The 71,177-nt window shown below is 38.9% G+C and overlaps 5 protein-coding genes across 5 annotated transcripts; 4 read left to right on the forward strand and 1 right to left on the reverse strand.

Moving 5' to 3' along the window:
* The first annotated feature begins 5,269 nt into the window (after nucleotides 1-5,269).
* On the forward strand, nucleotides 5,270-5,732 carry LOC120428187 (uncharacterized). The gene has a single exon (XM_039593167.2). The coding sequence runs from the start codon at nucleotides 5,355-5,357 to the stop codon at nucleotides 5,670-5,672; it is 318 nt and encodes a 105-aa protein (XP_039449101.1). The 5' UTR covers nucleotides 5,270-5,354; the 3' UTR covers nucleotides 5,673-5,732.
* A 9,899-nt stretch (nucleotides 5,733-15,631) lies between these two features.
* On the reverse strand, nucleotides 15,632-22,751 carry LOC120428191 (peptidyl-prolyl cis-trans isomerase-like 1). The gene is made up of 2 exons (XM_039593171.2): nucleotides 22,566-22,751; nucleotides 15,632-16,111 (listed from the first exon to the last, which is right to left on the reverse strand). The coding sequence occupies exons 1-2, from the start codon at nucleotides 22,646-22,648 to the stop codon at nucleotides 15,664-15,666; spliced, it is 531 nt and encodes a 176-aa protein (XP_039449105.1). The 5' UTR covers nucleotides 22,649-22,751; the 3' UTR covers nucleotides 15,632-15,663.
* A 345-nt stretch (nucleotides 22,752-23,096) lies between these two features.
* Nucleotides 23,097-37,378, forward strand: LOC120428190 (protein aurora borealis). Its single transcript, XM_039593170.2, has 4 exons — nucleotides 23,097-24,003; nucleotides 31,179-31,378; nucleotides 31,440-32,019; nucleotides 36,610-37,378. The coding sequence occupies exons 1-4, from the start codon at nucleotides 23,523-23,525 to the stop codon at nucleotides 37,203-37,205; spliced, it is 1,857 nt and encodes a 618-aa protein (XP_039449104.1). The 5' UTR covers nucleotides 23,097-23,522; the 3' UTR covers nucleotides 37,206-37,378.
* A 4,446-nt stretch (nucleotides 37,379-41,824) lies between these two features.
* Nucleotides 41,825-52,068, forward strand: LOC120428189 (sorting nexin-14-like). The gene is made up of 8 exons (XM_039593169.2): nucleotides 41,825-41,972; nucleotides 42,113-42,304; nucleotides 42,366-42,498; nucleotides 42,566-43,424; nucleotides 46,572-46,845; nucleotides 46,902-47,147; nucleotides 51,348-51,529; nucleotides 51,606-52,068. Exons 2-8 carry the CDS (start codon nucleotides 42,192-42,194, stop codon nucleotides 52,031-52,033), a joined length of 2,235 nt encoding a protein of 744 aa, XP_039449103.1. The 5' UTR covers nucleotides 41,825-41,972; nucleotides 42,113-42,191; the 3' UTR covers nucleotides 52,034-52,068.
* Nucleotides 52,069-57,666: 5,598 nt separating this feature from the next.
* On the forward strand, nucleotides 57,667-59,938 carry LOC120428188 (uncharacterized). Its single transcript, XM_052707054.1, has 4 exons — nucleotides 57,667-57,955; nucleotides 58,042-58,418; nucleotides 58,493-59,778; nucleotides 59,850-59,938. Exons 2-4 carry the CDS (start codon nucleotides 58,045-58,047, stop codon nucleotides 59,936-59,938), a joined length of 1,749 nt encoding a protein of 582 aa, XP_052563014.1. The 5' UTR covers nucleotides 57,667-57,955; nucleotides 58,042-58,044.
* The last annotated feature ends 11,239 nt before the right edge of the window (nucleotides 59,939-71,177 follow it).

The raw sequence follows: 71,177 nt of genomic DNA on the forward strand, positions 1-71,177 counted from the left end.
GCGGAAAAGGATGAGTAGGGTTCGTGCATGAACTGATATCATACAATCTGGTAGTTTTTATTTGTTCAGGAACGAATCATCAGTAAACTTTACCGTTTGAAAACATAGAAAATCACTCCTTTTTTTAGATTTTTTTTCTCTTTAATAGTTTTTCTCAATCAAAACTTTTAAAATTCAGATTAAAAAAATATTCGAATTTCAAAAATTGTAATTAAAAAAATCCGAAATTTCTAAATTCACAGTTTTAAAAATCTGAAATTCAAAACCCCAAAAAAAATAAAAAAAATCCAAAATTCAAAATTTAAAGAAAAATTCAAAATTAAAAAAAATCTAAATAAAAAAGACTAAATTTGAAAAGTAAAAAAAAAATTGAATTAATTTTGCAAACAAACAAAAAACAATCTCAAATAAAATTTAAATTCTTAAATTCTTTAATTCTTTAATTCTTTAATTCTTGAATTCTTAAATTCTTAAATTCTGAAATTCTGAAATTCTTAAATTCTTAAATTCTTAAATTCTTAAATTCTTAAATTCTTAAATTCTGAAATTCTTAAATTCTTAAATTCTTAAATTCTTAAATTCTTAAAATCTTAAATTCTTAAATTCTCAAATTCTTAAATTCTTAAATTCTTCCTTTTTGTAATTTTTTTTCTCATAATAAGAGAAGTAATTTAAAAAACGTTACTTAATCCACCGGAAGGTGGTTACTGCCTTCCTCCTAAAAGCCTTGCAACCACACACTACGAAAGCTTTGGCTAACGCTTACTTAGTAAAGACACTATACATCTGAGTGCTGCCATCTAGGTATGATAAATTTAATGAACCATTTGAAAACACTGCAGTGTTTGTGTGCGTGCACTGAGCGTAAAGTTCCGACAGCTATCCGCCGGAGCTTTCAAATTATGTAAATAATGACCCTTTTTAGTATCAACCAAAACAGTTTTTCGAACATATCTTTTAAAGTACTGCACCAAGCCGGATGAAATTTAAAAAAGACTTAAAGAACCTGAAGGCAAATCCAAAAACATAGATCCGGACAAAATCGGTCGAGCCAGTTCCGAGAAAAGTGAGTGAGAAAAAAAATTCTACGTCCATCCACACGCACAGACATTTGCTCAGAATTTGATTCTGAGCCGATATGTATACGTAAAGGTATATCTGGGAGGCTTATTTAAAAAGTTCAATTTTTGAGTGATTTTATAGCCTTGCCTCAGTGAGGTGAGGAAGGCAAAACTAAGAACAAGTAAGGAATGATACAACCTGAACTTGGGTCACAACCGATACCATTAACGATAACAGGATAACAGAGAAAACGGTGCGATAAAATGTTCCCACAGCAATTACTTACCTTTCGGAGAGCGGTCATTTCTTCCAGCAATCCGTCAGTAGATAGCAACAAGTTTCACTTTTGTTTCCTTCTTATAATCACAACAGAGCCTGACTCATAAAGAGTATTTTTGAAGGCTCCTCTTTATCAGAAAAGTAATTTTTGGAACAGCGCGATATCGCGATGATTCTGATAAAGGCGCTTTGTGTATATATACTCAATAATTCACACGAATTTGTCAAAGTCGACATAAATATGGGAAAAACGGGGATTTTCTCGGAACGAGCCGAGTATTGCTTTGAACCAGTTTTTGGGGGTGCGGTTCCGTGAGAGATAAGCTATTTTTGGTTTATTTAGGGGGAAATTGCTGATAAAAAGTAAAAGTATTGACTACTTACGTGAAAAGCGCAACCTGAAAAAAATTAAGCTAAATGAAAAATTACCCTGCCGTTTATTCAATTGCAACTATACACTTTCTCCGATAACTGAGGCGGATTAATAATAGCGCTAAGCATTACCGGTTGTATGTCAACTGCGCAAACTGCACTGGCAACCACACGGCGAACTATCGTGATTGTGTCGCATTTTAAAATTTGCATGTTATCTATTTGTGCAGATTTAATCAATTCCAACAGACAAACAAATTAGGATAATAGTATAATTGCATTACCAAAATTTGATTGCAGTCAACTGTACAATATAAATTTTCCCACATTATTTATTACTATTATTCTTATTGCTCACATGAGTAAAAGAAATTAGATCAAAGACAAGAATTTCCATAGACTAATAATTATTCATGAAATCGTTGATATTTTCGAGGATATTTTGCAGTACCATTTGTAAGTTAGACAACATTTAGCAACACTGATTGCAATCGAAAAATTTCTCGACTCACGATCTAAATTTTTCGATATGATAGTAAGATTTCGACTCATGCTAAAAATGGATTTTTTTTAGAAAATGTATTTTTTTGAATTTTGACATTGGTTTATTTGATATAAATAAACAAATATCAAAATAAAAAAAGTCAAGAAACATATAAAAATATTTTTTTTATATTTTATAAAAAAAATAATGTTTTATGGCAAATCGAAATCTTACTTTTATAAAAAAAATAATGTTTTATGGTAAATAGAAATCTTACTATCATATGCTTAAAAATAAAATAAAATGAGTTTTTTTATTTAGAAATTTACCAATACATATCTCCTTAAAATACTTGTCTGATTTTTATGGCTACAATAAAAACTTAAAACAAAATAGATGATTCTAGACTCGATCGTAATATTTCCATTTGAATTTCTCGACTCACAATCTAAATTTTTCGATACGATAGTAGGATTTTGTTTTACCATTGACAAATAAGAAAAAAACTTGACAAATAAAAATTCAACTTTTTAAAAATTTGTAAATTTTGAAACTTTAATTTTTTTTAATTTATAAAAAAAATAATGTTCTTTTTTTATTTATTTTAAGGTGATGTCACGATTTTTTTCGTTCTAAATTTTTGAGCAATAGCCTAAGATGTTTCAAAAAGACTCACGAAAAATGCAGGGAGGTATGTCTCCGTTTAAAAATACAAAAATCATTTGCTAAAACTGTTTTTTAGAAAAGTTGTCGTTGTCGTCGTAAACGCCAACATGTTCAAAATCCGATAATGGGAATCGAGTCTCCAGACAATTTTATATAAAAAAAAACTCAATATTGACCATTGTCCTATTCAATCCTTGTGAAGTTACAGCGGTCCAATTTTTTTTTTTTTTTTTTTTTTGATAAAATGGAGTTTTTGTTTTTTTTGGCAATTTGTATATGATAGACTTGATTGTACAGTCTCGAAAATATTTTTAACTGTAAAGCTCGTCCAACATTTACACGCAAGATCCCCTGTAATTACTCTTGGCATTAAGAACAATGTAATTACAAAAGCCGACTCGGTCTTCACCAGGTCCCAGCATTGAAAAGGACCTAATAAAAATAATTTTATGAAAAAAAAGCTCGTTCAATTTCCCATAAGTTTTTCTTTGACAGCATTTCAATTTGATGTTTACGGTACGTAAATATTAAAACAAGTCAAATTGTCAAATATATAAAAAAAACTTTTTGCCTTCCTCACCTCAATGAGGAAAGGCTATAAAATTACTTGAAAAACATTAGGGAATTTAAGAATTTAAGAATTTAGGAATTTCAGAATTTAAGAATTTAGGAATTTCAGAATTTAAGAATTTAAGAATTTAAGAATTTAAGAATTTAAGAATTTAAGAATTTAAGAATTTAAGAATTTAAGAATTTAAGAATCTAAGAATTTAAGAATTTAAGAATTTAAAAATTTAAAAATTTAAGAATTTAAGAATTTAAAAATTTAAGAATTTAAGAATTTAAGAATTGAGGAATTTAAGAATTTAAGAATTTAAGACCCACCTTCACGTATACATATCGACTCAGAATCAAATTCTGGAGCAAATGTCTGTGCGGGTGGTTGGATGTTGATCAAAATAATTGCACTTGATTATCTCGGGACTGGCTGAACCGATTTTGACCGTTTTGGTCTCATTCGATCCGTCTTGGAGTCCCATAAGTCACTATCTATAAATTGTGAAGTTTAGTAAAGTACTTTAAAAGTTATGCTAAAAAACGATTCCGGCTAAAGTCCGGAAGATTGTAAAAAGGGTGGTTTTTGTAAGAAACCCCGTCAAGCTATACATTTTTAGAAAGGTATTTAAAAGACCTTTCCAACAAGCCCAAAACATTGAAAGTCTTACTAACTTACCAAAAGTAATAAGCATTTAAGTGGCATTCATACACTTTTTTGAGATATTTTAATGAAAACGTTGTCCGGATCAACGATGCGACCCATCGTTTGATGTGTTATCAAAAGACCTTTCCAAAGAGCCAAAAAGATTGAAAATCTGACAACCCTTTTGAAAGTTATAAGCAAGTGTATTTTGTACACTTTTTTGAGGCCGGATCTTAGAAATTTTGATAAAAATGATGTCCGTATCCATCATGCGACCCATCGTTGGATGAAGGGTGGATTAAGTAACGTTTTGTTAAACTGTTGATAGAAACTTGCCTGCTCACTTCCTATTGCGCCTTTTATCACTCGATTGATTTCAGTTGAACACGCTTTTTATGAGCTGTAATTGAACGCCAAAGTGCTGATATGACAACATTAGAGGCACGATGAAGTTAGATGCTTTTCCACAAGGTTTAATCAAAAATGTAAAAATAATCGTTCTAAGTCTCTGTCTCAGAGAAATGCTCACCTATGAAACGTGTCGATAAAGTTACTGATTTCGGGGAGAGTAACTCCAAAGAGTATTGAAAATAGAACGCGGACGTGGAGCAAATATCCGCCAAATTCATGGTACCAATCAAAAGTAAAACCGTAACGCCTATGATGAGGCGGTAACTGGTAACTCTCCGTTGCTTTGAGAGCAACAATAGCAACGATGAAAGAGAGCATTTTTGTTTGCTATCTCTGGAATTAAATCGGAACAAATTGAATCATGTTATCCATAAATCACTCAGTGAAGACGCGCGGTACTCGAAAATTTACAACCGACCGAAAATCACCTTCCACATCAAATTAATTTTGAGTAATCATTGTGATAACTGAAAAAAGGCCAATCAAAACTGAAAACTACCAGCTTTATCACACCTGTTGTCGCCGATCCTAGTCATCATGACGCTCCTCTCGTCCGGAAGTGCACCCCGAACCGGAATGCACCGTTACATCGATCTTGCCGTTCGCGGTGGTTACCAGCGCGACTTGATATAATCCTTGCATCACCAAAATAATAAACATTAGCCAGCTGAGCAACGCCGATTAAGCAGCAGGATTAAGCTCAAGTACCGACGCCGCGCGCCTCAGTCAGGGTAAATCACCGTACCAACGACGGCGGCCTTCAGCAACAAGAAAGACACACAACTCTCTGTTATATATGTCGAGCGTTGGCGCGAGCCCGCTCATCAGTCGCAATCGAAACGCGTAGCAAGTCGGATCGTCGTCGTGCTCAGAAGAAAAATGGTCGTGCCAATACGGGAGTCCCAGGACGTGTTTGGGAACAAGAAGCGCATCCGGATCGAGAACAACCGGGACAACCTGCAGATTATCGGCAACCAGAACCGGATCCTGGTCAAGGCGAACGAGGGAACGCTGAACGTGATCGGGAACGCGAACAACGTCAAGATCATGCGGAACTGCGGCACGTTGAACTACGTGGGGAACCAGGGCTCGATCTACCTGAGCGATCAGAGCAAGTCCGTCAAAGTCAACTACACGGGAAACAACGCCAAGATTCGGGTCTGCGACCACGAGCAGCTGTCCGATCGGTTCCGGTGAAGCTCGCCACACCAGTGTGATGTGATGTGATCTAGTTCTGCGAAGCGAAGAGAAAGAGAGGCAATGGAAACAATAGAATAGCACCAATTACATGACTTGATTTGAACTGCAAAACCGCGTCAAGCTTGTATACTTTTCTAGTGAATTATTTAGCGAAATGTGGCGCGCGTGAATCGCGGATGTTCAACGGGAACTCAGTATTAGCCAGAACCTTCAACTTTGTACGGCGAAGAAGGTCAACCAACCTAAAAAACGAAACAAGTCTGATTAGATCTTTAAGTTAGTGTGTACTTTTTTTTGTTCATTTCTCGAAATACAGAAGCAATCATTGTAACCAAACGGAACAGTGGGCGATTCAGAAAACAAAAAGAAAGAACAATCGAGTCACTTGTTGATGCGTATCATGTGCGCCGCCAGCTGAATGTTCAATTTGGTCGTTATCTCGATTACATCGACGGGTGCGGGTGACGACGACCTGTTGAAGTTGTTGTTGTCGCGCTGGTTGGAAAGTTTCCTGTGGGAGCCACGTTGTTGTTATCACAATTGTCACATCGAGTGTCTGCAAATTGTGCGCAGTTTTTCTTGCGTTATGAATGGTTTCGAGTGTTATTTTGTTGTTTTGTGGAATGCTGTTTAAGACACCATCCTAATGAACAAAATGGCTTGGCATAGTTTATCAATTTAAATTATTTCACTTTTCTTCTCTCGTTTTTCTTTTTTTTTTCATTTTCCAATGATACAATAAAACTAGTGAGCGAGAAAGCAACTTTTGTTCGTGTTTGTCGGCTTTGCTCTCCTTTGCTCTATAGCAATTTTGATTTGGAGCAAAGCTAAATAAGGGGAGAGGAGTCTAAAGGAAAGAGAGTTGCCCTCTTACTCACTGTCTTGCCCGGAAGCCTGAGTTAGGATTAAGCAAGTTTCCCAGAAATCGGCCATTTTTTGGAATTTTAATATTGTGGGCCAAAACATTAATTTTGCTTAATTGATGTGTTCACACTAATCTCCGTAATATGTTGAATGTTTTTTTTAATTCTCAATAAACCTACAAAAACTTTCTTTTTATTTTGAAATTTTGAAATGAAAAAAATAAATAAAAATACATTCATTTACAGTCCAGACTCGATTATCCAAAGGTTTGTACGGTACTTCGGATAATAGAATCACGACCAAAAAAATGTTTTTCTTTTTTTTTATTTTCTAATTTTTAACTTAAAATTCGAGTTCTGCGACCCCATTTAAGTCAAATTTGTATATTTGTATGCCTTTTAAATAAAAAAAATGCAATTATTCAATATGTTATTACCGCCATTTCGGCCGCCATCTTAGATTTGCCTAATAATTTTAGAGTAGTTTATGAGTCATACTTAGGCTCGACCATCAAAAATAAGACAACGAAATTTTGTTTTTCGTGATTCAATTATCCGAAGTGACATTTTTTTTCGAGGCCTTCGGATAATCCAGTTTGGACTGACTGGACGACTCTTAAAAAGTCGTAACTTTGTTTAAATTAAAAATACGTTTGATTTCAGAATCCCTCTGACACTAAATTAATATCCAATTCTTCACAATTTCGAGATGCAAAATAACACAACGATAAGTGGTAGGAGCGTGCTGGTTTCCGGGGTTAAGTGCTGGAACAACCTCCCTCCTGGAGCCTGAAAACTAAACCCACATTGTCGGCATTTAAAAGTGCAATCAGAAGCTCATTTCTAAATTAGTTTTAAACTTTTTAATTAACTTTGTTTGGAAAATTTGTTTATCTTTATTTTGGCCCTATTGTAAAATCCTACAATTCCTTCCTTGACTTGACGAAAAGTACACACTACAAGTTATCGTATCCAATAAAGCAACAAATTTACAAATTACAAATGAAAAAAAGAAAAATTAATGGAAGACGACGAAGATCAGATCACAGTAGACTACGAATAGGGGAGTCGGAGGTGTAATGGGACGACAGTCCAAAATAAAATTCATTCTATTGCAAACACTCAACTGAAGTAGTTCGGTCTCTGGCTAATCTCCCAAAAGGTTATGGGCCCAGGAAGATTCAAAAACTGAACACTTAGAAGAATTTTGAGAAGCAGTTATTTTTTCAAGAAGTTTACGGAAAGTTCTGGAGCAAGATGAGTCAAGCCGGAAGTTTCCCAGCCTTGGAACGGCTTGCTGGTCGCGAAAATTGGGCCGACTGGAAGTTTGCGATGCAGACGTATCTAGAAGTCGAAGAATTTTGGACCGCTGTGAAGCCGGCAAAGAAGGCGGACGGAACTTACGAAGCTGTAGATGCCGTCAAGGATCGCAAGGCAAGAGGCAAGATCATCCTGCACCTGGAACGTCACAATTTTTGTCACGTGAAGGACACGAAGACCGCCAAGGAAGCGTGGGAAGCGCTCGAAGCCGCGTTCGAGGACGCGGGGCTGACCCGACGGACCGGCCTGATCAGGAAGTTCGGTTCAACGCACTTGGAGGACTGTTCGTCCATGGAGGAATTCGTGAACACGGTGATGTCAACCGCGCACCAGCTGCGTGGTATCGGAATGGTTATTCCGGAGGAATTGGTCGGTGGACTGCTGCTGGCGGGATTGCCGGAATCGTACCGCCCGATGATCATGGCTCTGGAGAATTCTGGAACGGTGATTTCTGGAGATTCGATAAAAATGAAGTTGCTGCAGGAACTCCCAGTGACATCGACGGGCGCGGCCTACTCAAGCAGGAAGCAGGAACGCAGACCTGAGCAGAAACGGCCACCACGACCAACCGGCGACAGCAAGGGTCCGAAGTGCAGACGCTGCCAGAAGTTTGGACACATTGCGAAGGATTGCCGCTCGAAGGACTCAAATCGGAGGGATGGAGACGCTTGGTGTACCGTACTGTCAACCGTCAACGAGGACGACCACTGGTACTTCGATTCAGGGGCTTCCAACCACTTTGCGAAGTCGAAGGAAACGTTGGACAACCTGGAGAACTACAGTGGTACAGTCGTTGCTGCGAACAGAGGTGCCATGAAGGTCGTCGCGAAGGGAAGCATGAAGCTGTGGACCACGGTTTCACCCGACGAGAAGCCGATTGAAGTCAACGACGTGCAGGTAATTCCGGACCTATCGACGAACCTACTCTCGGTAAGCCAAATCGTCAAGAGAGGGAGCACGGTTACGTTTGATAAGGGTGGAGTGAAGGTGATCAACGCAGCCGGGGCCATCGTTGCCACCGGAAGTATGGTCAAGGACATCTTCAGGCTGAACCAGGCCACACCGAAGCCTCAAGCGCTCGCGGTGACTGCTGCGGAATCGTTGGAACTGTGGCACAAGCGGATGGGCCATCTCAACTTCGACGGCGTGAGACGTTTGAAGAATGGTCTAGTAGCGTGGTTCACGTTTCTATGAAAAAGACAAAAGTTGTTATTTTGTCTTGCATCAACCGGAATTTCGTTCTTTTATGTTACCAGAAGCACTCCTGAAAATTTGAGCCCATTTGGTAAGGTCTAGGAGCTCCAGTTTTAATTTGAAATTTATATGGGATTTTGATTTATTTTCCATGGGAAACTATCTTTTTTTACATTGTATTAGTATTTTTTTTTATTAATCGATGAAATGACTTGATTCTTATAGTAGGAGATAGGTTTTGAACTGGGGAACAACTTTGTAGAACATACCAACATGCTAGGAAGTGACCCTTTAAAGATACAGATACTTTTAGATGGTGGCTGGCCCCTTCAAAAGCCACCATCTAAAAGTATCTGTATCTTTAAAGGGTCACTTCCTAGCATGTTGGTATGTTCTACAAAGTTGTTCCCCAGTTCAAAACCTATCTCCTACTATAAGAATCAAGTCATTTCATCGATTTATAAAAAAAAAATCCTAATACAATGTAAAAAAAGATAGTTTCCCATGGAAAATAAATCAAAATCTCATATAAATTTCAAATTAAAACTGGAGCTCCTAGACCTTACCAAATGGGCTCAAATTGTCAGGAGTGCTTCTGGGGACATAAAAGAACGAAATTCCGGTTGATGCAAGACAAAATAACAACTTTTGTCTTTTTCATAGAAACGTGAACCACGCTAATGGTCTAGTCTCCGGAGTCTACTACAACGAGTCTGCTGTCGAAAAGTGCAAGGTTTGCGCTTTGGGTAAGCAGACACGTCTTCCGTTCAGCAAGGCCGGTTCGCGCGCAAGCGACCTGTTGGAGTTGGTTCATTCCGACATCTGTGGACCGATGGAGGTTCAATCCCTCGGGGGTAGGCGGTGGTACTACCTGAGCTTCATCGACGACAAGTCGCGGCGGATCGCTGTGTACTTTCTGAAGCAAAAGTCGGCGGACGAAGTCTACGACGCGTTCGAGGATTTCCGCTGCAAGGCGGAGAGGCAAACTGGTCGGAAGTTGAAGATTCTTCGCACGGACAACGGTAAGGAGTTCACCAACAAGAAGTTGCAGGTCTTGCTCAGCCGCTTGGGAATACGCCATCAAACGACGGTGGACTACACGCCGGAGCAGAACGGGCTTGCTGAACGCGGGAACCGGACCATTGTCGAGCGTGCACGGTGCATGCTGTTTGACGCCAACCTACCAAAGACCTTCTGGGCGGAGGCAACGGGCACAGCGGTGTACCTGGCGAATCGATCTCCAACCAAAGGCCACGACAAGACACCGGAAGAGGTGTGGACTGGACGTAAACAAAATCTGGCACACATCCGTGTGTTCGGAACTCCAGTCATGGTGCACATCCCGAAACAGAAGCGGAAGAAGTGGGACGCCAAAGCCCACGAGTGTATTCTGACAGGTTTCGAGGAGGATATCAAGGCCTACCGCCTGTGGGATCCGATAGCGAAGAAGTTGATCAAGCGACGAGACGTAACTTTTCTCCGTGAAGGAGGAGTTCCGGCAAGCGCTCCTGTCTCTGCAAAGCAACCGATGGTGATTCGTCTGGATTTTGAAGAACCCATCCCGTGTGTGCAGGAAGAAGACGAGCCTCCGGTGCAGCTGGAAGAAGCTGAACCAGTCGTTGATGATGTCCCACAAGAGCCTGAAGTCATAGCTGAACTCGAAAACGACAACGCTGAAGTTGAAGTTGAAGTAGAGGACGCCGAGCCCCTGGCAGGTCCCAGCTGTGACGTGACACCTATTGCGCTCCCCTCGCGACCATTACATCCGTCTGGGTCACCGGCGTTGTTGCGCAGCGGTCGGGAGCGCAGTCTTCCAGGCAAGTTCAAAGATTTTATTCTGTCGAGCAAAGGCCTGTCCCTTCCATCATTCACAGCCAACTCTGGATATGACGAGATCGTTTCGGACTCGGAAACAAGTGGAGACGAGAACTCGGACGATACACTAGTTGGACTTGCAGCCAGACGTCAGCCCAGATCACCGGCAGAGGCGATGAAACGTGGCGATGCGAAGCTGTGGAAGGACGCGATGGACGATGAGTACCGATCACTCATGGAGAACGGCACGTGGGAGCTGGTCCAGCTGCCTCCGGATCGCAAGGCGATCGGATGTAAATGGCTGTTCAAGACCAAGGAGGACGAGAAGGGCAACATCGTGCGGCACAAAGCCAGGCTCGTGGCGCAGGGCTTCACCCAGAAGTTTGGCGTGGACTTCGACGAAGTTTTCGCACCTGTGGCCAGACAAGAAACGTTCCGGATCCTGCTGACAATCGCTAGCCGTCGGAAGATGGTGGCAAAGCACGTGGACGTCAAGACAGCGTACCTTCATGGCAAGTTGGAGGAGACCATCTACATGAAGCAGCCTGCAGGATACACAACCGGAGACGTCAATACTGTGTGTCGATTGAAGAAGAGTCTGTACGGGCTCAAACAATCCGCTCGAGTGTGGAACCACAAGATCGACGCAGTTTTCAAGCAACTGGGATTCGGCCAGGCGAAGGCTGATCCGTGCCTCTACGTTCGGACGACCGGAAGGTCGACAGCGTACATCATCATCTACGTGGTGATCGCTGCCGAGACTGAGGAGGAGTTTAAAGCTATATTCAACGGCCTGCAACAGCACTTCACCGTCACGAACCTCGGAGATCTGAAGCATTTCCTGGGAATGGAAGTTGAGCGAGCGGCCGATGGATTCAAGTTGAACCAGCAGAAGTACATCACCAAGATGGCGAGTCGATTCGGTCTGGAGGATGCCAAGAAATCGAAGATTCCCTTGGATCCAGCCTACCTACAGCAAAAGGAGGAGAACGATCAGCTACCCAACAACACCGATTATTTGAGCTTGATCGGAGGTCTGCTGTACGTAGCTGTTCACACCCGACCGGACATTGCTATTAGCACATCGATTCTTGCTCAGAAGTCGAGTCATCCGACGCAGCTGGATTGGCAAGAGGCAAAGCGAGTGCTACGCTACCTGATGGGTACGAGCGATCACAAACTACACTTGGGATCTACCGGTGCAGGACTGGAGATGTACGTGGATGCGGACTGGGCAGGCGACCACCGAGACCGAAAATCCAACTCTGGTTATCTGGTGCGTTTTGGCGGCGGACTCGTCAGCTGGGGCTCCCGGAAGCAGAGCTGTGTAGCGCTGTCATCAACGGAAGCTGAACTGGTGGCGCTGACTGAAGGATGCAAGGAGCTGATCTGGATACAGATGCTGCTGGGTGAGTTCGGGATCAAGATCAACCGTGCTGTGCCGATCTACGAGGACAATCAAAGCTGCATCAAGCTCGTGGACAGCAACAAGATCGAGAAGCGGACGAAGCACATCGAAACCCGATACTACTACGTTCGCGACCTGAAGGAGAAGAAGATGATCGATCTGCAGTACTGTCCGACTGAGAAGATGTTGGCAGACATTCTTACGAAGCCGTTGCAGAACCTGCGGATCAAGATGCTGCGTGAAGAAATCGGTCTACTACCGGATCACGTCGAGGAGGAGTAATGGAAGACGACGAAGATCAGATCACAGTAGACTACGAATAGGGGAGTCGGAGGTGTAATGGGACGACAGTCCAAAATAAAATTCATTCTATTGCAAACACTCAACTGAAGTAGTTCGGTCTCTGGCTAATCTCCCAAAAAAAAATACAAATATTTTTTTGTAAAGTGTAAACATTAAAAAAAATTAAAAAGGAGGTTGACATTTCCAAAAAAGTGTCCAGGTGGTTTATGGATGGTCCCTAAACAGAAAAAAAAACAATTTTCCATAAATTTTTATTAGAAAAAATCGATATTTGCTAACTTAAACCTCGTTCAAAACTCCTAAGCAAATTTTTGAAGAAAAAGAAAAATTAAAAGATTATTTTTCAGAAAAAATCTCCCTTGAGCAGCAATTGCAAATCCAATTTAACGTCCATAAATTACGTTGAAAATATTTCATGTGTTTTTGTCAAAATTTTTAAAACATGTTTTTACTTCACTTATGAACCGTTGCAAATATTTTTTAAAAGGATTTTTTCCTGTGTACTTATGTTTTTTTCTTAAAAACCATTAACCTACAATTTTGTCCTGGAGATCTAAACAAATCGCTGAAAAAAAGGATCGTCTAGATTGGTTGAGTTATGGCCAAGAACCATCGAATTGGAGTTACCGTTCCAACGAATTTGTATTTCACGTACGCTTACAAAATCTCACTTTTTCACAATTTTTATTTTTTCCTGATTATTGAGAATTATTTAAATTTTCAACTTATTTTAAAAATTAACTTTATTTAACCTTAAACCCAACAGTGTTTTATTTAACCTTAATTTCACTAAATTAAACTAAATTTTACTAAATTCACTCAAAATTGATCTGATCTTAACTAAATTTAACTATATTTACCGAAATTAAATTAAATTTAGCTAATTTAACCTCATATTTATATGAAACTAAATTAGATTAGTTTTTTTTTAAATTTCATATGTTTGCTAATTTGGAAAGATTTAATCTTTTTTAAAATATTAATGTCTACTTTTCACTCAACCAAATAAATCTATTTTTTTATTGATTTAACTAAATTTAATTTAACTTAAATTAGCTAACTTTGATCCAATTAAATTTAATTTACACTAATTTAAGTTAATTCAGCTTAATTTAACTAAATTTAACATACTTTATCCTAATTTTACTTAATTTTACCTAAATCATCTTAATTTAACTAAATTTAACTTTATTTAACTTAATTTTACTTGATTCAACTTAATGTAACTTAATTCTACCAAACAAAATTAAATTGAACTAAATTCTACCAAATGTAACAAAATTTAGATAAATCTATCTAAGTTTCATTACATTTAACAAAATATTTCTAAATATAACCACATTTGACTAAATTTAGTTCAATTTAACTTAGTTAATTTCATTCAATTTAACTTGAATAAACTTAACATAACTTCATTAAACTTGATTTAAATTAATATAACATATTTTAACTGTGTAAAAACTTAAAACTTAATTTCAACTCAATTTTACTTTATCCTATTTAATTTTACATAATTTTACTATGTTTAACTTGATTCTACTAAATTTAACTTAACACAACTTAATGTAACCAAACTGGGCCAAATTCTACTAAATTAAGCAAAAAGGAACAAATTTCAACTAAATTTATCTGAATTTAACTAAATTTTGCTTAATTTTACTAAATTTAATTAAATTTATCTAAATTTGACGAAGTTCAACTATATTGTAATGAATCAATTGAACATAATTAATCAAAATTTAATCAATTTATCATAATTTAACTTAATTTAATCAACTTAACTAAATCCTACGTTTTTTTTAATATAACCAAATGTTACTTAATTTAACTAAAATTAACTTATTAAATTTAAATTCAATTTGTAGTTGGAGTGTTAAGCCACTTTTTTCAAGTTTTGTAGTGCTATCTTGTTGCACGTAGCTTTTTGACGTTCCGAGAAAACGTGTTCTATTGCTTGAACTTGAATAAACAAAAAAAAAAGGACGCAATGTAAACAATAACAAACACGTTTTGTTTGGTTGACCATTATGTGCATTGTCCCGCAGTTTGGTTGAATTTGGTTACCGGAGTAATAATTACATTACAAATATTTACGGTAGTCCGGCATGTACGTGTGTCAAACGCATTTTGACCTAAAATTCCTTTGGCCAGTTGTCGCACTTACAGCAATTTTCAGGTCCTAATAAAAAAAAGTCTAGATATTAAGAGTAACAACAATGCACGATTTTCTTTAGGTTTCTATTGAATATCTCAGGATTGACATCGAATTTTGGGGATCTGTGACAAGTTAGCACGACAGCGACGATGATGTCAGATAAAAATGTATTCCTAAATTGTTCAAAAATCAAAAAAGAGGACTTTCAGAAAACTAGAAACGAAATTAAAAATAACAACAATCAACCGACACATTGCCATCCCAATACGCGCCCACAACACGCTTATCAATCTCCGCCTGCCGTGTATGTCGTAAATCAAAGCACCGAAATCGGTATGCATATCTGTCTACGGTCTACAGCCGAGTCTGGCTCGAGCAGTTGTTTACACACATATTTTTTTTTTATATCACAGATTCATTTGGAGTACGACGAAACGACGCGTCGCACGGGGACTCCCCGCGTGTTGCGAATTTGTTGTCATCGCGAGGTATTTTCACCACTTCCTCTTTGGGGTCGTGCTTCGGGCGGAATAAATAAGTAACTGAATAAGTATATAAGTCCGGACCAAGGCGAAACATGCGGGACTTTGAACTTGATGATCGATGTTGGTCAAACTGTCTTCTGTTAAGCGGTTGAGGTGCTTTTGGAGGAGTGTTTCTCTTGATCTCAATACGTGTGGGTACTTTGGAGATGAATCAGAAAAAAACTGTGGAATCCGTTGCGAAAGATGCTGCAAACGAGGGACTTTGAACCTTGGACGAGCTGAGGTACTTTTTTGAAGGAAAAGTGTCCCCAAGAATGCTGAATCATGCTAAACTGATGGGGATCTTTTGAAGCGGGTCTTCAACCAAGACTTGGACCTTTCTCATACTTTCTAAGCAATTATCAAGGTTCAAATTAATTTTAAACCTCCTTTATTCACCCCACCCTCAATACTTCTCCACCTTACCCTTCAAAATCTTGACCTGCTCCACCGGTCGATCGTTCTTGTCCGTCTCGGCCAGTCCTATCCGCTTCACGACCTGCATCCCCGTGTGAATCCGTCCGAAAATCGTATGCTTCCCATCCAGCCACTGCGTCGGCGCAAGCGTGATAAAGAACTGCGACCCGTTCGTGTCCGGTCCTGAGTTGGCCATCGACAAAATCCCCGCCCCGGTGTGCTTCAGGTCCCCGTTCAGCTCGTCCGCAAAGGTGGCCCCGTAGATCGAGCTTCCGCCGCGGCCCGTGCCCGTCGGATCGCCGCCCTGGATCATAAAGTCGCGGATGATCCGGTGGAAGATCGTTCCGTTGTAGTAGCCACGGCGCGTCAGCTCGGCAAAGTTGCGACACGTGTTGGGGGCGTGCTTCCAGTACAGCTCGATCGAGATTTCGCCCATGCTGGGAATTGGAATGATTTGAGGAGAATTTGTTAGGCCGATCGTTTTGCCTTCCTCACCTTACTGAGGAAAGGCTATAAAATCACTCGAAAAATGAACTTCTTAATTCGACCTTGTAAACCCACCTTCACGTATACCTATCGACTCAGAATCATGTTCTGAGCAAATGTCTGTGTGGATGTGTGTAGGTGGGTGGACAAAAAAATGGTCACTCGATTATCTCCGGACTGGATGAACGGATTTTGACCGTATTAGTCTCATTCGATCCGTCTTGGGGTCCCATAGGTCTCTGTTTAAAATCAGCAACTTTAGTTAAGTACTTCAAAAGTTATGCTAAAAAAACGATTTTGGCGTATGTCCGGAAGATTGTAAAAAGGGTGGTTTTTGCAAGAAACCCTATCATGCTATACATTTTCAGAAAGGTATTAAAAAGACCTTTCCAATGAACGAAAACATTCCAAAACATTGAAGATCTGACAACCCTATCAAAAGTTATTAGCACTTAAGTATTATTTATACACTTTTTGGAGGCCGGATCTCAGATATTTCAGTAAAAATTATGTCCGGGTCCATCATGCGACCCATCGTTAGTTAGATAATTGAAAGACCTTTCAAATGAGCCTAAAACATTAAGGATCTGACAACCCTATCAAAAGTTATTAGTACTTAAGTGTTATTTATACACTTTTTGGAGGCCGGATCTCAGATATTTCAGAAAAAAATATTTCCGGGTCCATCATGCGACCCATCGTTAGTAAGATAATTGAAAGACCTTTCAAATGAGCCTAAAACATCAAGGATCTGACAACCCTATCAAAAGTTATTGGCACTTAAGTGTTATTTATATACTTTCTGGAGGCCGGATCTGAGATATCTCGGATATCTGACAATATTGTCTGAATCTTCCATGTGAACTTTCGTTGGATAGGTTTTTTTTATCAGACCTTGCCGATGAGCCAGAAAAATTGAAGGTCTCCGAACCCTATCAAAAGAAATCATTAATAAAATTGATTTGTTAAACATGTTAAGGGAATGTTGCTATTTTTACTGATTGTATTGACTTTATGAATGTGAGGAAGGCACCAACCACCTAAAGGTGGATTAAGTATCGTTTTTCTTTGTATTTTTGCATTTGAATGAAGCTATTTCTATGAGAAGTTGTATGGGAAAACTATTTTTTTTATTTTTATATTTAAAAACTCCACGTTTCTCGCTTCAGTCCAGACTAGATTATCCGAAAGCCTCGGGAAAAGTTTACTTAGGATAATCGAATCAGGAAATTTTCATTGTTTTCATTGTCTTATTATTGATTGTTCTGCTTTTGTATGACCCTATTTAGAATGTTTAAATAAAAGATGGCAGTGATGAAACATTGACAACATGCATTTAATTAAATTTCTGGAGCAACATTTGAAAAGGACGCATGAGCATTTTGAAAAGTAGAACTATTTTGCAAATTCCGAGACAACATGTAACTATTTAACAAAACCCGCAGCATTAAAAGTCAGCTGGGAAGGCCAGCTATTGATAACCATTTCAAGTTTTGTGAAAAAGTTACCTGTTGTCTCATAATTTGCAAACTGGTAAAATGATTATCCGACCTTTTCTCTTGTTGCTCCAGATTTGTGATTTGATAGGCAATCAACTAATTGAGAAGAACTCAAATTTGATGTTAAAAGTAAAAAAATAAAAAATACGTTTTTTTTTTGGTTCAGAAATTTACCAACACATTCAAAGTATGTTTACAGGGCCGCTGCGGGTTTGTTTGCACCAGCTCTGCTATCTCTTTCTAGCAAAAGTTTTTTTTTGTCATGCGACTTCTAGCCGGGTTTGTTTTGACTGACCGCCCGATATTTCAGCCAACATATTTCACAGGGACTATGACAGCTCGAGCTAGTTCAATGTTTGCATCCGGGCACTACGAGAAGGAGTTAGTCATTTTTGAGTAAAATTATATTTTTTTTAATTTTTCGTTGGGTTAGAAAGCCAAAGCCAAGCCAAGCCATTGACTTGAAAATTAAAGGGAAGATTTTTTTCAGGAAACTTATTTTTTTTCTTCATTGATAATTTTTTTTTTGTTATTTCGATGTTCAATACAGCAATAGAGTTATCTAAGCCCGAGCTCACGCACACTAGCTTGTCGTTTGTTTTGCTGGCGGGTACAAAATTTAACCTCAATCTTTTTCGTGTACGTACACGCAATACATGCGCACGTAGATAACTCTATTAAAAAATCGCAACAATTTGTTCATCGTCAAAACATACATTGTTTGAAAACTAATCATTTCAAACAGCTGTTAAAAAAATGATAACATATAAAAAAATAAAACACATTGTTCATTGAAATGTTAATTTGGGTCCTAAAATTAAGCTGAAATTTGAAATATTATTGTTCACAACGATAAAGCTTTTTTTATGAGTACAATAACCCTTTTGTACAACCGCAAAGGATTGAAAATTGATTTTTAAATCATTTTTTTTTTAAATTACTTCACGGCCCTTCTTGACAGTAAAGGACCTACTTGACAGCTCGTTCCAAGGGGACCATAGTTTATCCATCGAAAAAATGTTGTCTTGTCAATTTTTTTCCATTTCAATGAACAAAAGCGACCAGAAATGGGTTGTACATAATAATATACATAGGGCTTTAGGACCCTGTTAATGGTTTGTACTTTTTTTCTGATACGAGGCCATCCATAAACCACGTGGACAGTTTTTCAAAATTTCTTAACCAGCTAAAAATATCAAAAGTTCTAAATTTACATATACTTTGAAAAATATTTGCAACGGCCTTATGAAGAAAAAAATATATTTTTTCGTATTTTTTCATTTTTCACTTTTAACATCTAAATCGAATTCTGGGATCCCGTTTTGAGTCGTGTGGTGTTCGTCGGGGGGATCGGTATGTGACGTCGCGCGCGAGAATCCGCGAGAAAGTGGTGGAAGATTCTGGAATCATTGAAAAGAAGTTCGCGTCGAGGCCTTGGAAGTTGGGCCATCAGTCGTGTGGTGTTCGTCCGGGGGATCGGTGTATGACGTCGCGCGCGAGAATCCGCGAGAAAGTGGTGGAAGATTCTGGAATCATTGAAAAGAAGTTCGCGTCAAGGCCTTGGAAGTTGGGCCATTAGTCGTGTGGTGTTCGTCCGGGGGATCGGTGTATGACGTCGCGCGCGAGAATCCGCGAGAAAGTGGTGGAAGATTCTGGAACCATTGAAAAGAAGTTCGCGTCGAGGCCTTGGAAGTTGGGCCATCAGTCGTGTGGTGTTCGTCCGGGGGATCGGTGTATGACGTCGCGCGCGAGAATCCGCGAGAAAGTGGTGGAAGATTCTGGAATCATTGAAAAGAAGTTCGCGTCAAGGCCTTGGAAGTTGGGCCTTTAGTCGTGTGGTGTTCGTCGGGGGGATCGGTGTGTGACGTCGCGCGCGAGAATCCGCGAGAAAGTGGTGGAAGATTCTGGAACCATTGAAAAGAAGTTCGCGTCGAGGCCTTGGAAGTTGGGCCATCAGTCGTGTGGTGTTCGTCGGGGGGATCGGTGTGTGACGTCGCGCGCGAGAATCCGCGAGAAAGTGGTGGAAGATTCTGGAATCATTGAAAAGAAGTTCGCGTCGAGGCCTTGGAAGTTGGGCCATCAGTCGTGTGGTGTTCGTCCGGGGGATCGGTGTATGACGTCGCGCGCGAGAATCCGCGAGAAAGTGGTGGAAGATTCTGGAATCATTGAAAAGAAGTTCGCGTCAAGGCCTTGGAAGTTGGGCCATTAGTCGTGTGGTGTTCGTCGGGGGGATCGGTGTGTGACGTCGCGCGCGAGAATCCGCGAGAAAGTGGTGGAAGATTCTGGAATCATTGAAAAGAAGTTCGCGTCAAGGCCTTGGAAGTTGGGCCATTAGTCGTGTGGTGTTCGTCCGGGGGATCGGTGTATGACGTCGCGCGCGAGAATCCGCGAGAAAGTGGTGGAAGATTCTGGAACCATTGAAAAGAAGTTCGCGTCGAGGCCTTGGAAGTTGGGCCATCAGTCGTGTGGTGTTCGTCCGGGGGATCGGTGTATGACGTCGCGCGCGAGAATCCGCGAGAAAGTGGTGGAAGATTCTGGAATCATTGAAAAGAAGTTCGCGTCAAGGCCTTGGAAGTTGGGCCATTAGTCGTGTGGTGTTCGTCCGGGGGATCGGTGTATGACGTCGCGCGCGAGAATCCGCGAGAAAGTGGTGGAAGATTCTGGAACCATTGAAAAGAAGTTCGCGTCGAGGCCTTGGAAGTTGGGCCATCAGTCGTGTGGTGTTCGTCCGGGGGATCGGTGTATGACGTCGCGCGCGAGAATCCGCGAGAAAGTGGTGGAAGATTCTGGAATCATTGAAAAGAAGTTCGCGTCAAGGCCTTGGAAGTTGGGCCTTTAGTCGTGTGGTGTTCGTCGGGGGGATCGGTGTGTGACGTCGCGCGCGAGAATCCGCGAGAAAGTGGTGGAAGATTCTGGAATCATTGAAAAGAAGTTCGCGTCAAGGCCTTGGAAGTTGGGCCATTAGTCGTGTGGTGTTCGTCGGGGGGGATCGGTGTGTGACGTCGCGCGCGAGAATCCGCGAGAAAGTGGTGGAAGATTCTGGAACCATTGAAAAGAAGTTCGCGTCGAGGCCTTGGAAGTTGGGCCATCAGTCGTGTGGTGTTCGTCGGGGGGATCGGTGTGTGACGTCGCGCGCGAGAATCCGCGAGAAAGTGGTGGAGATTTCTGGATTTCATTGAAAAAGGGATTCACGTCGTCGTGTGTATATTCACTTTCATTTAGTTTTGGAAGCCCTTCCCATAGCATCGTTGCTCGGATGGCACGACGGCGGTAGAAGTGAAAAATCGCGATTGAGGAATTGATAAGTCCTTCTCATAGCGTCGTAGCTCGGAAGGCAACGATTATGTTTCCCTGATCTATTTAAAATTGCACGTCGCCGAATAAATCGATAAATACAATAACATTTAATTTTGAAAGTCCTTCCCATAGCATCGTTGCTCGGATGGCACGACGGCGGTAGATGTGAAAAATCGCGATTGAGGAATTGATAAGTCCTTCTCATAGCGTCGTAGCTCAGAAGGCAACGATTATGTTTCCCTGATCTATTTAAAATTGCACGGCGCCGAATAAATCGATAAATACAATAACATTTAATTTTGAAAGTCCTTCCCATAGCATCGTTGCTCGGATGGCACGCCGGCGGTAAGATGTGAAAAGTCCTTCTTATAGCGTCGTAGCTCGGAAGGCAACGATTATGTTTCACTTTCTGGTCATATCATCTACCAAGATGAATCCTGACCTTCCCTTTCCTTCCCCTACTAACACAATTCCCCCACTTCCCGTGATGCTTGAAGGAGATGCTGTGGATTCAACGGTCTCATGCGGTGTCAACAGGTATAGAGCGACAAACTCTGTGTCTGATGAGTCTGCAACTTCAACTATCGGACTAACATTCCTACCTTTGTTGAACTGCATCTCCTTGGGGGGGCGCCGGTATTGACTTGAAGCAGAGATCTTCAGGGGTTATACAGTGAGGATGATTAGCTCCCACTAATCATCTGTTGGTTCATTGTGTAACTTCAGCTGATCCGTCAATAACGGAGTAGCAGCTCATTGGCAGTCAACCATGCTCATGCTCATGCTCATGCTCAATCGAATTCTGGGATCCCGTTTTATTCAAATTTGAATAATTGATTGCTTATTAAATTAAAAAAAACGCATTTCTTTTTATTTTGCATCGCCGTCATTTTGGCTGCCATCGTAGATTTTAAAAATCTAAATCACTTTAGAGTAGTTTAGGGGTCATACTTAAGCCCAACAATTAAAAAAAATAAGACAACGAAAAAATAATATTTTTTTTTGTGATTCGATTATTTCAAGTGTAATTTTGTCAAGGATTTCGGATAATCGCGTCTGGACTGTGTATGTTTTAGGGCCAAAAACAGACATCTTTTGAGCAATAGTGCGTAATGGTGCAAAAACTGGTTTGAGATATATATATTTTTTAAATAGTATTTTATTGAGAAGTATCGAAAATCTGGACAAAAAATATTTAAGTTCATTTTTGAAGATTTTGGAATTTTTGAATAAAATGTTTACAACAATGAGATAAATATTTTGTTAAATTCAATGATTTTTTTTATAATTAAAGACAGTAGCATAGGGGCTTTCCATAAACCACGTATTTCTTGTGTATGGAGGGCCCCAGTAACAGTTACTGTAATGTTTATTTTTTTCTATTGGGCTTGAAAATTAGGTTTTTTTTATTATTTATAATTTCACGGCTCATTGCCGTCGTTGAAAAGTGAACATTAAAAAAATTTAAATCATTAAAAATCTAGAGTAGAGAAATATATCTAAAGCTTTTTTCACAATTTTGCCTAAAATTAGCTTTTCTCCCTTATAAACAATGCTAGCACGAAACCCCCCTTTCCACTCTAATTTTTGACTTTCAATTTTAACTAACCTCGTTTCAAACGTGACAAAGTGCGGCTGCCACAGCTTGTCCGGAATGCCGGTGGTGGTCGTTCCTGGCTGAAGGGCGAGCATTTTTCACTAGTTTTTCTCACTAAATTTTGAATTAAAAAATATTGCGAATGTGAAACGCGCGACCGGCTTGCTGTTTTGTTGTTGACGTTGATCGCGTTTGACAGCTGATTCGGGTTGACATTTAATAGAGCTTTATGACGTTTCGCGTACGCACACTAGCTCACCATCTGATTTTGCTGGCTGGACAAAATTTAACCTCAATCTTTTTCGTGTACATACACGCAATACATGCGCACGTAGAAACCTCTATGCGTTTTGGAACGCACTGGAAAGTGAAATTTGTATGTTGAATGTCGACTGCAGGCCGGCATTCCAGGGATGTATCCCTTGTTTGACCGTTATGTTTGGGGCATTTAAATTTCTTCTAGTTCAGGTACGATAGTGTTTTTAAACAGGTAGTTGCTGTTTTTATTTTAAATTATCTAAACAAATACTAAACAAGTCATTTCAATTACCTCTTTCCAGGCACCAATTCAATATAATCGTTTAGGGAAATTTAAAAATCCGTTGTCGACATTCGCCGCGGTGCGAAACGTCAAAACAGATGGTTTATGCTGCCGCTGCTAATGTTGTTGTGTATTTATGCTGCAGTTTGTTTAAGTGTGTGCGTGCGCCGGGAAAATCCGCTCAAAAACGGTTATCGACTTCGGTTGTGCTCTGCTGTACAGTTTAGTTTTTCGAATCACAACCGACGACGACTGTCAACAGTCAACGACTGCTCCGGAGCAGAATAAACGACTTTTTTTCTTTTAAGTTTAGTTAAAGTTTTCTTCCTGCAACTGCCATTAAATGAGTGAATAATCTGTGATCAGTATTTAGTTAAACGTTAGTCCAAATTAACCGCCGCCGTTTTGTGTTCATCAACTGTGCCACCATGGACCCGGAGACGTTCCTGACGCCGCGCAAGATCTTCCAGAACGCGTTCAACGCGGCCCGGAAGTCGGCCTCCGGTTCCGGTTCCCCGTCCGTCTTCACCCCCACCCGGTTGGCCTCGCGCGGCGGTGCCGTCAACGGTCGCTTTCACCTGCTTCCGGCGGTCGTTCAGACGCCACCCTCCTGCCGGGTCCTGCCCACCAAGGTCGTCAATCCGTTCGAATCGCTCGAGCGGCTGCACCTGCCCATGATTGCCAGCCCGTCCATCTTTCACCGGCCGGCCACTCCGAGGGCTAGCAGTGGTGCCGGGACGGGGGATGGTTCCGGCGGGACGGCCGTGTTCGAGTGGACCATCGACGAGGTGTCCTCGCTGGGGCAGGCCAACTTTGAGCCGTACGAGTCGCAGTTCCTGCAGACGCCGGACACGGCCCGGGAGGCCAAGGCCCAGGCCGCCATCAGTGCGTACTTTAATGAGATTAGCGGTAAGTTTTTCAGTTTTATGTTGTTGTTTTGTTTTTCGCGGTAAAGGTGAATGACCGTTGGGGAGAGTAGATTTGAATTTTGATTAACGGATTTTTTTTTCTGATCAAAACTGGTTAGTTATAACAATTGTTAATTAATCCCTCCTTGACTTGATACATAGTTTAACTAACAAGTTATCGTACCCAATAAAACAACAAATTACAAATTAAAAAAAAAAAAAAAATTATTAACAAACACCTGATTAAATGAACTAGTTTCTGGATTTCTGTAGTGTTAATAATTTGTATACATTTGATATTTGATAAATTTTACTTCAAACAACCCTAATTTATCCCTTTCAAGACCGTTTGCTTAAAAATTGCCCTAAATAATAAATAAGGTTTCACTTAATGAAATCAGATGAGATGTGCAAGAAATTTAAATGATTGTAAAGTTTTTTTCTTGTTCATTTGAAACAAAGAAACATAGGACAATTTTAACTGAAAATATATATATTTTTTTAAAAACCTACTAAAATTAATGTTTACCGGTTTATCGAATAAAATCATGACTAAAAACATAAAAAAAAAACAAACAAACAATAATGTGTGGAACACAATAAACTTATAATGAGAAGAACGGAAAAGATTTGAAAAAGTAATTTGGCCTTTTGCCAAGTTTCAAATCAACAGAAACCCTGACTTTCATCTAAAAATCTACACACCAATTTTAAAAATGATGAGTTTTGTGATGTAACTTTGGCAATTTAATAAAAAAATTAGGTAAAAATTATACAATAATGTCCCAAACTATGTACAAATCCAGTGATTGTAACTTTAAAGTTAATAGTATAATTTTATAGCAATTTGTTTTTAAAACACTCATCAAAGCCACATTTAAGGCTTGGCAATTATGAAATCACTATATAGGTAAAAGATAGGGTGTCCTACAAAAGTCCTAATCTCAAAAGGCTGAATTGCCAAAAGGCCGGTTTTCGTTAGGCAAAACGTGCAAGAAAAGGTAGAAACGCATGTTAGGCAGTTTTTTTTAAATAAACCATGTTTTTTTTTTTACAGAAATTGGTTTTGAAATAAAGAAGACATTATTTGTTAGACATTTATTCATTATTTATGTTTCAATTTATTTGTCCAAATATTAAACAAAATAATGTTTAATTGGTTGAAAATAACAGAATGTTAGAATTTAGTTTCAATTTCTTTTAGTCTCATGGGTAAATTTTAAAATGTCCAATAACCCTTGCTGGATGATTCTCCTAAAACTACATAACAAAATATCTGGAAAGCATGCTCAATCAACATCGTTTAAATAGAAATCAAATACAATGATTCGTAAACATTTTACAATTTGAGAAATTCAGCCTCATGAAACGTTCTGCCATCTGAGCAAACGACGAAATTAGACTTTTGGGGATTCGAACTTTTTAGCCATTCTAAAAGATGACAATTGGGTCCTAAAATTAAGCTTATATAGGATCATAAAGCCGTACGTAAATTTTATGCACAACGGTATTCAAATAAAACGATTAAAACCCATTTCTGATCTCTTAATTTCATTACAAGACAACATTTTACGATGGATCAACCATGTTCCCGAACGAGCTGTCAAGTAGGATGCTTTCACTGTTATTTTTTAATAATTGGATTGAACTTGGGATTAAAAATTAATTCTAAATTCGTCGAGGTCGAACAATGTGTCATTGTACTCTCAGAAAAATAAGCTTTAAAGTTGCTAGCAACAATATCGCCAATTTAAGCATAATTTTAGGACCCAATTGCTGATTTTATCATTCTCTGTGATAACCAGGGTTGCCAGTTTGCCAGATAAATCTGGTAATGCAATGCTTTTTTTTCAAACCGACTCGAGTTTTTGAAAGCTACACCAAAACTTATAAGTAAATGGTCTTTAACATATGAACTCCCAAGCTCGAGAAAAAGGGAGAATTTCCATACAATTTCCTCCTTTTTCTCAAGCTTGTGAGTTTACCCAGTCACGACGTTCTAGCAAGATTCTAGCAGAGTTCTTACAGAGCTGGAAATTCTTACAGCATTCCAGCAGAAATGTTGCACCGTTCTAGCAGGATTCTGACAGAACCAGCTCTGCTAGAATATTTCGTGACTGGGTATGTGTTAATAGAAATTGTGTTTTTTTTTTTGAAAATTACTATTTAAATTATGTCATATTTTGATTTTTTTTAATTTTTTTTGCCAATTTTAAACATTTTTTTGAATAACAAATAATTTGAATACAAAATCAAAAAATTTAGTTATTTTTTCAATGAAAAAAAATTTAATTGAACCTTTTGAGGCCAATTCAATTCAATCAATTCATCTGAATTGTATTATATTTTTTTTTCATAAAATTATTTTTATTAGGTCCTTTTTGGTACTGGGACCTGGTAATTACATTTGACTTAATAATTACAAAGGATCTTGTGTGTAAATGTTAGTGGTAGGGGAGCCGATTACCTGAACTGTATTATAATTGTATGATATTCGTATGCTAGATATTCCAGATTTTTTTATCGATACTTAGCCATATTTCTATTTTTACCCTGAAAATAACGCATTTTTTTCCTGGCTGGTGTAATGAACCTTCTAAATACCACTAAAGGATTTAAAAATTAATTTAAAAAACGTTACTTAGTTCACCATTAGGTGGTTGGTGCCTTCCTCACATTTTGAGTGTAATGCTAGGTAATATCTGAGATCCGGCCTCTACAAAGTTCATAAATAACACTTAAGTGCTTATAACTTTTGATAGGGTCGTCAGATCTTCAATCTACTGAACTCGTTGGAAAGATCTTTTGATTACCTATCCAACGACAAGTCGCATGATAGATCCGGAAAACGTTTTCATCGAAATATATGAGATCCGACCTCTAAAAAGTTCATAAATAACACTTAAGTGCTTATAACTTTTGATGAAAAAACGAAACTATTGGCACTACGCCCCCCGGGGCATGGCCTTCCTCTAACGTGGGATTTCTGCTCCAGCGCCTCTGACGAGACAGGAGAAACCGGGACCGACGTTTTACTTCACCATCCGATAGAAGCTCAGTGGATAAGGCGGGAATCGAACCCGCGTCTCATAGCATCATCGGGATCGGCAGCCGAAGCCGCTACCCCTGCGCCACGAGACCCACAAAGTTCATAAATAACACTTAAGTGCTTATAACTTTTGATAGGGTTGTCAGATCCTCAATCTACTGAACTCGTTGGAAAGTTCTTTTGATTACCTACTCAACGACAGGTCGCATGATAGATCCGGACAACGTTTTTGTCAAAATATCTGAGATCCGACCTTTAAAAAGTTCATAAATAACACTTAAGTGCTTATAACTTTTGATAGGGTCGTCAGATCTTCAATCCTTTGAACTCATTGAAAAGGTCTTTCGAATACCTTTCTAAAAATGTATAACATGACGAGCCACATTTTTTACAATCTGCCGGACTTTTGTTAAAATCGTTTTTTAGCATAACTTTTGAAGTACTTAACTAAAATTTATAATTTTCAATAGCGACTTTTGGGACCCCAAGACGGATCAAATGAGACCAAAACGGTCTAAATCGGGTCAGCCAGTTCCGAGATAACTAAGTGCAATTTTTTTTGATCAACATCCCCCAAAAATTTCGTTTTTCGAGTGATTTTATAGCCTTTCCTCAGTAAGGTGAGGAAGGCAAAAATAGTACTTCTTGACAGAGAGTCTCATTTTTGACAGCTGGTTCCAACAGGACCATAGTTGATTTCTCATTAAATGTCGTCTTGTCATTGTTTTTTATCATGAAAAGTAAAAGATTATGATAGATCGTATTAAAAAATTTACGTAGAGATTTAGGGCCATATTGTATGAAAAGTCAAATCTCAGAATAAAAACATAAACTTAACAAGGCGCTCTAAAATTCTTTGTGTAAATATGGGTATTCGGCGCCGTCGCTCCGTGCCATACTTTCATACACTTAGGAGCCCAGGGCGGCGAAGTCCTTGTAGATAAAAAGGAAGACACTAGTGGTTGGTACTAGCAATGGTGGCCGACAGCTATAAAGTCAACTTCGTTTTTTTTTAACAAGATAAATGCAGTTAGCCAAAACAAGGTACTCCAACAAATAGAAAAAAATGCAGTGGGGGTTTAACAGTTTGTTCGATTGAAGTTTTTCTCTGGTTCCTTGCATCCTTTGATCAGCGAGGGTCAGAGTCGAGACGGCTAGAAGAAAGGGGCGCGCCAATGTGGGAAAGGGAAGTAATTTCTGATTGTAGACGGTATTGTTTTGATTCGCAAAATGTTGTTGTCAACTCGCAAACCGGCAGCAAAACGGGTAGCACTGGAAAATCTTTATGAACTGAGATGCCTTCCGAGCAGTGGAGACACTAGGTCTATTCCCGTACTGCAGAATTCTGCAATTCTGCACAAAAACGGCAGCAAAGCGTTCCCGTACTTTTCTGCAACAAAAGTAACTTTTCTCTCAGGCAGAACTTTTGCAGTGAGAGAGGTAGAAGTTGCAGCAAAACCGTTCCCGTACTTTTCTGCAAGCTCTCTCTTCTCTTTCTTCTTGAAAAGTTACTGCAATTTGGTGTGATGGATGTTGACTACACGCTTACATAAAATCTGCAAGTTGGGTGAAATTAAGCATTTTATTATAAGTTGTAATAATAAATGATTTTGGGGTAGTTTTTTTATGTCTGGTTTTATTGAGACCGATTTTTTTTTTATGTTAACGATTTCAGGCTTAGTTCATTTATGTAAATTATATAGCGATTTTTTTCAGTGTTAATATTTTTACCTGATAAAAAATTGATAACTTAAGCCATAGTATTACAGCACGGCTAGTACCCCAACAAAAATTGTACTATAAAAACAAATTGATTTTAAAAAACTTTTAAAAGACACATTTCTTTTGAGTTTCATAATTTCAAATAGAAATTTGTTTAGGAATAATTTTTGATCTTCAATTGTTTTCGAATATACCTCGGAATATACTAAATGTGTGTGTTAAATAACAGGTAAATTTAATTGGCAAATAATTATTTATACCTTTAACGGTGCTACCAATTTGTATTCTTATATGAACCAAAAAAATTTTATTTTGTCGAAATTAAAATTCTTAAATTCTTAAATTCTTAAATTCTTAAATTCTTAAATTCTTAAATTCTTAAATTCTTAAATTCTTAAATTCTTAAATTCTTAAATTCTTAAATTCTTAAATTCTTAAATTCTTAAATTCTTAAATTCTTAAATTCTTAAATTCTTAAATTCTTAAATTCTTAAATTCTTAAATTCTTAAATTCTTAAATTCTTAAATTCTTAAATTCTTAAATTCGTAAATTCTTAAACTTTTATTTTCTACGCCATCTTGAATCATAATAAATACACATTTTTGAAGTCATATTTTAGGTTAGAAACTCAAATTTAGAGGATTTAGAGATTGGAAATGTTGACTGTTCCTTTTTTATTTATATTTGAGTTTTAAAAATTTTAATTTACAGAATTTATTAATTTTACTTGTATTTGAAATTATAATTTCTTTAAGTTTCTATCTTATTATTTTTCACTGTAGCCTTTGAATTTGTTGTGTTCTGAACTCATAAATATTTAAAAAAAATGTTATTTTTTTTCGAATTTTTTCAACCTTTTTTATTTTGATTTTTTTAAATTAAGTTTTTTTTAACTTTAATCATTTTGAAATATTTAGTTTTTAATTATTTGATTTTTTGAGCTCAAAGCTCAATTTATTGGTTTTTTTATTTTTCTGATATAATTATTTGCATTTTTAAATTTCTCAAATATCTTATTTAATGTTTTTTTTTTAAGTTTCTTGATGTGGAAATATTAGTTTTTTTTATATTTTTAATTATGGATTTCTTAATTTCCAGATTGCTTAATTTATGTGTATCAAAATTTTTGAGTTTGTGATCATTTTTTTATTTGTCAATTTTACTGCGTCACCGTTGTTCTTTCATGTGACATCCAATCATAATTTATGTATGCTATCCTGAATAATCTTTCAAACATTCTGCTATTAAACATGTATTTATGGTCCCTTCTATATAAAACCTTTGTTTGTCTTTTTTATCATATTTATTAAACGTACCTGCCACTCTCATTTGTAAAATTGTTTACCTAATGTAAATTTTTTAAGTTGTTTCTAATATATGATTTCTACCTAAGCATAATTGGGTCCTAAAATGAAGCTTAGATTTCTGATATTATTGTTTACAGCGATAAAGCTTATTTTTCTGAGTACAATGACCCTTTGTACGACCACAAAGAGTTTAAAATGGATTTTTAAATCAATTTTGAAAAATTAACCTCGCGGTCCTATTTGACAGAAAAGTTCCTACTTGACAGCTCGTTCCAAGGGGACCATAGTTGATCCATCAAAAAAATGTTGTCTTGGCACATTTTTTTTTGCATTAAAATGAAAAAAAAAGTGATCAAAAATGGGTTTTGATCGTGTTTTTTACCGTTGTACATAAAAATTGGCATAGGGCTTTAGTACCCAATTAATTTCTAGTTAGTTAACGAATAAAACATCTTTGATTATTTAAACAAAATGTTGTGCTGCATAAAACAATAATGTCCCAGGTCTAGAGGTAAACTTCCTTCAAAAACTTTTTTGTAAGCCATTTTTTTTATATTTTGCAATAATTAAAAAAATAATACCCAATTTGACTAAATCCACTCAACTGTGTATAATGTTGCAGAAAAAGTACTGGAACGCGCTACCCAGGCAAATTTTTTGCCGCTTCTCTCCTTGCAGAACTTCTGCAGAAGAGAGAGATGAAGAGAGCGAGCTGAAAAGTACGGGAACGTGCTGCAAAAAAGTGACTTATGCTGGCTGCAGAATCCTGCAGAAGCTGCAGAAATTCTGCAATTCTGCAAGTACGGGAATAGACCTACTTTTGAAGGAGCCGAGCAAGAACTCAAAAAAATGTTTGTAACTGTCTTTAATGTATCCCAATTTTTTATCTCAGCAAAATCATATTTTATTAGAAATTGACTTTAAAATAATGCTTGAGGCTGACGCAAATATTTTTAATAGTTGTCACCCAAGCTAGGTTTTTATGGAATGGGTTTAATCCACTGTCCTAATTATTTAGCATATTATCAAAAACGTAGAATTTTAGAATAACTCAACAATTAAAAGCATAACATTTTTATTTTTTTCTCTTTCCGCAGTACCCAGCCCCGTCGACTGCCCGCTGCGAAACCAAAAAATCATCCTCAACGGTGCCGACTCGTCCTCCTTCAGCGGCAGCTTCGCTGGCCGCAAGTCCAAGCGAAAACGGGACGGCATCTGCCAGACGGTGCTCACCTTCCCACCGGTGCTGCCCCCGGAGGTGGAAGCCATGCTAGCGCCCTACTTTAATTTCCACGATGTGAGTTTGCTTTATTTTTAATTTTGTTAAATTTTAAAATAAATAATTTGATTTTTGGCAGAATCAACAGCAAACCCACGACCCGATCGACGAAACGGACGGCAGCTTCATCGACCACGACGCCCGGGACGCGTCGTTGCGGCGTAAGCTGTTCAACTGCGCGAGCGATTCAGAGGAGCCGGAAGACCGGGAAGACTCGCTGGATCGGCTGGATCTGCGCTGTCTCAGCCCGCCGCCGGTTAGTCCCGAGTTGGGCCAGGCCGCGGCGCAGATCCTGAAGCGATCGCGCTGCTTCAGCTCGTCCCACGAGCTGGTGATCGATCCGGGCGATATTTCGCTCAGTCCGGTGGCGGGAACGCCATCCACGCAAGCCGGCGACGACCGGGAGTCGTTCGGGGCTTTGTCGCCCATTTCGAAGCGATCGGAGTCGCCGTCGCCGATGAAACCGGGCTCGAATTCGACCGAGTTGCCCAGCGTGGAGGGGGAGGCTAGTGGAAGCGGGGGCGTCGAGATGGGAACCGATGCCATTTACAGGAGTACGCCGGAGCGGCCGCGGCCGGCTGGGCTCGTGGCGATGAACTGCAGCAGCACCAACAGCCAGCACCACATGTCGGTCGAGCTCAACGATAGCCAGCATCGGGGTAATTATTACGTTTGGTAGTCTCGTTAGATTGAATAGATTTGTAGATTTTATGTTATTTTTAAACGTGTTTGAGGCACAAATTGAATATTGACAGTAATTAAAAAATATATTGATACTTTTGCATGATTTTGATTTGAACAGCGCTTTTATTTTATTATCTGAAACGGACAAAATCGTGTGCATAAAAGCATCTTGAATGGACAAAAGGTCGAAAGGATAAAACTTGAGCAACACGAGGAAAGGGCGGACAAGCATTTTGCAAATCCCAAGACAACCGATAACTTTTTCTCCAAATTCGAAATGTAAAACAATAGCTGGCCTTCCCAGCTACCTTTTGACATTCTGGGTGTTGGTAATTTGCAAAATAGATCTTGATAGCTAGAATGCTTATGGGCCCCCTCTACAGAAAGGAAGAAAATGTGTGTTTTTTTAATAAAGCATAATGTCTAAACTCAACAAGTCATCGCTTGTCAAACTGTTTTTTCGTCGTCAGTAAATTGAAACTACGCTGGCTTAAAAATCATGTTTTTCATCAATTCAGGATTTTTTAAAAGACAATAATTTAAAGCTTATTGAAAGAATACTAAATTAACAAAAAGGTGTTTAAATTTTGATTTGGAATTTTGAATTCAGAATACTTTGCATAATATAGTTGTAAAAACTGCAGCTGCTCATGTTAAAAAGAATGAAAGTCGCAAAATGTTACAAAAATAGTATAGATATTGAAGCCACATATGACCGCTAGTATTTTTGGCCTCCCGAGTTCACCGTAGAGTGTTTGGAGAAAATCCAATCGGCTACCTTTTAAATTCCATGGATAATTCAAATCGCACATGATTCTTGCGTTAGAATGTTCCAAAAAACGAAATGTCGATTTTGATAGATGTCTGTGTCAGCAAAATCATTAAATTTTGTTCTAAAATATCCAAATAAAAATTATTATTTTTTTTTAATTTTTCCGTATTTTACGTCTCATGATAGTTGCAGGCCAAGTGCGAATGATTCTGATGATACCTCTTCAGTTGACGCTCAGGCGAGGAACATCCTGGAAGGAGCGTCACTGACTACGTCCGTAGTCCTGTTAGATCATTCTTGATCAGAACAGTATAGCTCTGGTTCCTTGCAAGTGTCCTATTTTCTTACCTCCACGTTGGCTTGGTTTTCATGATGACCTAGCTGGTGGCCTGTGGAAACGGATCGTAAACCTTTGACCACCGCGGGTCAGAGTCGAGACGGCTAAAAGAAAGGGGCGCGACAATGTGGGAAAGGGAAGTAATTTGTGATTGTAGACGGTATTGTTTTGATTCGCAGTATGTTGAGTCAACTGCTGTGGATGTACCTGAAACATCGCACAACGGGGTTTCTCTTCTTTTTCGAGAGCCTGGAGCTTATTAGAGAACGGACATCTCAGGCCTGAGGTGCCAATCGAGGTACCGGAGCTGTCAAACGAAGGTGCCTATCGAGCAAAATCCTTTGTGACGGTTCTCGTGCTTCGATTGGTGTTTTTGATTTGAGATGTCCGTTCTCTAACGGGCTCCAGCTTCTCTATCTACCATCTATATTCTGTTTATTTTGTTTCACTGATTCTCTAACACGCTTTCTGTTTATTATCGTCCTTTTTATTTTCGATTTTACTTTCATGATTCTCTTGATTCTCTCAATTCTCAACGCTTTTCCACTCTATTTACTAATTGATGCTGCTGTAACAAACTGTCTGTTTTCCCTTAATTTGGCAGCGATGTCAATTTTGTTTATTTTTATTTATCTATTTGAATAATTGTTCATCTGCTCTATAAATTGCCCTTCTACAATCTTAGCTTGTTTGTTGCCTCTATTTATTAACTATTGTTAATTTCTTTATCTACTTCATAAATTACTATCTTTTTTTTACTATTGATTCTTCAAATAGTCTATTTCTTTCACTGTCCATTGTTTTCAATCTTCACCCTTTTTTAAAACAAGTGAGGTTCGAGCCCTTACTCAATTTTTGGAACGATCAAAGAATTAACACAAATATTACTATTGTACTTTTGGTAAACTTTTGAATAACATGCTTAGGTCCAAAACATTGTAACAAAACATCGCGACAGAAGAAATAGCAACAGATTAACACGATTCAACATTAGGCAAGATTTCAGAAGAAAATAAAACACAGTAAATAACAATTAGTTTTTAAATTCAAACTAAAAATAAAACAGTTTTTGCTTTAATGAAAATTGATAGGCACACTATAAATGGTTAGGCGCTTATACTTACATCAAACTCTACTTAATGTACCACCCCCGGCCGAGTTAAAATGCGTAACCGGAAAAGAAGGTGTGCATGCCTGGCACGAACACTCAAAGCGTGTTCTAGCGTGCTGCTCGTACTGACTCAGAGCAAGGGTGAGATGTAGGTGTAAGGGCAGTGCGTGTTCGTCGGGAACCTAGTGCATAAGATCGGTCAAGGCCCGTTCTTACACTGAAAATTGCGAATTGCGAATTTTACGTCTCATGATAGTAAATGGAGCCACCAATAATGTTCTGTATTAGCTAAGTAATGCAAAAATGCAATCAAATGCAAAAATTAATAAAAACCGTAATTTAAAGAGTCAATGATTTTAAAATTGAAAAGCTCGAAAAAAAACGGAAGCCTAAGTATAAAAAATCAAACAATTTAAAAATTTAAAAATCAAGCAATTTAAAATATCAAGTTCAGTTCAAGTTCAAGTTCAACAATTAAAAAACAATAAAAAGTAAAAAAAGATTAGAAATTTAAATAAATTTCAAAAAATCAAAAATGAAAAAAATAAAACTTCATAAATTAAAAAGTTCAAGTTTGAAAAAATTGTAAATACAAAACAGATTCGCTAGTTCGAAGGGAACTGCATTCGAATAAGCGAATCCAAATTCGCTAATCGGAACAACCTTTTGACTTTCAAACTTTTGACAGCTGTCAAAAGTTTGAAACCACATGTTCGGAAATTGCCGAACGTTGATGTTGAAACGTCAACATCAGCTTGACAACTGGTTTTGATGGTTGAGTGCCTTTTAATTCGAATACGTTCGAATTAGCGAGCATTCAAAGTAGCGAAATTCGAATTAACGAGTCCGCTCTGTACACTTCGTTCTCAATTTTTCGAAGTCTTGACCAAAATTCATTTCGGATGATCGAATCACATTTTTTTATTTTCCTTAAGTTCTCTTAACTAACATAAACATTTCCATTTTTGTATTTTTGATTTTTTTCTCATTTTTTTTTCTTCAAATGGCAGGACAACAGTCAAATTGTCTAAGAATATTGAATTGTACATTGTGGCAACCCCGTTGTACAGGCCCGTAATTCAAGAAGCAGGAACTTGTTATGCAAAAAAAAAAAGGAAAATTATTTGATTTTTTATAAAAATATATTCCAAACAAGGTGAAACGGTTCGCCAGTTCTAAGAATCTCTGAACTCGGCAGATTATTTGCTGTTTTCTTATTTATCGTCTGAAACAACAGAACTTTATTAGTAATACATACTGTAATTTCCGTGAACTTTATTTTAAAACTCGAGTCGTTGTGTGAATATGACGACACTTTCCCGTTTCACCTTAAGAAAACCTTTTCCTGACCCCTTGGTTGGCCGTTTCTTGGGCGTATTTTTTTTATTTTTTTTTGGTTTTGCATTTCTTCCGAGCTCCATACTAGCCTTGTATGTTGACTCAGGATTTTGTCATTTGTAATCTACTTAAATCTCAGCTCAAACATATTTGGACAAAAATTTATAGCACAATCTTCTAGGAAATTTCCGGTTGAACCAAGCAAATTTAGAAGAATAAAAATGTCGTATTTTCAAAATTTCTTTTTAAAACCCATTTTTCTATCGCTGTATCAGCAACTGCGAACGATTGTTGTCCATGACAAAAAAAAACTGTCAAAATCTAGCCCGTTGCTTTTTCTACGGGAGCGTTCTTTCATTACGAAACGACAAATTTCGGATCATATATATTTCAATATATATTTTCTTGAAACAGCCTCCAACACCCATACTCTCTTATGTCAAATGTTGGGGTATTTCGGGAACTACACGAAGGATTTTTTTTAACAGCGTTAACATTTGCCGGGTCCAGTGATGTAGTGGTAAGCATGGTTGCCTCTTACTCCAGTTGGGCTGGGTTCAATCCCAGTTGGCCCCAGTGGCATTTTTCGAGACGAGATTTGTCAGATCACGCCTTCCTTTCTGATGTGGAAGTAAATGTTGGTCCCGGCCTAACTCAGAGCCTCAGAGGTTTGGTCGTAAGCTCAGTCCAGGTCGTCTCCCTAAGTCGGTTGCGGTGGAGTTGCTGGTAGGTAGTTGGCTCAAAAACCAAAGGTCATCAGTTTGAATCTCGGGGTGGATTGTAGGTTAGGTGTAAATGGAGGTTTATATTGCCTCAACAATTACCAATTGCCTTCGGACACTTTTTTTTCGAGTAGGAATACCGCCAAGGCCATTATGTAGAGCAAACAGTATGATTGAATAAAATCTTTTAGAATAAATCAACAATGAATAATGTGGAAAATTTGGCGAATGATATTTGAAACAGGTATTTAATCTTAATCTGATAAAAATCTCTTTACTTTTCAGCATTCAAACCGATCGATCGATCGGCCGATCTCACCGAGGAGGACGACGTTTCCTACGAGGACAACCTGCTTGCCTCTTCCCAGTCCTCGTGCTCCATCTCAACCTCCCAGCAGCACCCAACGACTCCGGTACGACGCCACGCTGGTCGCACTCGCAGCCACCGACGCAACCGCAAGAATCTGTCCCACTCCTTCCTGCTCTACTCGGACGAACTGGACGAGGAACGTGAGGAGCAGCACGCCCAGTCCCACCTGCACCAGGATCTACTAACAAAAGAATTACACCGACGTAGCTTCAGCGGAATCTTGGCCGCCTCTGGGAAGGAGAACATGCGCCCGACCGCGACGGAATCGGGACTGGCCAAATCGGTTCCGATCGGGGGCAATTTTTACCGCATGGACAGCGGCTTCAACGAGGAGGAGACGACCCGTGGAAGCCAGGAGACTGCCGAGTACGATGAGACTGATGTGTCGATGCAATCGGACTTTTGCTGTGACGAGGCTGGGACGCCCCAGCGCGGTGGTGGCCAGCGAAGGGCCTTGGCCGCTGGAGCAGGAGATGGACAGCATCACGTGGGTTGCTCAATAAGACTGTAAATTTGCCTTTTTCGCGCGTGTAATTTATATGACTCTTTGATTTCATCGAATGATTATTAGTTTAAAAGTTCAGCTTTTCTAGGATTAGTTGACGAATTTATGTTTCCTAAACTGTATTTTAGACACAAATGTAATGTTCCAATTTTATGTTATAGTAATAAAACAATGAAAACAAGGACGAAAGTGTGCTGTTTTTGCCTTCCTCACTTTACTGAGGAAAGGCTATTAAATCACTCGAAAAACGAACTTTTTAGTTAGACCTCCTAGACATATCGACTCAGAATCACCAGCTGAGCAAATGTCTGTGTGTTTGGCTGTATGTAGACATGTGTACCAAATCAATGTCACTGGAATATCTTGTCACAGGCTCAACCGATTTTGGCCGGAATGGTTTTAATCGATCCGACTTAACGTCCCCTAAGCTGCTATTTAAATTCATGCAGTTTTATCTTGTATTTAAAAAGTTATGTTAAAAAAACTGTTTCATATTAAATTAAAATTATGGTAAAAACTAACTTAATCCACCTATGTGGTTGATGCCTTCCTCACTTTTTACCAACAATGGGTAATATGAGTGGTTTGGACACATTTTTCAGCTATTTTTTTAGGTCCAGAAAAATAAGTACACAGATATAACTTAAGTTGTCATAACTCGAGACAGGGTTGCCAGATTTTCTATTATGTGGACTCGTTTGAAAGGTCTCTTGATTACCTAACCAACGATGGGTTGGATGATGGTTCCGGACATCGTTCACATACATTTAAGTGAGATCCGGCTTCAAAAAAGTACATAAATATCACTAAAGTGGTCATAACTCGAGACAGGGTTGCCAGATCTTCGATGTTGTGGACTCGTTGGAAAGGTCTCTTGATTACCTAACCAACGATGGAACGGATGATGGATCCGGACATCGTTTACATACATTTAAGTGAGATCCGGCTTCAAAAAAGCATATAAATATCACTTAAGTGGTCATAACTTGAGACAGGGTTGCCAGATCTTCGATGTTGTGGACTCGTTGGAAAGGTCTCTTGATTATCTAATCAACGATGGGTTGGATGATGGATCCGGACATCGTTTACATGCATTTAAGTTAGACCCGGCTTCAAAAAAGTACATAAATATCACTTAAGTGGTCATAACTCGAGACAGGGTTGCCAGATCTTCAATGTTGAGGACTCGTTGGAAAGGTCTCTTGATTATCTAACCAATGATGGGTCGGATGATGGATCCGGACATCGTGTACATGCATTTAAGTTAGACCCGGCTTCAAAAAAGTACATAAATATCACTTAAGTGGTCATAACTCGAGACAGGGTTGCCAGATCTTCGATATTGGGGACTCGTTGGAAAGTTCTCTTGATAACCTAACCAACGATGGGTCGGATGATGGATCTGGACATCGTTTACATACATTTAAGTGAGATCCGGCTTTAAAAAGTACATAAATATCACTTAAGTGGTCATAACTCGAGACAGGGTTGCCAGATCTTCAATGTTGTGGACTCGTTGGAAAGGTCTCTTGATTACCTAACCAACGATGGGTCGGATGGTGGATCCGGACATCGTTTACATGCATATAATTGAGATCCGGTTATATGTGAAAACACATTTTTATACATAACTTTTGAACTACTTATCGAAACTTCAAACAATTCAATAGCGATGTATGGGACCTTAAACCAAGTCGAATGCAACTGGTTCGATCAAAATCGGTTCAGCCAGTGCTGAGAAAACTTGGCAAGATTTTTTAACACATACATACATACACACACACACATACACACACACAGACATTTGTTCAGTTTTCGATTCTGAGTCGATATGTATATATGAAGGTGGGTCTTCGAGCTTTTAATAAAAAGTTCATTTTTAGAGCAGGATTATAGCCTTACCTCAGTGAGGAAGGCAAAAGGGTGGTTTTTTCATGAAACCCTCACATGTTATATATTTTTAGAAAGCATATGAGAAGACCTTTCTTGTGGATTAAGAATTTTCAAGATCTGACTTACCTATCTAAAATTACAAGCAGTTTAAAAAATGGTCTGAATTTACATAACCTCAAATGGTCCCGTCTGATCGCCACGAAAAAGCCTTGTAGAAGGATGCCATTTTCCTCAAAGGCGGTGTCTGTATAATCTTGACAAAAAGTCTGTAGGAAGTCTATTTTTTTACTCGTCACTTATTTTTATTAGGACTCCTTAGGTGCTGCGATCACGTTAGGGGAGATCCATAAACCATGTGGACCATTAGGGTGTAATATCAAAATCGATTTTCCAGCACAGCAATTTTTCAGTTCCTTTTGGGGTCCTAAACAACTCCCCAAAGTTTGGGAACGATTGGTTTAGTCCTCACTTTGCGCAAAGCGATTCAATTTTCCATATAAATTTGTATGGGAAAAACCATTTTTTTGGATTTTGATATTTATAAAATCCACGTTTCACGCTGTACTAAAACCGGATTCATATTCGGATGCTCTGGAAGGTGCTCTACAACTTTCCCGAAGAGAGTATGGTGCTAGCTTGTCCCTGAAAGAAGATACAGCGTCCTCAAAACTCGTCTAAAACGTGATTTTCGAGCAAAAAACACGTTTTAGACGAGTTTTGAACACGCTGTATCTTTTTTTAGGAGCAAGTTAGCACCATACTCTCTTCGGAAAAGTTGTAGAGCACCTTCCAGAGCATCCGAATATGAATCCGGTTTTGATACAGCGTCAAACGTGGATTTTATAAATATCAAAATCCAAAAAAATGGGTTTTCCCATACAAATTTATATGGAAAATTGAATCGCTTTGCGCAAAGTGAGGACTAAACCAATCGTTCCCAAACTTTTGGGAGTTGTTTAGGACCCCAAAAGGAACTGAAAACTTGCTGTGCTCGCTGAATTTGGACAACTTTATTTTTTTCCATACAACCGTATTACACCCTAGTGGACCATGTGGACACTTTAGGGGATTGTAATCACTCTATAAATGAGTGGAAGGCACCAACCACCTAAAGGTGGATTAAGTAACGTTTTTACTACTATATTTGAGAAAAATCTGCTTCTAGTCATTTGTAACTTGTTGTTTTATTGGGTACGATAACTTGTTAGTTAAACTACATATCAAGTCAAGGAAGTTTAGGTGGTGGGTCGAAAAATTTCATTTAATTAACAATGCATTGCTCTTTTCCATTCTTAAATCGGTCTCTTCAACAATTTGTTCAAGATTGAAGAATTTCTCTAAAACATTGGCAATCGAGTTCTTTTTTAGCATAATTTTTTTTTAATTTTGTGGTTCCTTTTCATGTTATTTTTTTTAGCATTTTCTTCAGCATTCCATAGAAATTTTGTATTGAATTATTTGAAAACCGGTATATTTAGCATAAAATAAAATTCTATTTGAAAATGTGCATCTTGAGCGATAATTTTTTGATTGACTTTATGTTAAAAAAAAAAAACAATTTGCTATTGAAAAGTTATTTAGTGAAAAATTGATAAAGTGAAAAGCTTTTGAATTATGGTTGTTTTAGGTAACATCTTTCGAAATATTGCATTTCTAATTTACAATACAATTCCTTATTTGAGTTTTTGGAAATTTTTGAATAAAATTATAAATTTTATAAAGGACATATCTCAGCAAACTAAGGCTGGGTCAAAAAAAAAAATATTTTTTTGAAAAGCATCATTAATGAATGATTGTCTAGAAGGTCGATAATTGATTCACAAAATTATATAAATTTTGAGACACTTGGATACGTCAAATTCACATCGACCAGTCTCCCTATTTAAGGTCACCCAGTGCGATAAATAAAGGGGGGTAAATTTTGGCTGATTTTAGCGTGACGTACTTAATGGATGAAGCCTTCCTCACATTGCTGAGGTAGGGCTATAAAATCGCTCGAAAAATGACCCACCTTCATGTATACCTATCGGCTCAGAATCAATTCTGAGCAAATGTCTGTGTGCGTGGTAGGATGTTGCTCAAAAAAATGTCATTCGATTATCTCGAGACTGGCTTAACCGATTTTGTCCGTTTTTGCCTCATTCGATCGTCGCCATAAAAAAATATGCAGTTTAGTTAAGTACTTCAAAAGTTATGCTAAAAACAATGTTGACTATAGTTCGGAAAATTGTAAAAAGATTTGTAAGAAAACCCATCATGATTTGTATGAAAACCCATTTTCAGAAAGGAATTTGAAAGACCTTTGAAATAACTTACCTCGTAACCTAAAGGTGTTTGTTGTATCTATTTCAAATTTGAATTCTGCTAACCATAATTAGTCAAATTTATATAATTGAGTCTGGATTGTATATGAAAAGCTTACGTCATAGAATCATATTGATGCCAAAATACAACAATAACAATAACCGCCTTGAGTCAGGGATATTAAAAAAACACCCAAAAAGCAAAAACTGAAAATTTGGTTTATTGGACCTTTTCAAAAAAAAAAACTCCAGAATTGAATACTAATTTAAAAATTGAACTCGATCGTTACCATTTTACCCCAAAAACCCTCACCCCGAAAAGGAACACCGCGGAAAGTGAAACAATCAGCTGATTCGCGGTCGGCTGTTTGATGCACGTCGCGACGCTGACGCCAGCATAAACGTCAAAGCGGGAGGGGATGCATTTTTTATGCTGCGGTGCACCCACCCAGTTGTAAACAAAGACGTCCCCACAGAGTGGTGTCGTCACCCTTCTTATCAGAGAGTTGTAAATAAATAGTTAAACTGCGTGCGATATTTAATTTTTATCAGTTCTAATGGCTCCGGTAGCCGCCAGGTGTGTTTATCTTGGTTTTGGCTGATGGAGTAAATGAATTCCTGTTTGAAGAGAGTGATTTTTAGTGTTTAACTTAGTGGAGCCAGGAAGAAAGTGAAAGTGTTGTTGCACTTTGCTTTATTGATTTTTCCTTCCTTTAGTCACCAGTGCACTTGTACTTAGGAAAAATAAGTAACAATCCGTCTTGGTGCTGAGTTGGTGGTGTTGCAATTTCCAGTGATGCTTCTGTACCACGTAAAAGAGGTACTTCTCAAGTTCTATCAGGATGATATTGCCAGGATAGTGGCACTGGTCGTCCTGACCTTGTCCATCGTCGTCGGATTTTACGTCAGGTATTTTAGTATTTTTGTAAAATTCAATCTTCATTGAAAACTAAAGAAATTCTCTTTTTAGCTCAATTCTGGGACTTATCATCTTGCTGTTCTTCATCAATGGCTGTGCCGCGGCAGTTTTTACCCTTAACCACAAGGAAACCGTGGGAAGGTATCTGCAAAAGCTGAAGGACTTTTTCGGCTACAAAGACTATGTGAGTACTGAGTAGACTTACAAGCTTAGTTTCCTGAATCTTAAATATTTGTTAATTCGTGAAACAGGACCCCCTTGCGGCCTCCCAGTGCGACGTGTGCGGCAACGAGCGCTGTCCGCGGCACAATCGCAACGCGCTCATCCACGAACCGTGGAAGGGCTTCCTGATCGAGGCTCCGCTGGACGACGCCGTCGATCGGTTCTTCTCGCACATCCTGGACACGTTCGTGCGCAACTGGCACTCCCAAATCACCCCGGACGAGCAGTTTATGCTCGGCATCAAGTCGAACCTTCGGGACGCGCTCTGTAGGTTGCTGATCCGGGCCAAGGAGCTGGACGCTCCGACGGTCATCACGACGCGGCTGCTGCCGACGTTCTTCATCCATTATGAAATTATCGCCAAAATGATGCTCGTTGATCACGTCCCGATGGATCGGCTGGCCAAAACGTTCCTCATCGACGAGTATCCGATCCACCCGGCCGTCCTGAATCGCCAAGCGGAGGTGAACTACCTCCGCGGGGTGGCCAAAGTCCTCATCCCACGACTCTTCACCCCCGAGAACATCAACTGTAAAATATTCTTCAACCTCATCAAGGAACTCCTCTCCTTTTGGGTCCTGCTTCCCCTCCTGGACGTAATCTCCGATCCCAACCTAATCAACCTGCTCATAATAGCCGCAACCGACAAGCGGCCAAAGGACGCAGCTTCGAGAGCAAAGAGTCAACACCAGAAGACGAGCTGTGAAAAGGTGGAGATTTTGAGGGAGTTTGTCGAGCGGAGCAGGGAACGGGTTGAGTGTGGCGTGGAGACGGTTGTCGTCCAGGGCGAGGAGAACATCCTCAAGGACCAGAGCAAGCTGTACTTTTTCATGCAGTTTCTGATCAAGGAGGGTGCGGTCGAGTGGTTGCGGTTCTATCTGGATGTGGGTGAGTGTTTATGAAATTTGTCCAACTTTCATTACAATTCATATTCCCCTTGTTCAGAAGGTTATGTTTAGAAAACCAAAATTAATGTAATAATTTAATGAGTATATTCCTCATTGAACAATGTCTTCTTCAAATGGTTCAGTAAAGATTAGTTCATTATTTTTTTTGTCAAACACTTTTAAAATGCATTAGGAACTCTTTTTCGATTTGCCACTGTTTTGGGGTATTTCCTCTGACCAAAGGAGCGATTTCGCGACGTTGTTTCATCTATAAAAAATTGGCATCTGTCAAATCTAAAATTCTAGAATCTGTTCCCGAATTTCCGAAAACTATGGGATTTGGTGTTTTCGGCAAAGATGAAAGTATTAGGCAAGAACAATTCGGTGAAAACAATTTGAAAACTTTATTTTTTTTTGTTGTTTTAAGAGAATTAAAATGACAAGTTCTAAGCTATGACCCAGCAAGCACAAAATGTGGCAGCGTTGCCTTTTTGTGAAAAATTAATTCATTTCTTTGAAACTTGGATAGGAAATGGTCGAAATTTTGTTTATAGAGCCGTTTTCTAGGTTACCTAAAGTTTTGTGGTTGTTTAGGCTTTAAAATATATTTTTTTTAGAAGTTCAGAAAATTTCATTTGAAGATTATTAAAAAGTACCTTTGAGGATTGTTACAAAGTACTGGCAAAAACAAAAACAAAAATCTATGGCCGATTTTTTATAAAATGCTTAACAGTCTTATTTTTTAGCTTTAATTTTTTTTAAAGATTTTAGCCCATTTGATTCAGATTTTTTTTTGTATTTGGCAAAGGGCCAACGTCGACATTTGAGTTTTTTTCTGATTAGCCCACATTTACAGTTCTTTTAGTGCATCTCCAGCGCGGGTAGCAAACATCGAAGCAAATCAAATTTGCACCCGACATCAACCCCACCGCGGTACCTGTCGCGGTAGCAAATTTGCTCTCAGTTCTTCGAGATTTCACTTTGCTACCCGTTATTCTGCTGGTTTGCTACTGCGGCAAATGGAATGATGCACGGAAAACTGAATCTTGCACGGAAAAAAATTAAATTGTTTTTTATGTGTAAAAAAATCAAAAAATTAAAAATAAAAAAAAATATCAAAGAAAATTAAAAAAAAAACTAAAAAAATTATAAAATTGAAAAAAATTAAAGAGATTTAAAAAAAAAAATCAAAAAATATAAAAACTTGAAAAAAAAATTGAAAAATAAAAGAAAATAAAAAAAATTAAAAAATTAAAAAAAATTAAAAAAAATAAAAAAAATTAAAAAATAAAAAAAAAATAAAAAAAACTTGAAAAAATAAAAAAAAAAAATTAAAAAAAAATTAAAAAAAATTAAAAAAAATAAAAAATGTTTAAAAAAATTTAAAAAATTAAAAAAAAAATAAAAAACTTAAAAATTGAAAAGATTCAAAAAAATTAAAAAAAATCAAATTTTATTTAAAAATTAAAAAAAAATTGAAAAAAAAATTATTTTTTTTAAATTAAAAAAAAACAATTAAAAAAAGTTAAAAAAAAATTACAAAAATTAAATTATTTTGAAAAAAATAAAAAAAAATAAAAAAATTAAAAAAAATACTTAAATTAAAAAAAATTAAAAACTTTATAAAAATAAAAAAAATAAAAATAATAAAAAAATATACAAAAAAATAAAAAAAAAATGAAATCTTAAGAAAAAAACTCAAAAAAAAATTGGAAAAAATATAGGTAAATTATGAAAAAAATTAAAAATATAAAAATAATCAATAAATTTTGTTTAATGGTGTGATGTATTATGCATTCTCAAGGCAATCAGTCGGAGTATGCGGATGAGACTATTCCCGGTTATTTGGTGTTAAGTTTAGCATAAATGATTCAATCTTAGACAGCCGGCTGTGGAAAGATAAAACCAACTAAAATGCGAAAACGCGAAACCGCCCGGATCGAAATACACGCACAATCGGGGGGACAACAAAGACGGAAACGGCAACGAAAATCCGGCTTGTTGACCGCATGAATCTCAACACATAATTATTGATTTTTAAGGTAAACGAGAGCAAAAAATGATAAAAACCCATATTTGCCCCCCGCGGTGGGCTTGTTTCGGTGGCAAATTTGCTACCCTAGCGGTGGGGATGACGGAGTTTTTTCAAGGTGGCAAATTTGATCTCGGTATTCATGAGCCGGGTGCAAATTTGATTTGCACCCCAGCGCTGGAGATGCCCTTAGGTGTTTGTTTTTTTGTAATCCAGTATTACACTTCTTCTGAGATCGGATTTAAGATTTATTGTAACTTGAGATTACTTAATCCTGCATTACATCTTTCTATCAGATTAGCTATTACTTTTTTGTAATTTTGAATTACAAAAAAACGGTGTAATTTTGTAATTTGTGATTACTTGTCCAAAAAATGTTTCTACGCTGCAATTTTTCAAACTCGACTTGTTAAACAATTTTGATAATTATAGTTTTGAACAAGCTAATAATTTTTAACAAACACACTGACACTTGAATTTTGAAAAAAAATTAAAACTTTGAATTCAATTATTTATATATTTAAAAAAATGTTGATTATTTATTTGAATGATTTTAAATTTTTTAGGCTGCTTGTTTAACGATTGCTTTGGATGCTTCACTATTGATCTCTAGGGACTTTTTTGACGAATTTCTGCTCCTAAACTACTATTAAGTTTTTGCTTCCACTTGCACACTCATGTTTTGGAAATTTAACTTTTAGTGATAAAAAATAGGGTAATGCATGAACAATGTTTATCCAAATAAATTTTTAATTCTAGAGAATAACTCTGGCTTGAATTCAATGTTTATGGTACATTCCGGCTCTTGAATATATTTTTTAGTATTGTAAAGCTAGATCTCCCTGTTTGAAAAAAAAACCTAATGCCCTACAACCTCTGCGTAGTTTGACGATATTTGAGTTTCAAAATTGCGTCTTTTTGATTTAGTGCTTTTTTTAACTCTACATAGCTTTTATTTTCTTAAATGCTGCTCCATTCCATTTGCAAAAACTGATCTGAAGACAATAAAGATTAAATGCAATTTTTCAAAAAAACACATTTCTACATTGGTTTCAATTATAATTTCATCATAATTTCACGATATCCGATTCTATTGGGCAACCAATTTCCCAACAGACATCCTCAACAAGGAGCTGGAAGATCCGCACATCACGACCGACCCCACCAAGCTGTCCTCGCTGCACCAGCAGTCGGAGAAGCTGCTGCAGGCGTACCGTGGCATGATGCGCAACGAGCAGGAACCGGTGCCGGAACACTGCACCCTGAACGAGGCCCACGACCGCGTCAAGGAAAAGCTGGAGGACAAGTGGCGCAAGCAGTTCAGCAGGACGTCGGAGTACTTTGAGCTGGTTTACGGGCCGCGGGAGTTTAAGGAGGTTTCGGATAAGAAGTGAGGAGAATCTCTCAGTTTTAGGAAGAAATTGTTGATAAATTAGATTATTCCAGATCATCGGACGGCACCGGTGGCGGTGGAACGAAGCTGAGCTCAAAGTTCAAGGAGGTCATCCGCGGGGCCGTGGACGGGGCGCCGATTGAGGCCACCGAAGCGCCCACGGTTTGGGATGCCCTCAATGACGCCCAGTCGATGCCCAGCAACAACATCTACAGCTCGGTGACCCAGAAGCTGCGCAAAGAGAAGGGCCAAAGCTTGGATGCTTTCATGCTTACCTTTATGCACTCGATTGAGCAGAGGTGAGTTGGGGGTGGGGAACACTCCTTTTTAGATTCCATCAGGGACTGTTTGTTCTGAGGCGTTCTTTGCTTGACCTAAATGCAGTCGCGTAGCTGGGGGAGGGTTGTTGCAAGTATATTGTTTTATTTATCTTCATTAAATTAATTAATTAAATTTTTATCTTGGCTTAACAAAAAAAAAAAACATCCCAAAATATTTATTGAAGAAATTTATGCAATCTATTTTTTGGTATATTTTAATCAGATTCACCTGGAAATCGATTATTTCTGTAGTGGTTCCTAAGTTACACTATTGAAGCAATCATCCAGGCCAGGCCAAACGTGCGCTTCCCTAACACGGACGTGAACTTCAAGTATCTCGAATGTAATAGATATAGATCCTTAAGGCAAACTGCCATCTAAGCCCTCCTGGTGTCGGTAGAATGAAGGAGGCAGGTAACGGCTCCATCGGGACTTTATAAACCCGGCATACCTGTCCTGCCGCCACCTGCAGGTCGGCATCCTCAACCAATCGCGATGAGCTGAAAACGTCCGACAAGCTTCGTTTTTTCGTCGCTTACCAGTAAAGGCCTTATCTGGTAATAGCAGTGCTGCTTCCTGTGTCCAGGCGATCTCAGTAGAAAAGTCAGTGATCTCGAATTTCTTTACCCTCGATATGCAGCAAGCCACACAAAACATAGAGTACAATTCTGTGGTACTTCTTTGGTTATTGTTTCGGCATTGTTTTCAAAGCAAACGATCATAATCATCAGATACCGCACAGTGCTTTCTTCAGGTAAGATTTCCGGGTTTCAACTCCACGAGCGAGCGCAGCTTCCGCCGCATGTTTCGTGGCCTTGGCCAGCGGAACCTTCCGTTTCGTAACTCGCCGCTAGCTGCTGCAAACACCTAACAATAAACCTACTTCGGATTTTCCACAGACGATCTTGAACCGGTCAAACTTGAACTATCAAAACAAACTGCTCGACTGATATGTCAACGAGAACTGTCATTCGCCCTTGACCGTTCTCGCTGTCAAAAGAATTCGAGCAGTCTGATGTGTGAACGCACAAAAAAGGTATGCCGGAAAGCGAGTTAAGACTATCTGCAGCGCGAAGTATCAAATGGAGCATTTCCATTCGAGCAGTTTTTGCTTTTTTCTACAATGTATTTTTTTATGGAGCGAACTGTCAAAAACTGCTCGACTGCGGGTACTCCATTGCGAGCAGTTTAAAATTTTTAGAACTGGCGGAAATGAAACTAAAACACGATGCTCGCAACGCGCTGATCTAAATGTATTTCAAAAAATGCTTTTAATTGTGTGCGTGTGATTATCAACACAGCATCATAGTGTGTGTGTAAGAAAACGTGGATATCTCTATATATCTGATTTTTTTTTTGAAACTGCGTTCTACTCCAGTTCGAAATCGTCTCATGTTTGAAACAAACTCGTCGAGCAGTTTTATTTCGGTTTCAAAATACTGCTCGAAAAATAAAACTGCAACTCCGCGTTGCGGGTGGTCTGTTTCAGTTCTATTTGAAAAAATGAAACAGCTAGAACAAAGTAGAGCCGCGTTACAAGTAGTCTAACGCGGTTAAGGTCAAGGTGCGAAGGTTTGAAAAGGGAGCTTATCGCTCGGTCAACGCAGGAGTGTCATCCCCTCGAGTGGTTCCGAAATTTCTTACCGCGTCTTGAACGGCCTCGATGATTGTTTTTTCGTTGAACTTTCGTCCGCTGAAGAAAGGCGAGTTTCAAACGATGTAAATTCCGTTGTAGAGAAACAACTTCTTTACCTTCTTTTAACAAACGGACCACCTCAACTTATCGAGAAATGACGAGACCTGTCTTTTCGTTCCTAAAACAAAAAAAGTCCAACTGCTGTTGGATCTAGCGAATCGAAATTCACTTTTTTGTTGACGCTAACCTTGAGCAGCCTTAGGTCCTTTGCTTACACACTTTCCAGAAGTTTCAATGTGTGTTATCTTTGGTAAACTGCCATGATCTGGCTGTTCTTCCAAGATCTTGGTGAATATTCTTCGCAATTTCACAATTCAAGCAAAACATTGTAAAACGGCCATTGTCATTTTTCAAAACATTGAGAAAAACAAGAAAGAAATTTGCGATTAGTTTTTCAATTCATATTTCAAACCAATTAAGCAAAGTGCGAAAATAATTTACACAATATGTGTAAAAATGGTATAGTTATTAGGGTGGGTACGGATTTTGAAAAGTTCTCAGATCAAGTTCTGGTGTGGTTCCCCTTGTAGGGTATACCCATAGAGACTCTCACGCCAAATTTCAGCTCATTTGGTTGAAAACTGGCTTGTCTCAAGCGGGTTCAAGTTTACATGGAAATTACTATGGGAAATTTTGAATTTTCGTTCATTCGCTCCTACAGGCCTGAGGAAAACATGTAGAAACTTCTAGGATGGCCAGAAATGAGCGGAATCGTCTGGAGAACAACTTTCCCTAAGAGACCAGGTCGATTCGTTCAACCCCCATCGAGCTCAACGGCAATACATCCGGGGTTTTCGGAACCAACGGTTTTCCCGAGAAAAGCATCAAATTTTCCTTAGCATGCTATGAATCCTTGATGAACACCGCGACGCCGCATGTGTCATGGTTACCCCGGATTCGTCGATGTTATTTGATTATTCTTCACTTAATTTTAGCTGTGCCACTGCCAATATGTTTTCGCTGCAAGCGGCCCACGATCTTTTTAATCGTCGTGGAACGAGTGAGAATGTTTCGTCGGTTTTGGAGCCCAAGCTGAACTTATTGTATCGTGTGAAGTACGTTCAAAATCTACGTCCGTAGCATCGACGGCATCATGGAATCGGCCACAAAGGCGGGGACTAAGACACCAGCATCGATGCCGCAAAATTACTTGGCTGTTTTGGGCGAACTGCTGAATGCTTTTTACCGGGTGGTGGCTTTGATTGCATGAGCGGCTCAACCGGGGAAAAGTGTACCTTCAGTGCAAAGTGCTTTGGGCAGTTTCGTCGGAACGAGCTGGCCTGAAACGACCGAATAGTGCGACACGAAATAGCAAACCGGAGAAATTTACCCGGCAATTAATGACTTCTGGAGCAACACGAGAAAAGGGCGGATAAGCATTTTAATAGCTGGAACTATTTCGCAAATTCCGAGCCAACAGTTAACTTTTTCTCAAAACTCGATGTGTAAAACAATAGCTCGCCTTCCCAGCTACCTTCTAACGCTGCGGGTTTTGTTAAATAGTGAAATGTTATCTCGGAATTTGCAAAATAGCTCTAGCTCTCAAAATGCTTATGCGCCCTTTTCAAATGTTGCTCCAGACTTGGTGCAAGTGAATGTGATTTTCTAATAGAATAGTTTAAAACACGTTTAAATGAGCAGCTATCTAAAAGAATCGTGATGTTACACGTATTGACGAGGTAGGAATTAACCAGAAATACACAAGAAACCTTATTTTGATTAAAAATCGTTAGTTTTGATTATTTAAAAAAAAAGGCCAAACTTCGTTTCGATCTTTGTTTTGAACAACATTGTGTTTGTCCCTGAGACGATCACGTGTTCGAAATCAAAACAACTCAGTTTCCACATTGGACCTTTGCAGCAAAGAGTCTATTTGGAAGTAGAAAATAAACAAAACGTAATAAACTTTGGCTTTTGCAAAAAATGATTTTTTTCACATAAAAATATGTTTTATATGCATTTCTCGATATGTAGTGATAGATAAAGACTAAAGACACCGTTTGCACCAAAAATCCCGTTTGTTTACACTTTTGACTTAGGTCGTTTTACAATGTTTTGCTTGAATTGTACAGGGAGGTATCAAAATATACACTCAACCCCGGGGTTAGTCACTTTTCCGGTTGGTTGGTCAAATTCAAACTAAAATGTGACGAACTGTCACTTTTTACACGGCGCTCACGCACACTATCAAAACAAACGTTTGATAATGTGTGTAAACTCCGTGTAAAAGGGGTGTCAAACTAAAAAGTTACCCCGTTAGTTTGACAATAGTTGGTGTCAAACCATCGGGGTTTGAGTGCAGAACGATAAACCAAAGCATGTTACTTGACTGTTGAAAAAGTAAGCGAGAATTTTAAAAAGCCATAAAATTTAATGTAACAACGTGGGCTTCTCTATTAACCCATAATACGTCTCTGTCCTAACGTCCTAACGCAAATGTTTTGTTTTCAATATTTCTTTCATGCTTCTTTTTTCTCCGCCAGTCCCGACATTGGCGAGGACGTGATCCAGGTCAAGGATAAGGTAAAGAAAAAGTACAAACTCCCAGGCCAAAGCGTCGTCTTCGGGGACCTGTTCGAGGTGAAGAAGGCCTCCAAAAACACCCACACAACCACGCTACTTTCGCACTCCGTCCGCGGTCCGTCCCAGTGCTTGATCTACATCCGTAAGTTTCGGGACCGCACCCTTGACGAGGGTTCTCCAAATTGACAACATTTTTCTTCTCTTCTCCCCCAACGTAGTGGTGAAAATCCTCAACGCACCCTTCCTCATCGTCCGGCTGGCGCTGGCCTTCTGCTGCGTGTCCCGTCGAACCGTGGACACGCTGATTCACACCGGAATCGCGCGGCTTCTGCGAGCTGGCCTCAAAGAGTCCCGCCTGGCGACCCTCATCGAACTGCTGCGCGAGGTCATCTTTGTGCGCAAACTGCCCGAACCGACGCCGGCGGAACTGCTCAAGCGGCAGCAGGACGCTCGCCGCAGGTTGGAGGAACTTCGGATGGGCCTCGGAAACGTGGCCGATGTGCTGCAGTCGCCGGAGCTGAACAAACATCTGATGTACTGTTTGTTTGATATCTTGCTGGGGGAGATGTATCCGGAGTTTGAGAGTCCGGCGGTGGCGGTTAGTAATGGGGGAGGGAGTGGTGGGGTTGGGCATGGATACAAGTGATAAAACTGTAGTAAAATAAATATGGCTCTCTTGACAAAGTATACAACTATTGCAATTATGTTTTTTTTTAGAAAAATTGAGAACCAGATGCTTAAACCAGGCCCTCTATCTCGAATACATGACAAAAGGTTGAATTCCATAAGGTCGAATGGACTAATGTGGACAAAAGGTTGACTTTTAGTTTTTACTGACTATATTGCCAAAGTCAAACAAGTGTCTAATCTAATCAAATTAAATCTAATCAAACAATAATAAACTTCTTTTAAAGAAAATAAATATTTAAATCAAAATTGTAATATTAAAATTATTTAAAATAACACACAGAGTTTAAGTCATACTCGTTTTTAAGTATGTGTTTATACTTGAAAGCATGGAAAACTCAACAAAAATATCACAGAAATAAGAATAAGTAATTTTTTGAAAAATATAGAATTCTTTGAAAATCGATTAATTTCATATTTTATTTCATAACTGTTCTTGTTTCAACGAATGAAATTGTTTTTTTTTATATATTTAGAGTTTTTTTTAAAGGTCCTATAAACATAAAACATAATAGTTTTTAGGACCTTTAAAAAACTCTAAATATATTACAAAAACAAAAATAAATTGCTTCCATCTAAGCTTACATCAGAACATAATATCGGTTTTATGAACTGCAAGTTTTAATATTCGACTGATTCGTACATGCTGCAAAATGGGTCAAAAAAAAAAAAAACTAAAAACACGCAACACTTTTTATTCAAGTTCCCAAGCACTTGAATGATTGAATAAAACCCCATCATAGATCTAATTGGTTTGTGTTTCAACATCAATCCAAATCTCAATCAAATGCAATTGTTTGGGCGATTGACTTTTTGGTATTTTTTACCCGTTTTTTTTCATTCGGGTGGCTCAAGCTTTTCAAGTGTTTTGCTCATGAATTTGTCCCACTGTCCTGAACTCTTCAAAGTGATGATGAAAACACTTGAAACTGATCTTAAGATATACATAAAACAAGCAAATTTCAAAGTCAACGTGATTTTCCACTTGAATTTAATGTGTTTCACTGATTGATTTTAGCGCGAGTTTTATCGATGGCTAGAAGCTAGGGTGGGCAAACATGGGCACTTATTTTAAAAATGAAAAACTGCGATTATTTTCAAAAAAGTAACCTTAAAATGGCTATAACTTGAGAACGGTGCACTTTATCAAAAATTCACTGAAGTACTTTTTGATTGCAAATTCGATTTTACATCGAAAATTCAAGTTGAAAATTTTTGCGACCAATAATTCGATTTTTTGAAAAAATCTGTATTGATTCAAAAAATTATAACTCGGTCAAAGATTTTTTGCCCATTCTGGAAATTCCTGAAAAGTTGACATTTGATGTCCTCTAAAACATATCCAAAATAAAAAAAATTAAAAATATTGTTTTTTTTTTTTGCAAATCATGTTTTATTGACAAAAAGTGAAAATAAAAATCACCAATTTTTTTTTACTGTGTATCATTTTTTTCAGTGTAGTCCATATCCATACCTACAACTTTGCCGAAGACACCAAATCGATCAAAAAATTCCTTCAAAAGATACAAATTTTGGAATTTTCACATATCATTTTTGTATGGACAGCTGCCAAATTTGTATGGAAAATTATATAAACGACCTAATGATGCGAAATGACATATCGAATGCACCAAAAAAGTTTCAGCCGGATAAAAAAATACAAAAATTAAAATTAAAGAAAAAAGACCGATTCCGTAGAGAACTGCTCTACTATTATTTTTCAACACCATTTAAAATTCAAGTGTTTGGCTATTGAAATTATTTCATGGCCAATCACCACAGTTTCAAGTGTTTTGCGATTGATATTTGAGTGCTCTGTACAGTAGGGTCAGATCATGTGCGAAACACTACGATGCGCTGTGGGAGTTTTGCTCAGTGAAGATGCCAGTTGCACCGATTTGTCTGTGTTTCACAGATATTTGAGCTTGTGTCAGACATTTTTTGAGGTGCACAGTCTTTAAAAAAACGTCATTACATTAATATTTTTCAAAACTATCAACCGAAACCTATTTCCTTTGCCTTCAAATGGTTGAAACGCAATTTCTGATGGAATTCTACACTCAAAAAAATGAGTTCGCGTAAACGTGAACAGAGTTCATGCCACTGGGAACCAGGAAGAAAACTGTTCAACTTTTATAGTGCATTGCACCATGAAAGTGAACAGTTTTCTTCCTGGTTCCCGTTAGCATGAACTCTGTTCACGTTTACGCGAACTCATTTTTTTTAGTGTATGACTGTAAATTGATATATTTGAATTTTAGATAAATATACAGACATACACAGACTTTTTTACAGACATTTCATAAAAAAACATGTAAAAAATCGCCACAAATCAATTTTTCAACAAACTTTTGGTCGTTGAAAAGCATTTGAAAGAAGAACTCTTAAAATTTTAGAAAATTTATGGGTTGGAAGTTTGACTTGTGTTATGTGACTTTGCCAATGTTTAAAAAAATGTCATTTATTTAAGGGACAATTTTGGCTGTATTGTTTTAACTTGACTAACATTTCATATGTTTTAAGTAAAAAGAAGTATGCTGTAATTTTTCTAGTGCCCCAGACTATGCCTCTAAGCATTGTTTTAAATTTAAATGATAATGGTGCCATTTTATAGCAAAAAATGTGAAAACATGCCAATAATTGAGAAAGTCATTGAAAAAACATGAAAAAATTAGATAGGCGAAATGTAGATGTATGGTATGTGGTAGAATAGGCCGAATACTAACAAAAACAAACATAAACTAAACAAAATAAATCCAGAGTTTTTTTTGAAAAGGTCCTATAAGGTATTGTCTTTCATATGTTTATAGGACCTATTCAAAAAAAAAAAAAAAAAAACTCTAGAAATGCAAATTAAAATACAGTAGTTGTTCGGTAACTGGGCTGGGAACGCACTATGGGCCATCTCCATACAAACAGGCGGCCAAATTATTTTTTTGCTTTTTAAATGTTTTTTCATACAAATTTGGGTAATTGTATGGTATTGAAATGATATACGTCGATTTTTATGACTTTTCATGTTTTTCAATAGTTGATTGTTTATAATAAATAGTCTTTTCATACATTTGCAAGTGCAACAGAATTGCGTATATATTAGAGTGTAACAAAAATTACTTTTTGGTGGGCATTCAGGGGTTTGTTCCGGTGGGCATACTGAGCCTAAATCCCAAATATGAGCTTGATTGGACGTAGCAGGAGCTGGCGCTCCGCCCTTCAATTTTAAATGGGATTTAACCCGTAAAAAAAGATTTTTTCAAAAATGTCACTTTTTGAGGCATTTTGGCCACCAATGCGTTTACCAAAAACATCACTGGCGTGTAGGCCAGATCCTTGCGCATCTTTTGGTATATTTAACATTGAAGTTTGGAGCATCCTGGAGCTCGGTACAGACCTTCAAAGTTTGGCATTTTTTTTTGAAAAATCGGTCCCAGCAAAATCAAATGGCGTCTCGGGCGTCGCGAGGTGCGACGCATATCTTTTTTGCCGGGGCCGATTTTTCGAAAAAATGCCTACACGCCAGTGATGTTTTTGGTAAACGCATTGGTGGCCAAAATGCCTCAAAAAGTGACATTTTTGAAAAAATCTTTTTTTACGGGTTAAATCCCATTTAAAATTGAAGGGCGGAGCGCCAGCTCCTGCTACGTCCAATCAAGCTCATATTTGGGATTTAGGCTCAGTATGCCCACCGGAACAAACCCCTGAATGCCCACCAAAAAGTCATTTTTGTTACATCCTAGTATATATTGTATTGCAAGTTTATATTATTAAATTATGGATAAGCTAATACATCCCCACTTTAAGGACACAACCCCTCCCTCCTGTTTCTTTCACCCCCCCCCCCCTCTCCTCCCCTCCAACAAAATTTTGTTAAGCGTAATAAATTCATTTTAAGTCAAATATTTATTATTTACTGCTGTGTGTTTCTTTTTGTGAGTCCATGCCATATAACTTGAGACCCCCCCCCCCCCCCCCCCTACCCTAACAGAAAAATTAATTTTATTCAAAATATTAACTATGAAGTAAAACGATAAAAAAAGAGTTTGTGACAGCTTCAGGATATGTCAAAGGTATTTTTTATGATGTTTTATACTAACCAACATAGAACTTAAATGTGAATCAGTTTCATGGATTGATCGCAGAAATTCATCATGCTAAGTCAACATTTTGCTGAATACTTTTTCCGGTATCAAACTGAGATTCTCCAGTTTCGCTTGAGAAACTTCGGTACGAATACCTTATTTTGACTAAGGTACTCAATGTAGGCAACAGAAAATTCCAATAAAGTCATTTCGAACTTCTTGAAACCAGGTATTGATTTTTGAAGCGACGATGCCCACGAAGTAGGTAGCAAAGCAAGTGAAATAAACGGGCGCATATGTAGATTGCAGCAAATTTTGATAAAACGTAAATGTTCAAAATGGCATATCTCCGAAAACGCAAAAAATCGCAGGCTGGAAATTTCAGCAATGTTAGATTATAATCCAATCTTTCAAGTGATCTTAGTTTCATGTTTAGCATCGGTTAGCAAAAAAAGTACTCGATTAACAAACACAAAAAAATAAGATTTGTCAAAAAAATGCTCCAGTTATTCGATGAAAACTTCAGTTTTTGGTTTAGAAACTGTGGCATTCCAGTTGAGAGTGTAGTTTGATCGAGCTGAATTGTGGGATTCCGGTTGAGAGTGGAGTTGGATCGAACTGAGTTGTGGCAATAAAGATGGAGTTGTTGGCTCCCGTTTGGTATGAGAATAAATATATAATTGTGTAGTTATTTACATAGTCCAAGATGTCACATTGGCGATCCTGCCATGTTAAATGTGAATTATGTGTTAAATGGCAGTTTTTACGGTTTTAAGTATAGTAATTGGTGATAGAATATTGTGTGGTTTGAGTCGAAAAAAAAGTAAGTAAGAAGAACAATGATGATAATCGCGGGAGCCAACAAACCCCAGAGTTAAGGAGCTTTCAGAAGTGTTGCCAGGAAAACAGAAAAATAAGTTTTAAAAATGAGTATGGTTTGAGTCGGGAAAGCCCTTGGCCAAACAATTAAGGAGAATTGAATTAACCACAGAATAAGAAAAAAAAGCGGTCAGTTGAGTCGGGTAAGCCCCAGGCCATATAAAACCTGTGAATTTAATCGATATTAGAGCAAAGTTTAGTTGAGTCGGGACAGTCCATGGCCAAACGAACACACAGATATTTAGCCGCTGAGCAGGATAACGTCCATTGCCAGCATCAGTGTGTATCGAGATGTGTATGCTGAGTTGGAGAAGACCAAAACCAGCAGGATATGGTAATTACCGAGCTGGATAGAGGATGCCTGGCCGGTTAAATGGTTTGCTGAGCAGTTTTAGACCTATGCCAGCAGTTGTTCCCGACTGAGCAGGGTAGAGCCCATTGCCAGTTAGCTATTGTAACTGAGCAGGATTAAGTCCATTGCCAGATCGAAATAAGATGCCGTTGTTTACTATTAGAACTTACCTTGCAAAAAAATTGATGATGAAAAAAAAGAAACGAAAAAAAAGTCAACAATTAAAATAACTGGTCGCACTGTTGGGTGAACTTTAGTCGAGTCAGCCGTTGTAACTGTCACGGAGAAGAGAGAGCTTTTTCATCGACTTTATTTTTGCTTGAGCAGAGCCTACTGAGGTGGTCGCATTCTCTCTGTTGGAAGGAGATGAAAATAGACTAGGCTGTGCGAGTTCTGAAAGTGTGAGTGAGAAGGCGGTATTTTGAACGTTTCGGTTTGGAAGACAGCACAAAGGAAAGTGTATTCTTTTGTTACTCGTCGCTGAAAACGGTGGTACAGAGTGATTCCTCCGCGGCGAGTCGCGTTTTTCTTTGCTTTAAAAAAAAAGTGGAAGTGAATTTTGGATTTCAAGGTATGAAAATCCGTTAGATTCCAATTGTTTGCTTTAGTTTTCGGGTGCCGTGTTAGTAGAACCGCTCTTCTTGTCAAAATTTTTAGGTCATGAGTGGCACGTGGGAGATCTCTGACGTAACGCCGTCTGACGAATCGTTTTTGGAGGTTAGGTACGTCGAGGCGCAAGAGGTGACACAGGGGTCCGGAAAATCCCGAGAGGCAGAATGGCTGTCTGGCACGTGGCCGTTGACGCCGTTCGATGGTACGCTGATGCCAAACAACCGGAAGTCAGAGTGGATCCGGTTCCGAGATCAGTTTAACCGCATTGTTTCCTGCAAGGCACCGGTGGGACCGTCCACAAAACTGACTGGTTTGAAGATCTTCGCGGGCGATTTCCTGCTCAACATTATAGAAATGCAGGAGAAACTGGTTGATTCGGAGTCAATTGATGTTTATTCGGACACGGTAGAGGCGCTCAACAGGTAAAAATAATGAAAAATGTGGGTGGTTCCAAAGTAAGTAGAGACGAATTGAATCGTGTTGATCAATCTCACAGGTACTTCAACCAAATCTGTGATTCGGCAAAGGAGAGGCTAAAGTTTCGTGAGATGAAAATGAGCGAGGGCGAACCGTTCGACGACTGGGTCCTGCGCCTAGAGGCGCAGGCGAAGTATTGTGATTTCGAGCTGAAACAGAGGGAAGAGGAGTTTTTGCAGGCTCTGACGAGACGCTCCATCCCGGACATCGCTGGCAAGCTGTACGAGGCATCGGACATGCTGGGGCGCGATCTGCAAAAGATCATTAATCACGGCAAGCATCTGGATGACATCAGGCGGGAAGCGGCAGATGCCGCTAAGCAGCTGGACGAGAGAGCTGGCGCAAGCGGAGGCCAACGCCACGAAGAAGAGGGGTTCAAAGCAGTGAACGTGGTGCGTCAATTCAAGCCGAAGGCGGAACGCGGTCGTTATTTTTCGGGCGGATCAACCAAGGGCTTCGCGGTGCCACAGAAAAGGTATCGCGACTGGCCTCTGAAGCGGGATGCGTGGGAGAAGATGTCCGTGGCTAACTGCACAAAGTGCGGTCGGGTGCATGGGCCAGGACAGTGCGCAGCTTTCCGCGTGAAGTGCTGGAACTGTGGCGTCTGGGGTCACTTTGCCGAGTGTTGCAAGAATCCCAAAGCCATGGAGGGGGGTTCGCGCGACCGACGTTACCGACCGGAATCCGTCAAAGAAGAAGCTGGAAGGATTAATCAGTTGCTCGCTCGGAATCAAGAGTACGATACCCCGCACGCGGCGATTGATCCGCGGTTGGTGAACTGTATAATCGGTACGGAGTGTGTGCAGTTCCTAGTCGATTCTGGTGCAACGGTGAATACGGTCACGGTTGGCGTCTGGGAATCCCTCAAAGCATGCTGCAAATCAGTCATGCACGATGTTGAGTTGGTTCCTCAAGAAGTATTGAAATCTTACGCCAAACAGAGTCCACTCGAAGTTGAATGTTCGTTCAGAGCTTATGTTGGCGTTAGGGGGAACAGTCGACCACTGCAATTGGCTAAATTCTTCGTAGTCAGAGGCACCGAGTTGTCCCTGCTGGGTTTTGAGACGTCGCAAAAACTAGGGCTGATCCGATTGGGACCAACAAGCAACGCAGTTCTGGATCCGTTGGGTGGTGATGCTGTATGTAGCGTACAGGCTGAAAGCTCGGAATTCCCAAAAGTTAAGTTGGCCCCGGTGAAATTTAAGGTGGACGACACCGTTACACCGCGACAGATTATTCGGTATAACATCCCAAAAGCATTCGAGAACGCCACCAATGAGAGACTACGAACGATGGAGAACAGCGGTATAATTGAACGAGCGGATAAAGAGAACGATATTATCACGCATGTGTCTCCGCTGGTCTTGGTGCCAAAGGGTACGAACGATTTCCGGATAGTTGTGGACTACAGAGCTGTGAACAAAGCGATCGTGAGGGAGCCCTACCCTATGCCATCACTGGATAAGATCTGGGCGGAGATTCCTAACGGAACACTGTTCTTCACCAAACTGGATCTTAGAGATGCCTATTTCCACATCGAGCTGGACGAGAGTGTACGTCATTTCACGACATTCATGACCGCGAACGGCCTTATGCGCTTTACGAGATTACCTTTCGGGCTAGCGAATGCCCCGGAGCTTTTTCAGCGGTCGATGGAGAAACTGATGGTCAAGTGCAAGAATATCGTCGTTTACCTTGACGACATTTTAGTATATGGGAGGACGCTCGAAGAGTTGCGGGAGTACGTTGATATGGTCAGGAAAACGTTGCAGGAAAACAATCTAACCATAAACGAGGAAAAGTCTGTTTACGATCAGAGATCGGTTGATTTCTTGGGCTTCACCATTGACGGAAGCGGAATTATGCCCGCCTGTAAGAAGATTTCCGATATCAAGCAGTTCCACCAGCCGCAGAACTCCGCAGAGGTGCGAAGTTTTTTGGGAATGATGACTTTTATTAGTCCGTTTATCCCAAATTTTGCACACAAGACGAAGCCACTCCGGGAGCTGCTGGCCGCAGAAACGAAATTTGAGTGGAGCGAGGAGCGCCAAGCCGCGTTTGAGTCCTTGAAGGTTGCGGCGGAAGACGATCTGGTGAAGAGGGGGTTCTTCGACGAGGACGACAACACTATATTGTACACGGATGCATCACCGTGGGGAATCGCTGGAGTTCTGGCTCAAGAAGCGAAGGTTGGAGGAGAGAGGCGGATTATTGCATGTGCATCGAAAAGCCTCACAGTAGCTGAGTGTCGCTATCCGCAGCTGCACCGTGAAGCACTAGCGATAATCTGGGCAATGGAAAGATTTGCCTACTACCTCCTTGGTAGGTCGTTTACACTGAGGTGTGATAGTGAAGCTTTGATGTTTATGACGAAAGGAAAGAGCAAGGATGTGGGGAAACGGATTTTGTCAAGAGCCGAAGGTTGGTTGCTGCGTATGGATCATTATCGTTATGAATTCGAGCACGTGTCTGGCTTGGACAATATTGCGGACGCTGCATCCCGGATCAGCACCAAACGTGACGATCCGCAGTTTGGTGTTGGCAAGGAACCACAGGAGCTATGCTCGGTTACGGCAGATCCGGCGGTGATCAATGAGCATCTACTTGCGATGACGACTTCGGAGGTTAAGGAAAGATTCATTGAGGACAGCGAGCTTCAGACGGTGATCGAGTGGTTGGAGAAGGAAGAAAGGTGGCCAGATACGATCGTGAAATATCAGGCCTTTCAGCGTGAGTTGTACATGCAAGATGGATTATTGATGAAGCAGGAGAAGATCGTGCTACCAGCTGTTTTGAGGTGCCGTGCAATACGTGTGGCTCACCTGGGCCATCCTGGAATGTCAACAATGAAGAACTTTTTAAGGCAAGGACTGTGGTGGCCGAGAATGGACCGTGAGGTGGAAGAATTTGTGCGCGGTTGTCCTGAGTGTCAATTAGTTACTAAGTCAAACAACACGCTTCCAATTGCGCTGACTGAGCTACCGGAGAACCCTTGGGATTATGTATCGATGGATTTTTCATCGGCGTCGGATATTAACTGTTGGAAAGCTCTCGTTCTAACGGACAACTATTCGCGGTTCTTGGTAGCGTTGCCAATGGAGAAGACAGACACAGAAGCCGTTAAAAGTGCACTCAAGAAAGTGTTCTACACGTACTACATCCCAAGAACACTCAAGGCTGACAATGGACCACCTTTTAACAGCACTGAGCTAAAAGCTTGGCTTCAGAGTGCGTGGGGAGTCAAGTTGATCCACAGCACACCGCTGAACCCAACCGAAAATGGGTTGGTGGAACGAAGTATGCAGGGAATAAATAAGATCTCGGCGATTGCGAAGCTAGGGAAGAAGAGTTGGAAGGAAGCGCTGGCGGAGTACGTAGCTGCGTATAACACGTGGCCGCACCATGTGACGAAGGTACCACCGGCGGAGTTGATGTTCGGTCGCGTGGTCAGGGGTCTTCTGCCGGACGTGAGAACTGAACGCCGCCAGGTGATGGATGAAGAGCTGCGGGACCGTGACAGGACAGCCAAGTTTGACCGGAATTCCAGGGAGGACATCAGACGTAAGGCATCAGGGTTAGAGTTTGCAGTTGGTGATACGGTGTTGGTGGCTTAAACAAAGCGAGATAAGACGGACACGCACTACAAGAACGCTCTGCACAAGGTGGTGGCAATAACTGGAGCTGGTCGAGTAACAGTAACTGACTTAGCTACTGGGAGATCTTTTGATCGCAGCGCTAAATGTCTTAAGAAGTTTGTGAGACGGCAAAGCAGTAAGTTCATTGTATTGTTATTTTGTGACAAGATGATTGGATTTTTTTTTTATTATTTTAGTTATATATTTTTGTTTTGTTTTATTTTATTTTCAGCTGAGCTTGAGGAAGGAGGAGAATCGGATGAGGAGCAGCTGAGCGGCGGTGAGGGAGCATCGAATGTTTCGAAGGGAAACGATTCCAAGGACGAGCAACCTTTGGCGAAGCGTCGTAACACTAGGGAGATCAAACGCCCTGAAAGATATTTGAATAATGTACGTTAGTTAACGAATCCTTGCGTGGATGATTTGGTAAGAGGCTGAACCGGTAATAAAAAGTTTAGTAACAGTTTCGTATTTATTGAAGGGGAGGATGTGGCATTCCAGTTGAGAGTGTAGTTTGATCGAGCTGAATTGTGGGATTCCGGTTGAGAGTGGAGTTGGATCGAACTGAGTTGTGGCAATAAAGATGGAGTTGTTGGCTCCCGTTTGGTATGAGAATAAATATATAATTGTGTAGTTATTTACATAGTCCAAGATGTCACAGAAACTACATTTTATCTATTAATAGTTTCAAAGCTTATCTCATTACCTTTCCAACGATGTATATTTGTCCTAGTAAAACATTTAAAATGGCTGAGATATGTTAAAATTAAACAATCAGCCTTTTTTACGAAAAACGCTAGTTTTTTACTCCATTTTTTTTGACTTTCAGCTTGCGTATCTCCGTAACGAATAAACTTAGAGCTTTGAAAATTTGGATTTTTCTTAGTTAGAATGTTTACTTTCGAGAAAAAATACCAAAAAATATTTGGAGAAGGTCACTTTTTTGAAACTTGGCCACCCAATGTACCATAGTGGAACGTAGCCCAGTCACGTAGCCCAGTATTTTCGAGATGAAATATAAAAATAAAAGTTACTCAAATTTATTTACAATGCTTTTTTTCATATTTCTTTAATTGTAACTTGAAATCAAACTTATTGAATATAATTTTTGCATCCATTAACATTTTGGTTTGTTTTGTTTTTTTGGCGTTTGTCTGATTTTAACTGGGCTACGGCCCAGTTATCGGGCGCCTAGTTAAAAATCAGCCCAGTTAAACAACGCCCAGTTACCGAACAACTACTGTACTTAAAATGAAACAAATAAACATAAAAGAAGAGAAGTAATGTTTTTCGTAGGGTTAAAAAACTTCCCCATCCGATAGAAGGCCAGGAGGATAAGGTGGGAATCGAACCCGCGCCCCATATCAACTTAGGGATCTAGATATAAAACGTAAAAAAATATAGTCGCTCGATAAATCAATCGAAAGAAAAGCTTTCACATGAAGGTAAAAGCAAATTATTATGTTCAATTATCGATTTTCTATGATTTTTTGAACATTGGTCGATCTGTAAACTTTTCCGAATATGAGGCATGACTGTACTCAAAATCACCAAATCCGGAAATTGTGTTTTCCAAAATTCCGAATTGCCAAAAAAATACCGAAAAATGTTTTTTTTTTAAATTGACCTGGATTAGAAATTATTCAACACTGCCGTTTTACGCATAATTGTCTCATGTCATTTTCGGACGATTTGGCTTTTTGCCTGTACCTGTAACTGAAACTGTAGCTCGTGGTAGGTGTATTGAAAAACTCGAAGTAGGTAAGATTATTGCCTTCATAAATTATGCTGATCTCTTTATCCGGGGATCAGTTAAGTTAAATTTGTGAAAATATACGGTGAAAGCAACTGTCTAAATTATGAAATTAATAAACGTGTTGAAAAGATGTTTCAAATTAAACAAGAAAATTAAGATTGGCTCACCTGAAAACGTTGTGCACTGTGTTCATGTCACCTTAAACTCGTTTACCGGAAAATTTGAAGGCCTTCCTGAGGAATGGGAGCAGATCTTGTTCGAGGAACAGTTCAGTACTTTAAAAACTCCGTACGACTCCGTCGAATTTTGCAACAGCTGGTGTTCGCTAGATGAACGGGCCATCGTTTGGAGTCGGCTTGACCAGCTGCTGAATGGCTGCAAAGAATAGCTGAATCGTCAAGGTTGTCTCTGTCGATTTTTTTTAGTTTGGTGTATTTAAAGTTATTATTTATTAAAACGGAAATAAAAAGAGATTGTTGAATTATTTGTAGACAATAGAACAAATTTCCTGGCCTAACACTCGACTTCGAACCAATAGATTACTGGTATTTTTCCTTGGATCTATTAAAAAAATATCCTTAAAGAGAGCAATGCTGGTACAAATGAAGAATTTGTTCACTTTGTTCTCAATTCACTGAAAACTCAGTATTTCATTGAAACTTGATCTCGTTCTGGGGCGTGTCACTTGTATGGGAAAGGATGTCATCGAGAGAGATATATGTTAATTAGGACGTTAAAGCATGACCTTTTTCCTCGGCGAAGCGTCAGCCATGTGGAAGTTTCATTTATTTTACAGCACAATTTTCATTCTAAGAACTCCCCTTCCGACTGCTCACTGGTTCATGTGTCCTTTCTCCTATATGTCTCTGACACATTCCAAGAAATTTCGCAGAAATATTTCCAGACTAGGTCCACAATTCGGCAGACGGAAGAGACAATTTCACATATTTTAGTTTGAAATTCAAGCCACGAACCGGATTTTCCATTTCCATCGGCAACATTCCTTTGACTGGGGGAAAATCCTTCCGAGAAATTTTCCCGCCGTCGTCACCAAACCGGAAACAATTGGATCGCACTAATCACACTCCTGCCTGTCGTCGTCCTAACATCGTGCACATATTGCTTTTTGAGGATTGTCTCGTCCTTTGATGAATCTGCCCTTTTTAATACGGTAGTCGTCTCGCTTCCAGGAAGAGAAGGGATGATTAATTATACTTTCCACGGGCCAGTTATTCTCAAGTTTGAGCACATTTCACGAAAGTATTAATTTCTGGGGGCTTTGTTCTCACGGCAAAGCTTCTTTCGGACTCAGACGGAGCTTTTCGTAAGATAACTTCTTGGGGCACTAATTTGACGACGTTCTGTAATTGATTGAGGCGCCTTTTTCTGTTTGCTGTCGGGACTTTCGAACACCACCGGCAGTAAGCGGAAAAAGACAAATCAATCAAAAGGGGTTCGTTCCAGGTTGGTGAGGTTGTTGGCGATTTGCGTGGTGTCCGGTGATAATCTGTAAAGATAATGATTTCATCAATAAGGTTTTTAATTATTCTTACCAATTGTTGTCAAACGAACGGGGTAAATTTTTAGTTTGACACCCCTTTTTACACGGAGTTCACACACACTACCAAACGTTTGTTTTGATAGTGTGCGTGAGCGCCGTGTAAAAAGTGACACTTCGCCAATTTTTAGTGTCAAACGAAAAAGAGACCAACCACCGGGGTTAGAGTGTATTTAAGACAAGATTTGGTTTTACTAACTTCTTAAAATATTGGGTTATTTATGAAACTATTGAAAATAATGCCAGAATAACATGAATTCGATACAAAAAAGAAACGCAAAAAGATAAATCAAAACGACTGCCTACCTTTTACTGCAAGCTAATGACCCCATTCATCACCTTGCAAGTTTCGTAACAGGTCATTCGTCTTGCTAACTTCCATCAAAACTCTGATTCATTACGGTTCTCGAATTCTCGTTCCCACTGCTAATGGTTCGAACTCCCGAAGAAATATGACACTTTTCGTGAGAGGGCGGAGAAGAGATTTCATTTCCAAAAACAGCCCGTAACTTTCAACCATCCATTTGGGGAACCTTGCAGGTGCCATTGACAGAGGGACATAATGGAGATTGACGGAGGGCGGACGCGGTGGTTGCAGTAGTGGGTAAAGTTCATCTCCAGGACGAATTTGGGACATGCGAACGTGGAACACGTGGAAAGGCGCTATTATAGTTCCATTTATAAGGTGTGCGCGACTTACGAGGGCAAGTTTGGATATAAATTCTAAAGGTTATGTAGGTACAGCTCAGTGTGCCGGCACCTTGGGCAAACAGGAAGAGCAGTTCATCTTGTGACGGGTTTTGTCGGAACGGTAGTTAACTGTTCGGCATTGTGCACGGGTGCAGACTTGCGTCGTCTTTCTTGAAGAATTGTTATAAGCGTTGAACTGAAAATGTACTGAAACTACCTAAACTGAAACTGAACTGAAACTGAACTGAAACTGAACTGAAACTGAACTGAAACTGAACTGAAACTGAACTGAAACTGAACTGAAACTGAACTGAAACTGAACTGAAACTGAACTGAAACTGAACTGAAACTGAACTGAAACTGAACTGAAACTGAACTGAAACTGAACTGAAACTGTACTGAAACTGAACTGCGACCATACCCGATGTCAGTATAAGTAAATCTGCAACAATCCCTTAATTGAAGCATATCCTTCTTGCAATCAATTATCCCTACTTCCGAGCCATTGGGGAAGAATCCTACAAACCCAGACTCAGCAGGAAGCTGGAATAGTTTCCCACCTGCTTAACGACAGAAACTATTTGACACACATTAGTGACAGGGCTCGTCTGGCAGCATTTGCCTGCCAGCAGGGCCATGAAGTCTCGGCGTAAGGTGACATTTATCTCCAGTGTGGCTGTGTGTACACTTCCGTGTGCGTGCCAGAGAAAATTCCACTCTGGCGCCGTTCCTAACCTATACAAGTTGTGACACCATGGCAAAGTTTCCAAGTCGTTAGAGGTGGTAGATCAGTTGTTGAACAAGAAACTAGAATTGGAACCCAAAAAAATCATGATAAATTTCGATTATTCCATGCAACATTGCATGCAAATTTTTATTAATAGCATGCAAGTTGCACGTTTCTGTTTCTTGTTTCTTATTGTACCAAAACAACAACAACAATTGGCCCCTCTACTCTAATTATCCCAAAGGTTATACCGTCATGCATCGTTAAGGGTCTGCACTTGCGTTTATCGTCTCCTGTTGCACCTCTTGAGCCATCCTCTCCCGCAGAGAAGGGGGATCACTTTTCACGACCAATCGAGACACACACACGGTATTCCTTTGGCGGATTCTGCAACGCTGCAGACTGCGTCGTCGTCTGCGACATACCCTATAGAAGTTTTTAATGGAAAAAGTTGCTCTTTCGCAGTGACAACGAAGACGATACACAATACCTTAGGGGGGATTATTACGAGGTTAGTCTGCGTGACATACACACACTCAACGGAAGTGAGCTTCTAAAACAAGTTCACGGTGCCCTAAGTGACAAACATGCATTACAGTTTGAAATTTAATCAACTTTGTTGAAGTGAAGAGTTTAGTCGCAGCTTCAGTTTCAGTTTCAGTTCAGTTTCAGTTCAGTTTCAGTTCAGTTTCAGTTCAGTTTCAGTTCAGTTTCAGTTCAGTTTCAGTTCAGTTTCAGTTCAGTTTCAGTTCAGTTTCAGTTCAGTTTCAGTTCAGTTTCAGTTCAGTTTCAGTTCAGTTTCAGTTCAGTTTCAGTTCAGTTTCAGTTCAGTTTCAGTTCAGTTTCAGTTCAGTTTCAGTTCAGTTTCAGTTCAGTTTCAGTTCAGTTTCAGTTCAGTTTCAGTTCAGCTTCAGTTCAGTTTCAGTTCAGTTTCAGTTCAGTTTCAGTTCAGTTTCAGTTCAGTTTCAGTTCAGTTTCAGTTCAGTTTCAGTTCAGTTTCAGTTCAGTTTCAGTTCAGTTTCAGTTCAGTTTCAGTTCAGTTTCAGTTCAGTTTCAGTTCAGTTTCAGTTCAGTTTCAGTTCAGTTTCAGTTCAGTTTCAGTGCAGTTTCAGTTCAGTTTCAGTTCAGTTTCAGTTCAGTTTCAGTTCAGTTTCAGTTCAGTTTTAGTTCAGTTTCAGATCAGTTTCAGTTTCAGTTCAGTTTCAGTTCAGTTTCAGTTCAGTTTCAGTTCAGTTTCAGTTCAGTTTCAGTTCAGTTTCAGTTCAGTTTCAGTTCAGTTTCAGTTCAGTTTCAGTTCAGTTTCAGTTCAGTTTCAGTTCAGTTTCAGTTCAGTTTCAGTTCAGTTTCAGTTTAAAGCTCAATCACTCGATGCATGAACCCTGTATTACATTTCAAACAACACTTCCACGAACCGCACATCAAACTGGCGTCAAATTTCTAATTACAACACACGACACCCACTACACATTTTAATCAAAACATGTACTCCTCCCACTTGCAACACTGCAGCACTGCAACTACCGTCAAAGTTTCCCGAATTGAATCAACAAGCTTCGACAACGACAAGTTGCACTACGAACGGACCCCGGTAACAATGGACAATTTTGAGTAATTTTCGCTCGTTTCGTGCGAAACTGCTGGAAATTGAAACGATGGAGCTGCTGGGCTGTGCTGCTAGTAACTCTCACTAGCAGCTAGTTCATGGCGTAATTTTAGCCAACTGTTGCTGAAACACCAAACGCCATTAATGACTGCAGCAGGAGGAGAGCCTTTCGGACGATGACCCTTGGCTTTTCAAAGACATTTTTTAAAACTCTTTTTACCTTCCTCACCTTACTGAGGAAAGGATATAAAATCACTTGAAAAACGAAATTCTTAAAATCAACTTAAAACCAAACTCTGAGCAAATGTCTGTGTGTGTGGTGAGATGTTGATCAACAAAATTTGCACTGGATTATCTCGGCACTGGCTGAACTTATTTGGACCGTCTTGGTCTCATTCGATCCGTCTTGAGGTCCCATAAGTCGCTATAGAAAATTATAAAGTTTAGTTAAGTACTTTAAAAGTTATGCTAAAAAATAAATTTTAACAAAAGTCCGGAAGATTGTAAAAAGGATGGGTTTTGTAAGAAACCCCATCATGTTACATATTTTTAGAAAGGTATTCAAAAGACCTTTCCAACAAGTTCAAAAAATTGAAAATCCGACAACCCTATCAAAAGTTAAAAGCACATAAGTGCCCTGAAGTATAAAGATCTGAATCTGATGGTATGAATAATGACTCAAGTTGATAGAACACTGAAAGGTCCGCCCTTTTGTTTCTATTTTGAATAGCATTACCCTCTTAATGTGAGGAAGGCACCAACCACCTAAGGGTGGATTAAGTAACGTTTTTTTTTAAAATAGTTTGACCAGTAAATTTGATACTTCAGTAGGAATTTATGTTTTCAAAGAGTTATACAAAGCGTTCAACGAAGAACTCGGTTGGGCGTAAAAATAAAATTTAGTTCTACATATGTTTCAAAATGTGATGTGCCATAAAAGTTACCCAAGTGTTTTTTTAGATAATCTGATAGAAGGTGATGATTTATGTGGGTTCCACACTTAGTTTTTTTTATAAGAGTTTGCAAGTTGTATTAGATCATCTTGCAGAAAGAGTCACAAAAAGTTGTAAAAACTTTTATTTTATTGGTATTTTAAGAGTTGCACAAATGTTTTTCACGTATTTTGTTAGCTATTTATGCTTGAAAATGGTTACATAAACTGGACAGCAAAATACCATGCACTTTTTTCAGTTTCAAAAGAGTTACACAAATGTTTCAAAGGTTATTTTGCAAAATCTTATGTTTCACAAGAGTTGCACAAGTGTTTTTTTTTTGTTTCACAGAAGAAGTGATGTTTTATAGGCTACACAACAAAAAATTTTTTTTGTGAAACTAGATGTTTTATTAGTGTCTCACAGTAGTTTTTAACCTAAATAACGCTCATTCAAACTAAAACAATTTCTTGCTGGACCCCAGTTCTTGAGGGATAGCCGTCGCTGCTCAGCTTGTGCAATTACAGTCATTAAGTGAGGATATTTTATCTCATTTATTCGGGACAACATCGGTGGGGTGCAGAAGGCTATCAATTGGCATGCCGTTCGGGGATCTCTCTAACGAGGAGGGGTCCAATTTCGTCTGTTAAGGGGGGGTGTTTTCAGTTTTGACAAAAATGTTGCTTTTGATTTTATAATTTTTAAGAACTTTATACGCAATTTGGCTTGAAAAAAATCAACAAAATTGTTCAAATATAGGTTCTCCGCCCCTTCACACTATGATGATCACGTTGTGGTGAGGAGGGTAAATTTTTAAGGATGGCAGGATAACGATAATGCGATGATGAGTAGCAAAAGTGGGAGCGCTGGTAGTGAGTGGGAGACTGAAAATTAAATCAATGAGTTTCAATTAACGCTTGAGTGATTTAAGTTTTAACGAACTTGGGTATAATTACCGTTATTGTTGGGGTTAGAAGCAGGATGAGATATACTGAAAAGAAAAGAAATAACTTGTTTTAGTAATGACAAAACTATTATATAAATAGAAATAAGCTTCTAAATATTGTTCAAGGCAGATATAATAAATCTTAATAAATCAAAAGCATTAGTTGCTTAAATTAATAAAAACATGTTTTAACTCTGAATTTTCTATCAAGTATACAAATTCAAATCTGGAGTTTTTTTTAAAAGGTCCAATAAATCAAAATTTCAGTTTTTCCTTTTTGGTTGTTTTTTAATATCCCTGACTCAAGGTGGTTTTAAAAACACCAGAAAAGCAAAAACTGGAAATTTGGTTTATTGGACCAATATTGGACCTCTCAAAAAAAAAAAAAAAAAAAAAAAAACTCCAGGAATCAATTCAAATCTGGACCTTTTTGTTTTGGAATTAGTTTTTCCATTTTGATTATTTATATTACATTTGGATGATTTGATGAAAAGGATTTCGGCAGAACATTCAAACAGCAATTTTTCTTTAAATTTCATCTCAAGTGTCATAAAAAGTATCAAGTGAAATTCAATCAATTTGTTGAATTAAAACTACGCATTTCAATGATCCCAAAAAGGAACAATTAAAATTTTATCAATCAATGGAGCCAACGGGTAAATTGGGTGGAAAATTCCTTTTACGAAACAAACGAGTGGTTTTATTCTGAGTGAATTCATATTAATTGTTGCAAACGTGTTTTTTTTCCAATTAAATTCGAAATACCTTTTTGTGAAATTATCTCGTTACTTTAGTTGAATTGCTGCTCGAACGAGTTGAAATTAAATTTGCATTCGGGAATCGCTTCACTTGTAAAT

This window comes from Culex pipiens, chromosome 2 (assembly GCF_016801865.2).
Source record: "Culex pipiens pallens isolate TS chromosome 2, TS_CPP_V2, whole genome shotgun sequence".
Taxonomy (NCBI): Eukaryota; Metazoa; Arthropoda; class Insecta; order Diptera; family Culicidae; genus Culex; species Culex pipiens.

Bases quoted from the DNA above. Each gene is read 5' to 3' on its own strand.
- LOC120428188 (XM_052707054.1), top strand. From the start codon at position 58,045: ATGAGTGGCACGTGGGAGATCTCTGACGTAACGCCGTCTGACGAATCG. The intron at 58,419-58,492 runs GTAAAAATAATG...TCAATCTCACAG, and splicing joins ACGGTAGAGGCGCTCAACAG to GTACTTCAACCAAATCTGTG. The intron at 59,779-59,849 runs GTATAATTGAAC...TTGGTGCCAAAG, and splicing joins ACGAACGATGGAGAACAGCG to GGTACGAACGATTTCCGGAT.
- LOC120428187 (XM_039593167.2), top strand. From the start codon at position 5,355: ATGGTCGTGCCAATACGGGAGTCCCAGGACGTGTTTGGGAACAAGAAG.
- LOC120428190 (XM_039593170.2), top strand. From the start codon at position 23,523: ATGGACCCGGAGACGTTCCTGACGCCGCGCAAGATCTTCCAGAACGCG. The intron at 31,379-31,439 runs GTGAGTTTGCTT...GATTTTTGGCAG, and splicing joins CCTACTTTAATTTCCACGAT to AATCAACAGCAAACCCACGA. The intron at 32,020-36,609 runs GTAATTATTACG...TTTACTTTTCAG, and splicing joins CAACGATAGCCAGCATCGGG to CATTCAAACCGATCGATCGA.
- LOC120428189 (XM_039593169.2), top strand. From the start codon at position 42,192: ATGCTTCTGTACCACGTAAAAGAGGTACTTCTCAAGTTCTATCAGGAT. The intron at 46,846-46,901 runs GTGAGGAGAATC...AGATTATTCCAG, and splicing joins AAGGAGGTTTCGGATAAGAA to ATCATCGGACGGCACCGGTG. The intron at 51,530-51,605 runs GTAAGTTTCGGG...CCCCCAACGTAG, and splicing joins CCAGTGCTTGATCTACATCC to TGGTGAAAATCCTCAACGCA.
- LOC120428191 (XM_039593171.2), bottom strand. From the start codon at position 22,648: ATGCTCGCCCTTCAGCCAGGAACGACCACCACCGGCATTCCGGACAAG. The intron at 16,112-22,565 runs GTTAGTTAAAAT...TCCAATTCCCAG, and splicing joins TTTGTCACGTTTGAAACGAG to CATGGGCGAAATCTCGATCG.